The 72089-nt window shown below is 36.1% G+C and overlaps 1 protein-coding gene and 1 pseudogene across 1 annotated transcript; one reads left to right on the top strand and one right to left on the bottom strand.

The window, feature by feature from the left end:
- The first annotated feature begins 16924 nt into the window (after positions 1 to 16924).
- On the top strand, positions 16925 to 20493 carry LOC125823216 (protein NDL1-like). The gene is made up of 11 exons (XM_049502621.1): positions 16925 to 17176; positions 18036 to 18135; positions 18278 to 18375; positions 18507 to 18595; positions 18747 to 18807; positions 18882 to 18968; positions 19051 to 19128; positions 19232 to 19288; positions 19401 to 19456; positions 19553 to 19688; positions 20071 to 20493. Exons 1-11 carry the CDS (start codon positions 17114 to 17116, stop codon positions 20299 to 20301), a joined length of 1056 nt encoding a protein of 351 aa, XP_049358578.1. The 5' UTR covers positions 16925 to 17113; the 3' UTR covers positions 20302 to 20493.
- Positions 20494 to 36708: 16215 nt separating this feature from the next.
- On the bottom strand, positions 36709 to 66430 carry LOC125823213 (K(+) efflux antiporter 4-like; annotated as a pseudogene).
- Between the last annotated feature and the right edge of the window lie 5659 nt (positions 66431 to 72089).

The raw sequence follows: 72089 nt of genomic DNA, 5'->3' as shown, positions 1-72089 counted from the left end.
TTTTTGGTGAGCTACGTTTGGGCACCTACAGGGCATAAGTCCACTCACCCCCCGTAGCTTTTGGTCATAGTCAAGGCCTGAAGCTGGACTACCTTCTTAGACAGTACTCACCTACGAAGTGAATAATATGAGACATCACCCCACCTACGGTCCGTAGGTGGGGGTCCGTAGGTCTTAACAGTTTTTGGACTTTTAGTTTTAGTTAAGGGGGTTTGGGAATCAATTAAGTTATTAATTAGGGATTAAGGTAGGTCGGTTAGTTAGTTAATTAGCCATATATATAAGCCTAATAAGACCCTAAACTAATTCATTAACTCATTCATCTAAAGAACCCACTTCCTCTCAAATATTTCTCTCTCTAGAAGCAAAGAAGAAGAAGAAGAAGCTAGGGTCGAATTCACCATTGGTTCAAGATTTATTTAGGGCTTTTAAAAGAGGTATGTTTAGCTTATTCATATGGGTTATTCAACCATAGAGACCCCTTAGTTTTCCCACAATTATGATGTCAAAAAACCCCAATTCTAGCTAGGGTTGTGCTTACATTGTGGGTAGGGTTTGGGTATGATTCCAATCTAGTGGATAACACCCAATTATGATTGATATAGCTTTGTTTAGTGATATTATGATGATTTTATGTGATTTCTATGGTAAACCCTAATCTAAATTGATGAATGTGATAATTATGGGTTTATGCCATTAGAGGCAAAGTTGAAGGTTCAAATGTGATCTTCCTAAATCAATGTCATGTATACTAATTGATAAAGGTTAGGATAATATAATCATGAATTGAACTAGACTTTATTGAATAGGAAAGATCTTGAGTTGTAAAGTTAGAATTGAACCTTTATGAATCAATTATAACTAGAATCACTTAGTAGTAAAGAATGTGATAGAATAGCTTGTAATTTTGGCATGAATGAAGTTAAGATTGAAATTAGGGCATGTAGCCAAAAATGTTAGGGATATGGGGTAAATACAAAACTATGTAATTGTGTTGTGGATTGCTTCTCTCTTACACACTTAGGCATAAAGATACTAGGAGATCCAAGGTTCTCTCACATAGAAGGATTCTAGGTTGGCTTAATAACCTAAAATGAATCAAAGCATGTTAGACTAGAATAGCTTGAAGTTGTGATGTATGATCCCTTCATGTATAGCTTGGCTTAGTAGGATAATACCAAGGTTGATTGCTTAGGATGGAGGATCTATACTCTCCTAAGATATAGCTTGACTTGCCATTGAAAAATCCATTTCATGGTAGCATAAGTTAGGAGTAGTCATGGTAGCCTAGGATTGAGGATTTATACTCTCCTAAGGGTAGCTTGACTTTGCATTGAAAGATGCACTTCAAGGGTAGCTTGACTTAGGTTAGTCATGGTAGCTTGGGATTGAGGACTCATACTCTCCTAAGGATAGCTTAGGATTGAGAATCATACTCTCCTAATAGTAGCTTGTATTTGTATCATGGTATACTTGTAAGGGTAGCATGACTTAGTTGGTCTAGGACTATTTCATGGTAGCTAGGATAGGACACTTGTACCTTTCCTAGAATAGTTTGGACTTACATGATAGTGTATCTTCCAAGGTAGATAGCTTAGCTTAAATTAGTTATGTTAGTAAGATGATAGCATGGTCTAGCCTATTAGGGGGTTATTCCTTGGTAGCCTTGAAGAGGTAAATAGAATAGAGGGACTAGTCCCCAACTAGTGAATATTCATGATAGTCTAAAGGAATACTTAGTGTGGGTAGTAGTATGGGATGCTATCTATAGATTGCACAAGTATGACTTAAGGCTAGGTATGAAGGGTTCCCACACATAGTATAGACTTAGCTTGGGTTGTTGCTATAGTTGCCTTCCAAGATATGATTGACTAGAGGTGGTAGTTTCCTTGTCTATATGAAGATAGCCAATAGTAAGACCAAAGTAGGGTGAATATGACTAAGATGATTTCAAGGTTATGCTTAGTGTGGAGGGTAGTAAGAGATGCTTTCATGCATTGCACAATTATGCTTTGAGGTTAGGTAGTAGTATATTGCCCTTATGGTAGAAAAGCTTAAAGAATTAGAACATGCATATAGACCATGTTTAGCATGACAAAAAAGGGGTACTTGGCTTGGGTGGTATTATGGGATGCTATTCTTGCTTTGCACTTGTATGCTTTTTAGGTTTCTTGAGAATGGTGCTATTATGGTATAGATGACTAAGAGTCAAATATGCTTATATGATTATGACTTATCTCCTATACTCATTAACTATGTCTTATGTTGACTTATGTTTATATGATGCTTATGTTGGAGACCATGCTATGACCATGATGATTATGTTATGACTATGTTATTATCTCTTATGCTTATGTTTTATGTTGACTAACCATTTTGAGATGCTCTTATGATGTTGTGCTAGCTTTCATACTTGGTACATTTTGTACTAACGCATATTGCCTACATTCTAATCAAATGTAGGGTTTCGGAGGTTGAGTTACTTTGGAGGCTAGGTTCCTAAGAAGCAAGAAGAGTTGAAGATTTTGGTGAGTCCTCATAGCTTCGAGGACAAACCCATTATGTTCCCTTTATGTCATTTCCTTAAGTTTTAGACTTTTATATGGGCTGCATCCCAAGACTTGTATTCAAGAGTTAAATAGATGGTTTGAGACAAAGGTTTAGTAAAGACTTCTGTTTGCTTATGAAAATGTTTTCAATTATATGGTTTTAAAGAAGTTTTAAATTTTCCCATACTTTTGTATGATCTTATGTTATGATTATGCTAGGGGCTTGTATGAGACCCCTTCGAAGTCAAGTACTCCATGTTACGACTACGGGGTACCTCTGGGTCGTGACACAACTTCTTGACTTGTCGGTCCAAAATCTCAATCGAAACTTCTTCATAAGAAAGATTCTCCTTAACTCCCAAACCTTCCAAGGGAACTATAGATGTCGAATCTCCATCACATTTCTTCAAAATAGAGACATGAAAAACCGGATGCACCGATTCTAATTCAATAGGCAATTCTAGTTCATAAGCAACCCTACCAACACACCTCAAAATCTGATATGGGCCTACATAATAGGGATTAAGCTTCCCTTTCTTTACCAAACCTCATTACACCCTTCATGGGTGAAATTTTCAAGTAAACCCAATCATGGACATCAAACTCAAGATTTCTTCTTCTAACATCCGCATATGACTTTTGCCGACATTGAGTCGTTTTCAACCTTCCTCTAATGAGTCGAACTTTTCCCATTGCCTCATGTACTAACTCGGGTCCTATCAAGGCAACTACACCCACCTAAAACAAACCTATAAGAGATCTACACCCCCTACTATAAAGAACCTCAAATGAAGCTATACTAATATTTGAGTGATAACTTTTGTTATAGGCAAACTCGATCATTGGCAAATGGCCATCCCAATTACCCTTAAAATCAATCACACAATATCTCAACATATCTTCCAAGGTTTGGATAGTGCACTGCACTTACCATCACTTTATGGATGCAAAGTCATACTAAGCTTGACACAAGGACCAAGACCCCTTTGAAAATATTTCCAAAACTGAGAACTGAATTGGGTACCACGATCGGAGATAATGGATAAAGGCACTCCGTGCAACTTTACCATTTCCCTCAAGTATAATATAGCATAGTCCTCCGCCATATAAGAAACCTTAACGGGAATAAAATAAGCCAATTTCATTATCCGGTCTACTATAACCCTAATCGAGTCATGTTGACGCTTGGTGCGAGGCAATCCAATGATGAAGTCCATATTCAAATCTTCCCACTTACAAGTAGGAATGCTAATGTCTTGGGATAAACCTCCCGGTTTCTGATTCTCAACTTTCACTTGTTGGCAATTAGGACACATAGCCACAAATCCCACAATATCATTCTTCATCCCATTCCACCAATAGATCTCCCGCAAATCACAGTACATCTTGGTGGCTCCCGGGTGAATGGAATACCAAGAACTATGGGCTTCTGACAAGATCTATTCTCTCAAGTCATCTACATTGGGAACACACAAGCGAGCTTGATATCTAAGTACACCATCTCCCCCTTGGGATAAAGCTTCTACGGACTTTTTAAGCACCGCTTAACATACTTCGGACCATATGAACTTAGCCTTCTTTTGAGTCAGAGTCGTCAAAGTAGAGGTAATCGAAGAGAACCCTTCAACAAACCTTCTATAATAACCGGCTAGACCCAACAAACTTCTAATATCTGAAGGGAATAGAGGTCTAGGACAACTTTTAACCGCATCCGTCTTCTTAGGATCTACCTCAATACCTTTACTTGAAGAAATATGGCCAAGGAAAGCTACGAACCTTATCCGAAATTCACATTTGCTAAACTTTGCAAAGAGTTGTTGGTCTTTGACAATTTGCAACACAATCCTAAAATGATTGATGTGATCATCCTCACTTCTTGAATAGATCAATATATAATCAATGAACACTATTACAAACATGTCAAGGTATTGTCTAAACACCCTATTCATCAAATCCATAAACGTCGCCGGAGCATTAGTCAAACAAAATTACATTGCCAAAAACTCATAATGACCATACCGTATTTGAAAAGCATCTTCGGAATGTCATCTTCCTTGACCCTCAATTGGTAATAACCCAATCGAAGGTCAATCTTGGAAAAGTAACTCACCCCTTGAAGTTGGTCAAACAAATCATCTATCCTTGGGAGATGATACTTATTCTTAATGGCAACTTTTTTCAACTGTTGATAGTCTATACACATACGGAGAGAACCATCCTTCTTTCTAACAAACAAGACTGGAGCACCTTATGGAGAGATACTCGGTCAGATGAAACCCTTATCTAACAAATCTTTCAATTGCTCCTTTAATTCTTTTAGTTCTGCTGGAGCCATTCGGTAAGGAGGAATAGAAATAGGTTGTGTATCTAGGAGAAGGTCAATACTGAAGTCTATTTCCCTTTCGGGAGGAATACCAGTTAAATCATCAGGGAACACTACCGGAAACTCCTTAACAATGGGGACCGACTCAAGAGTAGGGGTTTCAGAATCTACATCCCTCACCCTAACTAGATGGTAAATGAAACCCTTAGAAATCATCTTTCTATCTTTAAGACAACAGACAAACCGACCCTTAGGCATAGAATTTCCCCCATGCCACTCTAGGATTGGCTCATTCGGGAACTGAAACTTGACTACACGAGTTCTATAATCAATAGAAGCATAACATGAGTGCAGCCAATCCATTCCAAGGATAACATCAAAATCTAGCATATCAAGCTCTACCAAATCAACAAGAGTAACTTTATGGGACAAGGAAACGGGACACTTTCTATAGACCTTCTTAGCAACAATAGAATCAACCACTAGAGTAGAGATAGAAAACGGATCTAACAACACATCCGGAAGAACATCAAACCTCCTAGCCACATATGGCGTCACAAAAGACAAGGTAGCACCGGGGTCAAGTAAATCATAAACATCAAGTTGGAAGACTTTCAACATACCGATAACCACATCGGGAGAACCCAATTGCTCACCACGAGTCTGAAGTGTGTAGAATCGGTTTTGCTTAGGATCATTTGAACCCGAACCATTTGGAATGGATGAAGGATTTGGTTGAGCCCTTCGGCGATTATCTCCTTCATTCTTAGTAACTAAAGGATAATCTCTTATCTTGTGGTCCATCTTAACACACCCAAAACAATCATTGGAATCCGCTAGGCATTTATCCTCATGCTTTCTTCCATACTTAGCACAAGTAGGCAATAAGGACCCACTACCATTTCCTCCTTGAGGCTTAGGGTTAGATACCCTCTCTTTGTTGTACCTAGTAGGAGCATTGGAGGAGCCTTGACCGAAAAACCTTTGTCTAAATCTAGAACGACTATGTCCATCGGACCTTGCATGACAGAAATTACCACCACCGGTTTTAACCCTCTTTGTCTCCGTAGACTTTTCCTTAAGTTTCTCCTCTTCGATATGTTGAGAATGAACCATGAGATGAGAAATTTTCAAGTCATTAACAATCATGGCGGTACGACATTCTTTAACCATCATTTCGAACACACCCAAAACGAATTTACTCATCTTTGCCCTAGGATCGACAACCATTGTGGGATCATATTTAGACAATTGTGTGAACTTCAAAGCATATTCCTTCACACTTATACTTCCATGACGAAGGTTGATGAACTCAAACACCTTTGCCTCCCTCATCTCAAGGGGAAAGAACCTATCAAGGAAAACAACTTTGAACTTTTCCCAATTGTGAGGACCCACATATTTCGGCTTCTCTTCTTTCCATTGGTTGTACCATATTTGAGAAACACCCTTAAGTTGATAAGCGACCAACTCCGCCTTTTCCACCAGCGTCACTTCCATGATCATCAACATCTTATAAACCTTATCAATGAACTCTTGAGGATCTTCCTCAACCTTAGAACCATGAAACTCCATGGGATTCATTCCAGTAAAGTCCCTCACTCTAGATGTCGTTGTACCCACATTTGGGTTCATGGGAACCGCAATCTCCCTATTGACTTGAGCAGTCACGACTTGAGCCAACACTTGAATAGTTGCCCTAAACTCCGCTTAGTCACTTGCTCAGCCAAAGGATCGATCAGAACTTGAGAAGCTTGCGGAGGAGCTTATTGTTCCACATTCTCTTCCGTAATCCTTCTAGCATAAGCTCTTCGAGTAGCCATATCTTGTAGAGCATCGGATATGTATTAGGAGAGAGACCTTATAGAGTTAAACTCTAATGCATGACTTTAGAGTAATGAAAAAAGTAGAGTTTCCTAATCATCTTGTAGCCTCTTATTCATAAATGTGATGCGCTTCCGCTCATGAACAACGACGGTCCATTGGTCCAGGCCGTGGTTCGTGATTTTCTGGGCAGGCTTGGTTGGCCAATCCACGGACCAGACCTACGGTCCATGGTTCAGTCAATGGGTGGTGGTTGGCCTCTATCGAATGGCACCAGGTAATTTTGAAAACTAAAATATCCATTTTCTCAAATCCGAGGTGTTACACTAACACTCCTGGAACAAGAATCCGGGACCTCATTCGGGTTAACCATACAGAGTTTTATGGGTCTAAGTCAGAAGGGTATCTACAAGAGTTTCCTGATGACATGTAGAAGGTAACAGACATTATAGGTTTCACTCTAGTCGAGAGTGCAGATTTGGCCGCCAATTAGTAAAGATAGTGGCCTACACTTTGTACCATAGATGGAAGGAATCTCGTGGTACTAATGCAGGTCCAAAAACTCTCTCACAATTCCTTCTCAGTCTTGACTCCAGTTGGTAACCCTGTTATAGCTAGAGGGGTATAGCGAAAATTGCATTGTCATAGTTTCTCAGAAAGTCACCTTAACAGACCTTGTAGAGTTAGAAATGGTTGATTTTTGAATCATTCTAGGCATGGATTGGTTACATTCTTGTTATGCCTCAGACGATTATAGAACTAGGATTGTTCGGTTTCAGTTTCCAAATAAGCTAGTCTTAGAATGGAAGGTTAGTAGCTCAGTGCCTATGGGTAGATTTATCTCTTACCTTAAGGCTAGTGACATACCGTGAGTTTACGATATTTTTAATACATTTCACTTAAGAGTTGTGTGTGTCTAGGGCCATTTTGTATTGGTATTAATGTGTCTTTATCATGTTTGCAGGAAATAAGTTCGAACGTGGAAGTATGAGACACAACTGAAGAATTGTGTAGAAAAGGCCATCTACGGAAGTGACTCACGAACCGTAGGTCCAGTCACGTTCTGTAGATGGTGATCGTAGATGGAAAGGCAAAGCATGAAGAAGAAATTAGGGAATTCTTGACCAAGTGTGGATTGAAGCATATAGTTATGAATTGCTTAAGAGTAAAGCTTGTAAACATGAATTGATTGAGATCAAAGTATATATGATGAATTATGATGGCAAGGCTTGAGATTGGGATTGTCTTGAGACTAAGGCATGTATATATGATGAATGATGATTGTTAGGAATTTTAGAGTAAAGCTAATATGATGAGTTATGACTAGTAGGGCTTTGAGAGTAAAGCTTAATTGATAAATGTTGATTTGTATATAGGATTGTTGTGGAAGGATTTGCCCACATGACCTATATTATGTATGGATGTATAATGTAAAAGGTTTTCTCACTTAGAATGATTCTAGGTTGAAAGGCTTGCTCACCTAAAATGAATCAAAGCATGTATGAACTATAATAGCTTGAAGTAGTGATGTGAGATCCTTTCATGAATAGCTTGACATGGTAAGACAAGACTGTTCATGGTAACTTGAGTTAGTAGATCTCATGGATAGCCTTGGACTGAGCAATAGTACCCTTCCAATGGTTAGCTTAATCTAGCATGAGAGGATACTTGCATGGTAGCTTGACTTGGTGAGGCCACACCAGTTCATGATAGCTTGGATTGAGCTTAGTACCCTTTCTTGAGTAGCTTGGACTTGCATGAGAGGATGCTTTCCATGATAGCTTGGTCTAGCATAATCAGGTGCTTTTCCTTGGTAGCCTCGAATTGGAAAATCGTAAGCATTCATGAGTAATGACTTGTCTTGGATTAGTTAAGAGGTATTATTCCATGAATAGTATAAATATGCTAATAAGGGACTAATCCCTAATCAAAGTAGCATAGTTATGATGAAACAAGATTAATTCAAGGAAATATTATAAGTATGTTATAATATGAGATTTACTTGTATGATGGTACAATAGCTTGGATTATTGCTTGAGTTGCCTTCCTTGATATATATGACTAGAGGTGGATGACCCAAGTCTTAAATAAGAATAAGTTGAGGTTACTTGAGAAGTGTTCCTCTTATGATATGATGATTTATGTGCATTTATATGCTTATGACTTATGTTATTAGCTCTTATGATTATGGTATATGTCTTATGTTGACTAATGCCTATGTTATGCTTATGTTGATAATTTATGCTAGCCATTATAGTTAGTACATTTTTGTACTAACACATACTCTTGCCTACATTCTTATCAAATGTAGGGTCCGACGATTGACTTCCATCCTCGTGGCTAGGATCATAGTAGAGCAAGCAAGTGAAGATTTTGTGAGTCCTCATAGTATCGAGGATTTGACCACCTTTCCTTTATGTCTTTCTTTTATTATAGAACTATTGTATGGGTTGTGTCCCAAGACTATAAAAGTATTAGATGGTTTGAGACAATTGTTAAAGACTTCCGCTTCGTTTTATGAAACTTTGATGTTATTAAAAATGATTTAAATTTTCACACCATTTTTTATTATCTTATGCTATGATTTGCTAAGGGGTTTGTATGAGGCCTCTCGAGGTCTTGTATGCCTTGTTACATCTAGGGTGTATCCCTGGGTCGTGACACTCATTTATCATTGCATTCCAGCATATTTTCATGTTCATGGAACTCAGTTCAGTTAGATATCAGTTTCTAATATTTAGTTGGTAGGGATTTTAGCTCTTTCCTCCAAACTCATCTTGTTTAGACTTTATTCGAGGATGAATGATACCAAGGGAGAGATAATGTAACACCTAAAAAAACTAGAACTAAGATTGAACAAGAGAGAATGACAAACCATGTAGGGGGTCCACGAGTCGTGAAAAGGACCACATCCCATCACCCTGCTCGTGATTGTGCACCCAGCAAAAGGTTAAAGAGCAAGGACCACTAAAAGGTTTGTGGGGCTCCATACAAGCCGTAAAGTGGCTCGTGAGGGGGACACAGAACCACTATGGCTACTGGAAGGACCATGGACCACTAGACGGCCCGTGGAGCTTCACACGAGCCGTGAAGTGGTTCGTGAAAGAGGCTTCACAGACTTTGAGGTTTGGTTCAAATTCAAACGATTATATCATTCAGTAAAAATTAATTTAGGTGGTCGATGACCTATTAAATTAAAGGTCTTTGAGTCCTCTTTCCAACGCCACCAAGTTTGCCTAATTCTGAGCCCAGAGTAAAAAGTTATACTCGTTTTAGTAAAGCCCTGTCGGACAGAGAATCTTCATGACCCATTTGACAGGTAGTGGTGCTCTAGACGACTCATGAAGCCTGTCTTGAAGTCACTTTGTCATTTTTTAGGTGAGTTTTTCACCCCACCCCCACCCCAAAGTTACTGGTTAAGGACCACAGACGTCTAAACGGTCTGTGAAGCTCCACACGGATGTGAAGTCATTCGTGAAGGGGACTTGTCAGACTTAGAGTTTAGGGTCAAATTTAAATGACTATATATTTTAGCATAAAATGAATTAGGTGGCCCATGACCTATATAATTAAATATCTCTGAGTCCTATTTCCAACGCAGTCAAGTTTGCCTAATTCTAAACTCGAAGTAAAAAGGTATGCCCGTTTTAGTGATGTCCTGTCGGGCAGGGCATCTTCACGAGCTGTTGACGGCCCTATCATGATGGCCCATGAAGTTTGTCTTGAAGCCACTTCGGCAGCATTAAAGTCAGGGTCGTATTGGTCTTTTCCCCTATCATTTGATACCTAAACTATGTCGTGTTACTAAGTCTAAGCTTAGTAAACTAGTCAGAAACTACCAAGAACCCTCATTCTCCAAAAAAATACCCAACTTAAAGCGAAAAGAAGAGTAAAAAGTTGACCGCTTCTCCCAAGAACAAGCAGGAGTGTTCTTCGAAGTTCAACCCCAAAATCCAAAGGATTTCTCCATAGATTGCCACCATGTATGTGAGATTTCACTAGTGGGTTCCTTTCACCCATTAGGTTCTTAAAATTCAGTCTGTTCTTCGATTCCTCATAAACGCAACGAATAAAGAAGTTGCTTCAGTAAAGGTTTTGTGAGGAGTCAGTCTATAGGGGGAGCTACTTGGGAAGCAAAAGAAGCCATGATAGCCAGTATCCTCACCTCTTTCCTTTCGATTCAGTTTCAGCTTGAGGTAATTGTTTCTCTCTAGTCTCTTAACTTACTCTTGTGTAATTCAATATTAGTATCATGTTCCCTCAGTTATCATTGCATTCCAGCATATTTGCATGTTCATTGAACTCAATTCAGTTAGATATCAGTTTCTAATATTCAATTGATAGGGATTTTAGCTCTTTCGTCCAAACTCAGCTTGTTTAGACTTCATTCGAGGATGAATGATCCCAAGGGGGAGATATTCTAACACCTAAAAAAATCAGAACTAAGATTGAACAAAAGAGAAGGGCAAACCACAGAAAGGGTCCATGGGCCGTGAAGAGGACCACGACCCATCACCCTGCTCGTGGTTGTGCACCAAGAAAAAAGGTGAAAGACCACGGACCACTAAACGGTCTGTGGAGCTCCACACGGGTCGTTAAGTGGCCCGTGAGGGGGACAGAGAACCACCATGGATAATGTGAAGGACCACTAGACGGTCCGTGGAGCTTCACATGAGCCGTGAAGTGGTTCGTGAAAGAGGTTTGACAGACTTTAATGTTTGGGTCAATTTCAAACGATCATATATTTCAGCACAAAATATTTTGGTGGTCCACAACCTATCAAATTAAAGGTCTTTGAGTCCTCTTTGCAACACCACCAAGTTTACCTAATTCCGAGCCCAGAGTAAAAAGTTATGCTCATTTATATGAAGCTTTGTCGGGTAGAGCATCTTCACGACCCACTTGACGGGACGTGGTACTCTAGACGGCTCGTGAAGTCTATCTTGAAGTCATTTCATCCCTTTTTAGGTGAGGTTTCACCCCCAAAGTTACTAGTTAAGCACCACAGACGTCTAAATGGTCTTTGAAGCTCCACACAGACCGTGAAGTCGTATGTGAAGCAGACTTGTCAGACTTGGAGTTTAGGGTCAACTTTAAATGACCATATATTTCAGCAAAAAATGAATTAGGTGGCCCATGACCTATCACATTAAAGATCTATGAGTCCACTTTCCAACTCCACCAAGTTTGCCTAATTCTTGCTCAGAGTAAAAAGTTATGCCTATTTTAGTGAAGCCCTGTCGGGAAAGGAATCTTCATGAGCTGCTAGAAGGGCCTTGGTCATCATGATGACCCATGAAGCCTGTCTTGAAGCCCCTTCGGCAGCATTTAAGTCAGGGTCGCATTGGTCTTTTCCCCTATGCGTGTGATACCTAAACTACGTCGGTTAATGCTTAAACTACGTTGTTTTACTCAGTCTAAGCTTAGTAAACTAGTCAGAAACTACCCAGAACCCTCATTCTCCAAAAAATTACCCAACTTGGAGCGAAAAGAAGAGGAAAAAGTTGACCGCTTCTCCCAAGAACAAGCAGGAGTGTTCTTCGAAGTTCAGCCCTGAAATCTAAAGGATTTCTCCATAGATTTTGTCACCAGGTATGTGGGATTTCACTAGTGAGTTTCTTTCACCCATTAGGTCCCTAGAATTCAGTCAGTTCTTTGATTCCTCATAAACTGTTCATACCTAGGGTTTACCCTACGGAGTTTTATTAGTCTAAGTCAGAAGGGGATCTACAAGAGCTTCTCGATGACATTTAGAAGGTAATAGACATTATAAGTGTCACTCTATTTGAGAGTGCAAATTTGGCCGCCTATTTGTTGAAGGGACTGGCCTACTTGGTATTAGCAGTGGAAGGAATCTCTTGGTACTAATACAGGTCCAAAAACTCTCTCAGAATGCCTTCTCAGTCTCTACTCTAGTTGGTGACCCTATTATAGCTAGACGGGTCATGAAAGTATCCTATAATACCATTGGAAATTTATTGGAGCAAGTGTGACTGGAGGGGATCTTTTCTGATTCATTTGATATTGTTTTATTAAGTTAACTGGAATTCTGGACTTCCAAAATGTGGTACTAGATGTACCCAATCTTCAGGTGCAACATTGTTTGGTGGATGAGACAATCTATCCTTATCAGTTTTATAGCGCAAGTATTTAGCATGCAATCGAGTCTTCCATGCTCTTAAAAGTCTTTGCATTGTACTGATCACAAAACCTCGCAACACATGTTCTTGTCTACCACCCCCAATTTCAAATTTATCCTAAAACAATCATGTAGATTTAAATTTTCTATTCTATCAACATAATAAATATATAATCTAAATGTCTATATAACAACAGAGGTGACTTATTACCTTCACCTTCAACCATATCACTTCTCCATATTTAGCAAAAATAGTTGACCAATTACCATCTCTTAATGAAATAGTGCTCCTTACTGTTAAGCCACAATAATTGACAATATCCCTAGCTCTGCTACCTACAGCTCTTTCAATGTCCTCTGGAATGTCCACGATAATTTTTCCACCGTACTTGGTTTTCATATCCACTGACATAGATTTATATCTTGCCCTTCCTTTCTTCTTTGTAATGGCGCAAGAAGCTGTGAATCAACAAATACCATGGTCACATAGATTCAAAATCAAGTTGAGAATATTAAAAAGTTGTATCACTTCATGCAATGCAAATGAATTCTACTGTATTTGGATAATAGTGTATTAGTTAATAATGCAAATGTTGAATATAAGGTCTGGCTTAGGTTAAAAGATGGAGTAAATTTTCTCTGGATAAAGTAAATTCACATCTTATGTCGAAAGAGATGCAAGAAACATACCTCCACCGCTATTTAAATTCTCTGAAGAGGGATATGAACTTCCTTCCAAGTTCCTTGATATTTGTGTCTCTATAGAGGTCCGGTGACTTGGTTCAAGATTCCTTGTCAAGGGTGCCTCGGACGGTTCATCAAGATTAGGTGTCAATGTTGAATTGACATTACTTAAGTATGATGTTGTAGAATTTTGATTCCTTCCTTCAATATTTCCACATCCATGACCCTTTCAACCTCAACCTCGTCCAAATGCCATTTCTTGAAACATCACACAAAAGTAGTAAGCGTAGATTCACATTTAGTTATTGAAAACAAGAAACATAAATAACATTTTAAGTACTATTAACCATAGTGATACTTTTGTTTGTTCAAATGATTATAAACAAAATTCTCTTTTACCAAAACAACTCAAATATAGTTCATTGCGATTGATGTCTTTTCTCACTACATTTTATTTTCTTCTATGTCAGTGTCATCTCCAGCATCATCATTATCAAGTACATCTTATTCATTTTCTTCTTTTATGAACACATCTATATTATTTTAATAATGAGATTGGCATCCTCATTATGCATTCTAATTTTAACTTGCTACGTATACGTCCGACAAATAAAAATTTTAGTTCGACATTATTTCTAAACAATGACACACAAAAGCTAGGAAAGAAAATCCTAACTCGAGCATTGTCAGCTGTCATATTGCCCTTTCTTTTCCTAACTTAAAATATTATCTTTGAATGTTAATTATGTCAAAATGAATATACAATGAACTCAGTTCTCATGAATACATAAAGTATAATTTTTTTTGTACATGTTCCTTTGATAGACTGACTGCAAACTTTCCACTCTGACTCCCCCCCGCCTTCCTTTTCTCTCTTTCTTTTGGGCTATTTATAGTTTTCCAAAATTTGGCCCAAAATTCACATCATGACCAACTCAGCTATGTTAGTCGAGCTCACCTTTCATGATCGGCGGATCGTCGTCTGTTCTTTGACTTGTCTTTCTTTTTCTTTAGATTTCAGGTGTTTGAATCTCAGTTGGAGATCTTGTTTGAGTCTTCCTTTCATACTCGGTGGATCGCCGAGTACCACCTTAGTTCACTTTTTAAGCCTTCATATTTTATCCAAGTTCTGTCACCTTCGGCAATGGTCATTCAGTTCTCCCATTACAATCGGAGAGTCGCTATTTCATTATTTAGTTCGCCAACTTGTCTTGACACATTCAACTGTGAGCACTGTCAATTTAGGCGAGGTCGTGCCAGTTAGGCGATCCACCCTTTTGGTTAGACGACTCACAATGTGGAGTTTACACTTCTTTCAATGTTTTAGGCCTTTCTTGAAAGTATTCATCCTCACTTTGTCCTTTAGCCTTCATACTTACAAATCATCAAAATATGACATAATTAGGCATTAAGGACATCAATTATTGAACTAAAAAGACCTCAAAGGAGTGTAATCCACCACTCGTCAGTTGGCTTACCTACCGGTGGATTATAGTAAGTGTCATCGTGACTCAAGGATCTCAACGTGATGTGCTTTTCTAGAGATGTCTCGCTAGACCAAATCAAACATGATCTCTTGGAAACATACTAAGATAGCAAACATCAAATTGAATCTCAAGACATTAATTAAATCCATAAAAGTAAAATATATAAAATTACTTATAATTTTCACGGTTTTACACGATAGCAAGTAGAGACTAAACTTGTATCGCTATTATGGGTCATCTTATGCATATATGGTATGAAATATGTACCACAATACTGACTCCTTTCCCATGAAGCGTATGTTTTTTATATATTAAATATTGTGCCGATGATAGTTCCAACAACTCATGTTTAACTTTCAGCTCATAAATCTACTCAATCATTTTATTCTTCAAAACTCACATCTTGCCTTAGAAATAGACTAATTCATTTTTATCACATATGATTAAATAAAAACTAACCAACGACATTTTCATTATAAACTTTCAACTCTCTTTTATTATCATTTCCGACAATAGTTAGTCTATAAGTATCTCATTTCTACTTGTCACATCGACAATAAAGGTGATTTCTTATGCAAATAGACCAATTTTATTTTGTCTACTATTCGACATAATTTTAATTCTCAAAAATTTATGTACACTCGACTTTGAGGTAGGCTAAGGTCTACTTTTCTTGATTATGCTCTATTAGGTAAAGTTTAGTATGAATTGCATGTGATTTAGTATTTGCATATTTCGGGTTTAGAATCCTTCCACTACTTCCATTTCTATTGATCTCGCAGACACTTTCGGGATAGTCTTGAGTGCAGGACCCCTAATTTAGGTTAGTATCCCTTGCTCATAGTGTAGTTTGTGAACTTATCCTCGTTAGGATTGATACTTCAGACCTTAGTTTAGTTTGTGACTTAAATGGTTTAGAATGCATTTTAGCGATCCTTTTAGTTATTTGTTGCTCCCTATAATACGTGTTACAATTTTTGGTACCTTCCATTAGTGCTTGGGCCTTAGTTGCTTGTCATTGCCGTAGGTTGGCATTAGTTAGGCTTGGTTGTCGTTGGATAGTATGTTCGGGATAAGACGCCGATCCTTGAAGTGTTCCCCGTTGAATTGTTTGAACTCATCATTATTTCCTTTGTTTCATGAATACTAATGAACTTGTCATGTTGAGAATGTTGGTATATTGTTGGGCTCGAGGACTTGGTCGAGAACCAGCTGAATTTCAAGTTTGGTTTCCTTTGTGTTGTGAGTGTGGTAGTATTAGTAGTATTTGTAGTTATTTAGCTGGTATTGTTTGAATGTTGGTGATGTCATGCATTGCATTTACTACATGTTTCACTTATTTAAGATTACAAAATTAAATTTTAGATATATTTATGATATTAAAAATATTATGTGAAAGTTAGAATAAAAAAATTCCTAAAAAAGGGAAAGAAATACTCCCTTTGTTTCAAAAAAAAAATGACTAGCTTTTCTTTATAGTTTGTTTCAAAAAAATGAACTCTTTACTTTTTTGGGCACCACTTTAATTTGAACATTCCATGGCATAACTTTTTTTTTTTTAATTTAAAGAGGGATCAACGACCCCTTTTTTCATTAATGAAAATCAGAAAGTCCAAAAGAACATAACAAAAGAAGAAAATAAAACAAAAGAAAATGGAAAGAATAAGAAAAGAGACCAAGAATTTAGGATCAGAAGATTAAAAAAAATCTTCATAATTTTCTCAATTTCATGTCAAATTAAATTAAACAATTACTTTTCAAACGAAGGGAGTATTATTTTTTCAAGTAATGTTGAATTCAAATATATTTAAGTCATAAAAGAGTGAATTCATTGAAAATAAAATAAAAGAAAGTAGTGTAGGAAAAAATGTGGAGCGAGAAGGAAGGAACAGAAATAGAAAACATAGAGAGAGAAAAGATTAACGGAAAAAAGAAAAGAGAGAATCGGTTGGTATAGAAGCCATTGAAGCTCAATAGCCTCCTCTTCTTTCTTCTTCAACATATATTGATCTATATATTTTTATGTAAAGTGAAACATTTAGAGAGAAAGAGAAGGGAGAGGCTTCTTGGCTTTTTGGTTACCTGTACACACAGATAACCAAAAGCCATGTCAGATTCAAGCAGCGATTCCATTTCCCTCGACGTTGAGACAATCTATCTTGGTGGAAAGGTTCAAATTTTTCTCTATATTTGAGACCCTCTTTCTATAAAATGCTTTTGGTTAATATTTTTTATTTTTATTTTTTTGAAAAATACCACGCACATTTGGTTTGGTTCGATTGAAGATGGATGTAGAAAGGAAATATGAATGACGTTTGCATGCGTAAATTTATTAGGAGAGGAAAATCGTTTTTTTCCCCTTTACCCTTTTTTTTAATGTCATTTAGGGTCATATCCTCTTTGTTGTCTTAAATGTTGTTATAACTCATCCTACACATTTTATTTGGATTGTTCGAAGGAAAATATTTTATTTACAAATTTAAAGGTTCTTGAATCATAGTTCAAGTTTCTATATATTCTGTATATTTCTAGTGTATTGAAAATAACTAGTAACATTTCTATTTATAAAAGTAAGAATCAAATTAAACTAGGATTAGAAACCATACTAACTAACAAATCCTAATTAAATAGTATAAATAAGTAAATATGACAAATAACAAATCATAATCAACTTAGGATTCTTACTTCACTTTGAATTATTATTTCCAACAGTTGAGGCATAAGGATTAGTAGGATAACTTTTTTAGTGAGGGAAATTAGGTGTAAAATGTTGATGAGGCAGAGACAATTCTATTTGAGGCAGGATGAGTTTTAGAGAGAACAATATGTAAAAATAACAAGTTGGGATCTTGTTTAGAATGGACTACTTTCTGTCTACTTGATGATCTTAGTTTACTATTTGCATTTATATTTTACTTCAACAGTCATTCTTTTTACTGGTTTGTATAATTTCCATGGATGAGATACTCTTTACATGATGAAACTTCTATCTTCTCATCAACTAAAATGATGCAAATGACCTTTTTCAGGAGCATATTGTACGTACACGCTATGGTTCTGTGTCGGTTATAGTTTATGGGGACCAAGAGAAGCCGGCACTGATCACTTATCCTGATCTCGCACTAAATCGTTAGTGATAGATTTGTAATCTCTAGTTTCATATATCCCTCTTTTGGGATTTTCTAGCCATGTACTCTTTGATAGCCTATATAGTCTTATGTTATATGTTGACGTTTATTTTTACGCTATATTTTCTCATTTGTCCTTGCAGATTTGTCATGTTTCCAAGGTCTCTTCTTCTGTCCAGAAGCAGCTTCTTTGCTGCTCCACAATTTTTGCATTTACCACATTAATCCTCCTGGGCATGAGGTCTGTGAATTGGCCAAGTTTTATTTCATGAAGTCATATTAGGCTTTCTTCTATTTGTTGTCAAACTGTCTTTTAATAAATTCAATTACTTACATACTTGTCTTCTTGAAATTCCACAAGAGCTCTTGCAGTTGGGAGCTGCAGCAATTTGTTCAGAGAATCCTGTACCATCAGTTGATGATTTAACAGACCAGATACTTGAGGTTCTTAATTATTTTGGGTAATCACTTTAGTTTTGTTTGCCCCTCATGCTTGTCTAAATTCTGTCAATCCCATCTTTCTCTGACACTTTTGACTTATTGGATATCTTTGTTAAGTTGAGGAGCTCTTTCTTACTAATGAATTAATGATGAGATTCTTGCTGTTTTTAGGCTTGGATCAGTGATGTGTATGGGAGTAATTGCCGGTGCTTACATACTCACCTTATTTGCTGTATGTCTTCTCGTATAATACTTTAAATTGGTGGTATGTGGTTGAGCTTCACTAACACGGCTCACATGTCACAGATAAAGCATAAGGAGCGCGTTCTTGGTTTGATTCTTGTTTCCCCTTTATGCAGAGCACCCTCTTGGACTGAATGGTTTTACAATAAGGTATCATTTTATATCATCTATTTACCGTTATGTTGTGAGAAGAAAATTCATTGTATGAAAGAGGAGATTATTGTTAATATAGGTCATGTCAAATTTACTATACTTCTATGGGATGTGTGGTGTTCTGGAAGAGTTTCTGCTGCACCGCTACTTCAGCAAGGTACCCTACATGCATTCCCTAGTGTTTTCACTTGGAGATTTTGTCATGTCTTTTTTACCCCCACCAATTGGATTGAATAAGAAGGTGATTTCAATTGGATCAGGAAGTTCGTGGATCTGCAGATGTTCAAGAATCAGATATAGCTCAAGCATGCAGAAGGGTGAATACCTCCACTGTGTTAGTTTATGATCAATTGTTCAATTTCATTCTTATTCTTCAACTACATATTGTTTTGAGTATATTCTTTTTTCTTGCTTCCTTTAACGTTGCAGTTACTAGATGAGAGGCAGAAGATGAATGTTTGGCGATTTCTTCAAGCCGTTGATGGGTAGAAAACTAGACATTACTTCTTAAATATTTGTATCAATTTTATCATTTGCATACTTGTCAACGCCTCTCTAAGCTTGCTTTTATGAATGAGCAGGAGACCTGATATCACAGATGGATTAAAAACATTGAAATGTCGAACCCTCATATTTGTCGGGGATGATTCTCCTTTCCATTCAGAGGCTCTCCATATGACTTCTAAATTAGATCGAAGATTCAGCGCCCTAGTTGAGGTACGCCATCAATTTTATTTTTAATGACACCCCATTTCAATTTATTGTGAACATGCTATGAATTCCTTGTGTAGTTAAATATTTACTGATAAATTTAGCTAGGCTAGATACTATTTACATATCACTCAACCAACCAACTGTACCTCTCCGTAATTAGTTGGGTCAGTTATATTACTCTATATCTATTCCGCTTTATTTAGTCAATACAAAATTTGCCTATTAAACCAAATTAGGTGCCTTCAAATCTTACTCATGTGTACACACTACACGGATAACTAGTTTTAACCCCTTTCAGTTGGTAGTGCCTAAACGGATCATTTGCTGTTCTTGGTTGTCGTAAATGCAGCAGAATATAGGGAATAAGGAATGAGTATGATTGCAGGTACAAGCGTGTGGATCTATGGTGACAGAAGAGCAACCACATGCTATGTTAATACCAATGGAGTTTTTCCTCATGGGGTATGGACTATACAGACCAAATCAGTTCAGTGGCAGCCCTAGAAGTCCTCTCAGTCCATCTTGCATTGCTCCTGAACTTCTCTCCCCAGAAAGCATGGGCTTAAAACTCAAGCCTATCAAGACTCGGACTGCATCCAAGATGCACGGTGCATAAAAATAAATACTGAATTCTATTTAAACCTTGTAAAATTTAAAATCCCTATACTTTTAATTTCTGGTTAGTTTTTGGGGGGATATTTAAGGGTCAAACGGAGGGTAGATATGGATTGTAGATAGGAAAGTGAAATTCTTTAATGGACATAGGGAGGGAAATATTGTTATTCATTCATTGTAGGCAGAAAGAACCATAAAAGATATTGTTATTCTGATTTCTTTTCTTGATAAAAAATATATTGCTATTCTGAGTTGTAATTGCAAATCATAAAGGAGACATTTGTGCATGATTATGATGAATGATGAGTAATATGACAGCAAATGAGGTGGTGATTAATATTTTTTTTTATGTTGGATGACTACCTTCCTATCCAACAATCTCAATATAATCCCCATAAAAGTGGAGTTTGAGAAGTATGCACACATCTTACCCTTACCTCGGAGGTAAGGAGGTCGTTTTCGATAGATTCTCGGCTCAAAGGAAAAAATAGTTCAAAGCAATCCAGAAAAAGATGTAATAGAAGTAAAAGAAAATAGGACAGTAACTACAATAAAATAATATGATAGTTGAAATACAAGAAAATAAATAATAATAGAAATCAAAGAATCAGAAACTATTGAAGTAATACTGCAACTACTAGTATGGATGGATAACTAGACAACACACTACTACATAGTAGCCTTCTATCATAATTTGTGTCCTTCACAACCTCCTATCTAAAGTCATGTCATTGGTAAGTTGAAGTTCTGTCATGGCCTGTCTAATCACATCTTCCCAATACTTCTTCGACCTACCTCTCTTGAAACCATCCATAGTTACCCTCTCATACCTTCGCATTGGGAACATACAAACATCTCATCATATGCCCAAACCTCCTCAGTACTATGCTTCCAACATCTTTTCATCCACCGAAACCACTCTCATCTTGTATTAGATATCCCCATTTTTAATTTTATCTCTCCTACTATGCTCACACGTCCTCCACAACATCCTCATCATTATTTTAAAAGACCATGTTGGGACTCGCCTCGGAGCGTGGCACTAGCAAAACACGTACTGAGACTCAAGTGTGAGACTTAGTTCTGTTAGACTTACACTCTAAGCCCCGATTGTACCCCCTAAGCACGTCCAATGCCCAACATTCGGGGCTCACCTAACAAATCTTACACAAATTATGTGTTAAATTCTTTAGTTAATTGTTGACCCTCATAATTCTTGAATAAATGAATGATACTTAATAGTTTTTTTAATTTATAGAAATAAGAAGATTGAGATTCACTGAATTAACAAGTTGTAGTATCACATATTTACTATTTGGTAACATTATGAAGGTGATCATAAATTACGTAACATTTCTTTTAAAAATTCATAGCGAAATTTTTACTTTTTACTTATCATTGGTATTCATGTTTTTGTAATATGCCTAAAAAAATATCATATTTTATTTAACTATTTGAAAGTAATTTTATTTTTATTCATTATGGAGTGATGTTTTTATTATAATACTAGTAAGTTTTATTGATTATTTTCTTTGTTTTTTTTTTTTTTTTTTTTGGGGGGGGGGGGGGGGGCTGTAAATTGTATAGTATGATAATAATATATTTTTAGAAATAATGATTCTTTTATGATTAGAAAGTTAAGATATTTGATTATTTATACCATGTTAGAAGTTTTATTTTCTATGAGTTTCCTTGATCATGCTTGTAATTATTTCAAATTATTGATGTATTTTTATACTTTTGTGTTATTATATTATCACATTATATATTATAAATTAAAATTTTAAAGATCCATAGAGATTACGCCCACGTCTCAAGGCTTACGTCACGCCCTATGCTAAGTAAAACGTCCCGGCTCACGCCCCCGCCTTTTAAGACACTGATCCTCATGTATGTAACTTTCAACTTTTGAACGTGAGAGTTTTTAATTGATCAACACTTTATCTCATACAACATGATTGGTTTACCACTTTGTAGAACTTGCCTTTGAAATTTAATGGCACCTTCTTATCACACAACACTCTGGATGAGATCCTCCATTTCATCCACCATGCAACAATGCGGTAAATGACATCATTGAAAATAGACCAAAGATACTTGAACTTCCTCTCTTTTGAATGATATGTGTATCAATGCACACTTTCTAATCCACTTTATGTGTTACATCACTGAACTTACACTCCAAGTATTATGTCTTGGTTCTCCTCAATATAAACCTTTTTACTCCAAAGTCTGTCTCCAAATCTCCAGCTTAGCGTTAATTTTGTCGCAAACTCATCAATCAAAACTATGTCATCTAAAAATAACATACACCATGACACATCACATTGAATTTGTCGCGTTAATACATGTATAACCAATACAAATTAAAACAAGCTAAGGGCTTATTCGTGATGCAACCCCATCAAAATTGAAAAGTCATTTGAGTCTCCTTCCACTGGCCTTACCCAAGTCCTTATCCCCTACTACAATATATTAAAAATGGTTTTAGAAAGGGAACACTTAATATGTGAAACCATAAAATCATTGTTATAAGGCTTTATAAGATAACAAAACAATATTTGGATTCACCATTACTATCGTTATTGAACATACACGCGCATACAATAATCATGTCCACAAACAATGTATACAACCATATATTGGTTGGAATGGAATGGGTTGTAGTTTTAAAGGCAATTTGATACATTAAGCTTTTATTGTGTGTAATCATGTAAAGGATCAAACTAATATTCCATTTGTAGTAAGAAGCATCAACCTTGCATGTTCACTAAAGACTAAATTTGTGGCCTCAAGTCTCTAACCTCTGGATATGAAGTAAGTCAAAAATGTTAAAAGCGAAAAAGCTACACGTATTATGGAGAATAATGTGAGTTGATAGTGTTATGTACTGGGACAATGTAAAGTTTTGATGATTAACGAACGAGTGACTAAACATAACAAAGAAACACATAACAATCAGGTCCTTTACATGTCTCAACATAGATGAGTAGTGTTCAAGAAAAGATATATCACGAGGAACCAATTCCTATCTAGATCTACAAAAGAAGAGTTGGTACTATTGAGAATGAAATATATGTTTATTTAATGTGTCGCGACGTTAAATAAAATGTTTATTGGAGAAAATCCAATTGTAGTAGTATAGTTTTTAATTTTAATGTAATTTATTTTTATAAATAGTGTAATGTTTGTGTTGTTTATGATGTGTAGATTAGGAGAAGTTTGATTACTCAAAATTAAAGCTAAGGATCACATTTAGTCAGATGTGTGTGGTCGTGCGACTTTATGGAAATTAGAAGAAACATGTTTTAGCCAAGCCCGAGAGTGCCTCCGAGAGTATCTCTATTCCTTGTTTTAATTTTTACGATAACTTACTTTGAGGACAAAATATTATTTTATGTGTGAGGTGAGAGAACTTTTGATAAATTATTTTATCTAACCTAGTTTGGGTTCTCGATTTTTATTTTTGGTTCGTTTTTCAAGGATATTGCCATTGAATCGGGAGATTATTATTTTTAGGAGTATATTGTTATAATATTGTTAGGAGAAAATAAAAGTAAAGACCCTTTTTGACTTAGTTGATACTAGCATATTTGGAACAACGTTTGAGTAGTACTTTCCTGTGAATATGTTTGGTTTTACAAAAACAACAAACTTTTTGGCATAGGTCCATAGTTGTGACTCTATATATGACTTGTCATATTGTAGTTCTCTTTGACATTGTCTAATCTAAAAAGTAGAATTGATCCATCTTGATTGATACTCAAGTAATGTGAAGTGAGAAATTCTTGCATATTCCATATTTTGCATTTTAGTGTGGAACATGTCTTGTATGTTATTAATGCGAAACAAAAAGTGTTGCCCGGTTAGAAAATGATATATAATAGACTTTCTTTGATGTCTTGTTAAACTTTAGCCTTTTCAAATATTATATCACTAGTTATCCCTTTGAACTTGTCACATTTCGTTTGGTACTTGCATTCTTTTCCTTGAACATTTTGTTGAATTTCTAATTATTCACCATGCTTTCTTGAGAATTGTAGCATAGTTTGTGACAAAATTGACTAAATGTGAATAAAATGGACGGTGGAGTGAAAATGGTGTCTAATGATAGTTGCAAAGTGATGAAAAAAATAATTTAGAAATAACGTTATATAAAAAAAGGTATATAAAGAAAAATATTTGATATAAACAATAAGTGAAACATTCTTGATATCATGAGAAGAACCGGTGACAATAGTTGATGAAGAAAGGACCGAAAATTATTGATGAAAGAAAGAAAGAAAGTAAAGAAATGAAAATAATGGGTGATGAATTCTTAGGAAAGTGTTAGTCACCACTTTATAATTTTTCTACCCGTCCGTTAGCCAACATTACAACCTGTTGAAATTCCTATTGATCTTATCTGAGCTATGCTTAATTAGTGGAGTTATAACTCCAAATGTCCACTTTAAAACCAATTAAAAGGGACAATGGTCGTAGTCAATAAAAAATCCAACTAAGAATCGGGATCGAATCCCACAGGGAATGGTATATCGTAGAGAATTCTTACCAAAAAATTTGGATTGTAAAATCATTCTTTTGTCATAGTAAAATCAAGTGGGTGTATGATTCCACCAATTTAATGAAAAGCTTTGGTTGAATTAACAAGCAATCAAGGGGTGCGGGGATTGAAAATCAATGTCACATTGGGATAATTGTGCTGCTTTATAGTGATGAACATTCATGAATAAGCTAAGTCATCTTCAATGATGCTAATCTTATTTTGATCTCATAACATCCTTGCATAGAATCTCCTTTAGAACTCATAGCATCCTTGCATAGAATCTCCTTTCAATCTCGTCTATATGGCAAAGTATAGGATGGCCCTGACAACGTGAGACGAAACGTTGTATCATTGCCAGGCTCATGGTAATGGCTATCAGTTAGAGAAACTCCCCACAAAGTACAATATATTATTTTCATGTTGCTTTCATTGTATATCTTATTGTAAAGCTTAAATGGTTTTTACTTCATATTCATGGATTGATCCAGTTATGTTGTTTTCAATCGTTCAAGCTAGTCAGTTGTTTACTCTAACCTTATCACATACTCATACACTCAATGTACTGATGTCATTCGACCTACATTGTTTCATGATGTAGATACAGGTGTTCAAGATCATCAACAGGTGTTTCGTTGAGGTCATTTGACATTCCAGTCAGCTTTGGTGAGCCTTCTAATATTCCGGAGGACTTCACATTTACCTTACATTTAGTAGTTTTGAGATGTCGTGGGTCTTGTGCAATATCCTTCTGTAATAGTAGAGTTTTCATAGATAGATAGAGTTGAGGAGTTTTTCATTATTTACTTTCTTTGAGTTGTTTTACAAACTATAAGTATTCTCATTGAGTATTGTTCAGATTGACTTTTTTAAAGTTGAGTATTTGAGTTTAATGAATTTAATTCAGTTTTAAGCTTATGTATGCTTGAGCTAGTCTCCTGCTTGTAGTCAACCATGATGAGGGTTCGTTTGGGCACCAACAATGGTTCTCGAGTGCCAGTCACGTCCAGGGTGTAGACTCGGGTTGTGACAAATTTGGTATCAAAGCACAAAGTTCAAGTGTCCTAGGGTGTCTATGAAACCGTGTTAGTAGGATCTTATGTATGGTTGTGAGGGCCCCACTTCTATAAATGAAGGACTACAAACATTTAAGAAAAGTTTCCCATCTTTCATACTCTAAATCGTGCAATAGAGCGGTGTCATAAGGAACTTATTCAAACTCGTGCATTTCTCAGATTCATTCGACTATCCCTCATACTCAAGGTAGTTGAAAAGAAAAGCCCAAATCCTTATCGATGAGTTACTCTCAGCAAAAATCTTGAGAAAGTCATGAGACTGCAGAAGGGATTGAGAGAAGCATGTGAGTGAGCTTAAATGTTGAAATTTGAAATAATGCACTCTTATTCATATGAATCGTGTGTTCGAGCTAAAAGCAAGATGTATTCCCAGACACTTTAACCTAAACCTTGTTTCAGTTGAGACCCCTATGGGAAAGTGTGTTTTAGATATAGGTTAGTGTTTTCACCCGAAAAGATAGTATGAGTTATGATGTTATGAGAAATAGTAGTAAAAGTGCTCAGAGTTAGAAGACTGCATGTAGAGATTTAGTAATCTATGAAAGAGAGATAGTGATCATGCAAATTAGGTTGTTGCAGTCATGCACCCACTAAGTTATTAATAAGGAGTTTTCCCTTATGGGTAGACTAAGAAATGATGAGTTTGTGCAGATTTCATGATAGAAGGTAGAGGAATAGTTACGAGTTAGGATGAGTTAGAGTATACTTTAACTAGAAAGTAGTTTATGATGATGTGTCATTGTGTTAGTAACGACCAAGTGTAGGTGTTGAATAGAAGAGTAGGAATATTCATGAGGTGATAGGTCTAAGCTAGGCTTATGATTTTGAGGGAGAGCCCATAATATTTAGAGGGTTACAGAACTAATTAGGCAATGATGTATAGCAAATGGGTAAATAGTACTTAAGTTATTAAAGGAAGTGTGACGGTAAATTGTAAGTATGAAGACTGAGAGATAAAGATTTACTACTTGTCATGAGGTTTTAGTGGGTGAGTGTTTCCTAATTTTTTATCTAGTAGTTTTAAGCTAGTATAGTAAGCTAGCAATCATATTGATATTCGGGATTAGTGATAAAAATTAATCTTGAATTTGAAATGAGTGTCGTGATAAAAAAAATGGTAACATGAGGGTGATGATGTTAATCTTGAGATCTGATCTGACAGACTCGACATAAAGTAGGTGAGGAATTAAGATGTTAGCTGCAATGAATATGAGTGGTACAAGTGAGAGATCCTAACTTTTAGATAAGGGCAGTGAAGTGCGGCTAAGCCATAAGAGTAACAAGAGCATTAAGAGGTGTACCCAATATTGTGTGTAATCAGATGAGGTTCCAATTAAGTTAATGATTTTTCATGTGTGCCTAGATAGTATATTTGAGCTATCAATGTAGAATAGGATGATGTAAGAATTATTATTTTTTCCTTAAGAGTTAGATGAAGCGACCTTATAAGCCAATGAGAAGAGGTTAATAGAAGCATCTTCGGAAGTGGTCTTAGAAGAAGTCTTAGTACCTGCTTATGCAAAGTTCAGTAGCCATGAGATAAGCCTTTCCCGAGTATTAGAGTAAAGGGAATGTAGACCAGTGTAGAGATGATGGAATAGATCCATAGCTTTCAAGTGTTAGTTTTAGACCTAAGGGGGATATGATAAGATGAGAAATCAAGTCAAGTGTTGAGAATGAGATAGTCATGTCTTCATAAAGAGTTAAAGAGTTACATCAATTCATTCATACTCTAGCGTATTCTTCAAAGTTCAGTCATTTCAATATCATGATGATGTTTCTTACATCACAATTGTGTTCATGACTTATGCTCATACACTTCAGAGAGATTCACATCTATGCTCAGTTTTCAGAATGAGGGGCAAAGACTTTAGCCCATTAATCTCAAGCTTAATCCATAAAGTTATGGATATCAGCCTCATTATATGAACCTATTCATATAAGCACTCGTATCTCATAGTATTCTCAGTTTTACGAATTCATGATTTACTCTCAATGGCTAGTAACAAAATGTTATGCCATGCATATTCTTATATCAAACATCTCGAATGAATCTTTCTTATGATCTTTCGCCCTAAAGTTCTTTCATTACTCAATTTTAGTTTTGGAGTGGTGTTATTAATAGTAGTTATGTGATGATAGAGAAAAGGATTGCTAGTTTTGTTGTGATAGTTATAGTGTGTTTATTCCATCTAAGGTTATAAACGTGGAGGAAGAAGGAGATAAGGTTTTACGATGAGTAATAAGTCTGCTTTCTGGTGATAATGCATGAAATTTCAGTTGGTAAAAGTGACGAGAGAATGAGAAATTCTTAAAAAGTTGATTAGTAGGATTCCATGGAGTGGTTAAGGTTGTAAGCTTGAATCTGGTGTTGTTAACATGTGGAAAATGCGAGATACATTAGGTGTTTCATGATATGAGCTCAAGGTTAACTGAATGTAGTGGTAAGGAGTTGTGCTCTTGGCACGAAGTTTCCTGCAGAGGTATAGAACACGAGTCTTTTGATTTAGATCAGAATAATTGCCCTATGTTAAGTACTTTGTGATTTTGAGTTAGGCTTGAATATAGTAAGAATAACACATTTCCATTCTCACTCCAGCCTTCATTCGAGGACGAATCATTCCAAGAGGGAGCTACTATAACATCCCAAAATTTTCTAAGTTAAAACCTGAGTCATTATTTATGGTGAATAAGATTTGTACCGAGTGATTCTAAATTTTCTTAGATGTTAAGGTCACTAAAATTCCATAGCATAAAGTTGAGTTGAAAACTTTCTTTCTGGTTGAGTTTCACTAAGAGATTTCACTTTGGTCAACTTCAAACAACCATATCTTTTAGCACATAAAGAGTTAGGTGACCCATGAGCTATCAAATTGAAGGCCTTCCAGTCCTCTTTCCAACGCCACCAAGTTTGCTAAATTCTAAACTCAATAGAGGTTTTGAGTTCTTGAGGTGAGAGTCTTGCGAATGAGTGGTGTTTCTTGATAGATTTTGAGTGATATCTTGATAATTTCGTGTTGGGTTTATGAATCAAAGAGAGTTTGGAAGAAACCAATCGATTCTAGATGAGGTACGACCCAAAATTTAACAAGAAAATTCATCAAATTTTTGGGTCCGTGCTGGGGCAATGCGCCTTCATAGCGCTAGGAGGGCTGGGACAATGCGCCCCCATAGCGGCAGGAGGGATGGCGCCCTGCACCAGCAGTGCACCCCAAAGTACTCCCAGTACTTTAGGGGCTAGCGCGATGCGCCCCCACTATGCTAGAGTCGTCTACCATTTTTTTTCTCTGTATGTGTTTGTCTTCGTTCTTTCCTTGATATTGACTCTTAAAGTCTTTATTAATCATTGAAATATCCTACATATCCTAATCATATCTCTTAAATTACATTTCAAATTAAAAAGAGATTAAGAGGAAAGTTCAAGAGGGTCCTTTGAGTCAAATTGAGATTTCTTTTGAAATTGATTATAGTTTCGAACCAAGTCTTAAGAAGAGTTGTATTCATGAGTTTCCTTATGGTTATTGAAGTCCTCGAGTTGAGTCGTTCATGTTGATAATTCCGCATGAACCCTATGAATTGAGTTATAAGTCTTGAGAGTCTTTGGAAGCCAATCATTGTGTTTCAAACTGACTTTGGGGAAAAAGTTTAAAGGTTCTACACATATGTACCTATGTTGACTATTTGCCTTGAAAGATAAGTTTATAAGTGCATGTTTTAAGAATGTAAACACGTCTAATATTTTGAGAAGTATTTCAATCAAGTAAGAAGTCCATTCCTTGTAATTGGTGAATTGAGCATAAGGTTATATCAATTATTTTGGGAGTAATATCGAACACCGAATTGGGTTAGAGTCTTTTATGATTTGGAAGTCCCATAAAACTATGTAGCCAATGTAGGATATGATAGCATTGATTGTTCATGTGACTCCTCACAACCTCTGAGAAGGCCAATTATATGGATCCATAGTCAAGATATCATCCTATACCTCAGCAAAGTATAGAATGGCCCTATCAACGTGAGGCTAAACGTTATATCATTGCTAGGCTCATGGTAATGTTTGTCGGTTAGAGAAACTCCCCACAAAGTAAAGTATATTATTTTCATGTTGCTTTTAATTGTAAAGCTTAAATGGTTTTCATTTCATATTCATGTATTGATCCAGTTATGTTGCTTTTAGTCATTTAAGCCAGTAAGTTGTTTACTCTAACCTTATCACTTACTTGTACATTCAATGTAGTAATGTCATTCGACCTGCAACGTTTCATGATGCAGATACACGTATTCAGGATCATCAACATGCGTTTCGTTGAGGTCATTTGAGATTCCAGTCAGCTTTGGTGAGCATTCTGATATTCCAGAGGACTTCACCTTTACCTTACATTTAGTAGTTTTGAGATGTCGTGGGTCTTGTCCTGATATCCTTCTGTAAGAGTAGATGCTTCATAGATAGATAGAGTTGGGGAGTTTTTCCATATTTACTTTCTTTGAGTTGTTTTACAAACTATAAGTATTCTCAATGAGTATTGTTCAAATTGACTTTTTTAACGTTGAGTATTTGAGTTTAATGAATTTAATTCAATTTTAAGCTTATGTATGCTTGAGTTAGTCTTCCGCTTGTAATCAGTCAGGATGAGGCTTCGCTTGGGGACCATCAACGGTTCTCGAGTGCCGGCCACATCCAAGGTGTCTCGGGTCGTGACACCTTCAAAAAAAGTTGTCTATTTTTAATATAATATAATAAAATAAAAATAAATAAGAGTATAGTATTTTTTTGTTGAGAACTATAGTAGTTTAACATTCAAGTTTGAAAGTTCATGATTTTAAGTAGTACTAGTTTCATGGCACGTGCATAGCACGTGTATGCCAAGTAATATGCAATCTTTAAAAATAAATTAATATTATTAGAATAAAATTTGGTGTAAAAATTATAAATAAAAGATTAAATTTTTTTTTTTGTTAATTGTCAATATAGATTGTCGTGTAGTGACTTATTTGTCAAGGTCACGATGATTGGTTATAGTCTAAATTCATAGAGATGAACAACCATAAATACATATGATAAATTCAACAGGAGTTTTTTTTTTTTTTTTTTAAACGTGAGGAATTGTCAATTAGCACTTTGTTGCTCATAAACTTTCACGGCTCAACGAAATTAACAAAGCATAGATTTGATTTTGTAATTGAATTGTACCTTTGAACCAAGTGTTATCTAGAGGTATCTTTTAAAATTATATATCTTATATACTTAAAATGAATATTTCATGAAATTTATTTCCAAGTTAAACTTATCAGTTATGGTAACTATTGTCCAATAAGTGATGTTACTGTTACTAACATTTAAACATCCGAAAAGCAAGAGATTAAATTAGTGGTAAATATCAAAATTATTATTTTTCATTACATGTATTTTCTTATTAATATTTGTTTTAGAAAACTACGTTCGTTAATTTCAAAAGAGAAATAAACCATCAAACATGTGTTCCCTTTTTTCTATGATATTTATTTCCATCACCCTTCGAATTGTAACTATTTTAATTAAACTAAAAAGAAATTGATGAGACCATTAGAGCAGTACAATTCTTATTACTAATTGAGAACAAAACTTTTAAACTTTCAATTCCCAACAAAAGATATTATCACACACACGAACTTGATTTCAAAATACACTTATCTTGAAAATTGGGTGAATGGCTTAACTCCTATAGCAAATAAAGTGATCAATTTCAACATCAACAATCTTATATTTCTTCTAAAACAGGTATAGTTTAAGTAGCAAAATTTTCAAAATACACTATTTTTTGCCCCTCTATTGCACCAATCTAATATTCATACCAAAAAACATAGAAATCCAAGAATTTCTTTTGAAACAGGTATACTTTAATAAGAAAAATTTTAAGCTTTTCCATACAGGTTTTTAGTTAGTATATTTAAATAACTTTAATTATATATAAAAAAGTGGGTAATTCAAATTGCATGTTAATAGAATTCAAAACGTATTAGTAAATGATACACAGTTAAATTTTGCTAGGGAAAGAATGTCATTTTTAAAGGGCTAAATTGTGTTCTCACATAAGAAGGGAGACAATTAAAGAGAATAATTCCTCATCAATCAAAAAATAGTATGTCACTATAATCCGTGTATTAGAAGATTAACATCTAATGGAAGAAGGGAGGTAAAACAGTAATTCTATCAACCCGGTTGGTCATTTTTTGTAATCCTTATAAAATTACTGTTTTACCTTCCTGATATCGACCCCGAGTCTCTTATGTTTGAGTTTTGAAAGTTGGTTTCCAAGTTTTGAGTAAAATTTTGAGAATTTGGTAAGTTTTGGTTTTGAAATGCTAAAGTAGCTTAAAAGTGGTTTTCGGAGTCTTTTGAAGTTTCGAGTGCCGAAGTGAAATTCCATCGTTTCCATAAGTCTTGGACTGTGGAATTTGGACTAGAAAAGTTGTCGATTTCATATTCGGAGTCACTTTGAGGATTTGAGGTCCTAAGTTGGAAATTGTTGAGATTTTAGCCTTTGAGATGACTTTGGTCAACATTTGGGGTTCGGGTGCTCGGATAAGAATTTCGACCGTTCCATTGAATTCGGAGGATGATTTTAGGCCTAGGTGCGGTCTTGGTTGATTTTTGAGAGGTCTCGAGCTTGTTTTAGCCTTTTTAGTCGTTATATTAATTTTTTGTGGTTTTCACGGATGTTGGGTCAAGGAGACCTCAAATTCATGTTTCAACGGTTCCATTGAGTCTGGAACATCGAGTATAATCAATTAGCATATGTGGTTTGTGGTCTCGGTGTTTCGAATGAATCTTGAGGGCCCTTTTGATGTTTTGGTATTGGTTGTTGTTTCTGGTGCTGCAATCCTTGCTTAAGAGGAAACTAGTTCACAAAAGCGAGACTGCACTTATGGGCGGGGTTTGCTTAAGCGGAACCTGGTTCGCAAAAGCGAGACTGACTTTTTGTGCGGGGTTCGCTGTAGCGAACCATGGGTTGCTTTAGCGATGGTCACTTAAGCGGAACCTGGTTCGCAAAAGCGAGACCCCCAGCAAGCCAACCTGGTTCGCAAAAGCAACATTAGAGGGGGTTTTGACATGCAAAATTTGGGGTTTAAGTTCCATTTTCCATTTTTGAGCTTGGAAAATCCTTGGAGGCGATTTGTGAATTATTTGGGTAAGCTTTTATGATCCTAAAACCTCATTTCCCTTTGATTATTTATGGATTTTAACATCAAAATTGAGATTTTGATTAGTAAATGACAAGGTTTTTCAAGAACTCAAGTTTTAAACTAAAATGGAGATTGTGAATCAATTTTGATACATTTTTCGAAATGGTTTTTTCCATTGAATTCCTAAAGCCTTGAACATGATTTTCAAGTATTAAATTTAGGATTCAAACCTTCTTTTTGAAATCGGGTTTTGAGTTAATTGACCCATTTTTCAAGGAAATTGGTATGAGTATTGTTGTTTCCAAAATTTTATTGTGAATGCTTGCTTATATATAGATTGTGTGGCTTCGGAAGTGAATCGAAAGGGGAAGACTCAACTCTTGGAGTGATTAATTGATTGGTTCAAGGCAAGTGGTCTCTTAAGCTTTGTAATCTAGAAGAATTGTCTACTTCTCTTCATTGTATGTATGTTGGGGAGTGATTTGGAATGAGGTGAAGGGTTTTATTGCTCCACTTGATTAATGTTATAAACAAAGAAGGGATAAATGAAAAGTCTCTACGATGATAACGACAATTTGTGAATTGCCTTGTTGTGACCTTATGTGATTTATTTGATTAAATGCCTTGATGGCTTGAATGTGGAGTTGAATTACATGACGTGTTGTCTCTTCGTGTGGTGTGATATTGCTTGTATGCATTGATTAATGAATTTCGTGATGAGGCATGTGATGATTATTGATGATGAGGTCTTTTCTGGCAGGTGCTTGTGATGTCGAGGTAATTTCCAGCCAGTGCAATTCATATAAAGCATATGGAAAATTGTTTCGGCTAGTGATTTGATATGAAGTCGATGGGAAATGGTTCCGGCTAGTGATTTTTGATATAAAGTCGATGGGAAATGGTTCCCTCTAGTGATTTGATATAAAGTCGATGAAAAATGGTCCCAGCTAGTGATTTCCGATGGGAAATGGTTTCTACTAGCGATATGACATAAGGCCGATGGAAAATGATTCTGGGGAGAGTTGATTCTTATGTTTGATGCATTTTGATGCTTATGATTGACTTATTAGTTAATTGTGATTTGTGTATTTGATACTTGTGATTTGACTACTTGATACGTGTTGGTTGTTGACTTGTGACTTTGGACTGTGAATGTTGAGCCTTGTGAACTATTTATTGTAGAACTGTTAGGTTGGGTTGATTTCTTTGCAAGTTGTAGTTTGAGGAGGTTCGGTTAGGTTGAAAAGGAGTATTCAAATTCTAGCTAGGTTGCCATGTTTATTTGGTTGTTTGTTGGGTACCGTGTTGTTGGTACTCACTCACTCCTTACTTCTATACTTGTGTAGGTTCCGAGCTGGATCCGTGTGACCTCCTCATTCTTCTTCTTCTTCTTTCGAGGCTTTTCAAGGATTTTGAGAGATAGCTGCTTGTCATCTCAGCGAGCCCTCTTGTTCCTTTACTTTATGATTTGTTCTATTTGAGAAAAAAAGACTATATGACTTGTATTTATATTTTGAATTCTCTTTTTATATTAGTGGCGTGTACACGTGACAATCAAATTTTGGGGTGTTAATAGAAAGAATAATTTTTCTAGCTTTTATCTTGTTCATGCTTTATCCTTCCGCATTTCATTCATTTTGTTGGGTTGAGGCTAACTTATCTTGGTGAGATAGACAAGTGTCATCACGTCCATTTTTTAATCGTAACATATAGTCATCATCTCATCGAGATAACAATTATGCTCAAAGACAAAGAATATAAGTGAAAGAAGTAAAAAATAGTTTGGAACACCAAAAAAATCAGCCTACTCGTTGAAAATAGTTTGCTGATTGTTGCTGAAGGAGTATGAAGTATTGGAGTGAAGTATTGCATTGGGTTATCATTGTTCGAAGGCATGATTTTATCTCTACGGAGAGAAACGTTTCTGCAAAAAGTGTTGCCTTTTTTTGTGTGTGTGAAGTGTTGCTGAATATTGTTGATGCAGTGAAGAATTAGGGTTATGGTTGTTCAAAGGTGTGGTTTTGTTTCTCTGTGAAGAGAGGCGTTTCTTCAGAAAAGTGCTCTAAAGTTTTGGTGGCTATTAGGTTAAAATTTACATGTCTATTTAGGCAATTTTAATTAGGTTTTAAGGAGGGTGAATATGTAATTTAACCTTTAAGATAGGAAGTTCATACTTTTACTAGTTCTCGAAAATGTGTGTTGCACATCTATCTCATACTAATTAATATTAATATTTTAAAATGATTTCAATAATATTAAAGTATGCACGTGATAATAATCGTAGGAGGAAAATAAAAGTGCAAATTGATGAATGATTTGCTATAATTTGTTCACCATTTCTTTCTAATGTGGTACCTCAAATTTCATTGAGCTTCAGACTCATTCAACTGTTGCAAATCACCTTGAGGTTTTTTAAGAAGTAAAGTAGAAAACTTAAAGAAACTGCAATTTTAAAATGAGAGGAAGTCTTTTTATTTATGGCTAACAAATGGTAGTATGAATAGGTGTTAATTTTGTCTTATCAAAAAAGACACTACTCTTCAGAAAAGTCACTACCCTTTGGAAATGTCACAATCCTTTGAAAAAGTGACAATCCTTCGAAAAAGTCACAACCCTTCGACAAAGTCACAACCCTTAAAAAAAGTCGCAACTCATCAGAAAAGTTATAACCTTTTGAAAAGGTCACAACCCTTTGAAAAAATCACAACTCTTCAAAAAAATCACTACTCTTTGAAACATTCACAACCTTTCAAAAAAGTCATAGCTTATCGAAAATGTCACAACCCTTCAATGTAAAAAAATTGTCTAGTTTTAATATAATATAAATAAATAAAAAATATACTAAATTGAGTGTTTTTAATTAGAAGTATTATAGTAACTTGACATTCAAGTTTGAAAGTTTATGCCTTTAAGGTAGTATAGAGGATAGATAGCTATAAATTATGACGTCATTAACCCTACTCATCTTGGGTGAAAAGAATAATGAAATTTAAAAAGATTGCCACAAAATCCAAAGAAATATTTAAAGTTCTTTAATTGGAAAAGATACTTGAAAGTTGAAATTATCTTTAAACACGGAAACAAAAATTGAGCAAAAACTTGAAAAAACTTTGAACTTCTAAAGCTCGCTCTTTAAACGTCTTCGAATTAGAAGTTGGAACAATGGGCAATGTGATGAACTAGTTATTTGGAATCAGAATCTATTGCCAACAGATCTTTTTAGTGATCAAATCAGGCAGCAAAATTTCCAAAATAATTTTTGTCATCGTGCATTTTTAGATAGTACTACAAATCTGTAACCCACAAAAACCCAATAATTGAAAGATCTTTTTGCCAAACAGATGATCTGGATATGCACAAAAAAATTGCAGAAAATCAATGATTTTAGTGAAACAATTGGAGGTCATAGCTCAACTGTATACAGTAAAGTAAGACTTTATACGCTAAACACTCTAACAGTATGTACTATCAGCTATTTACACTTGCCAACTTGAAACCACCAATTCCACAAACTCAAACTTACGATTAAAGAAAACAAAAAATTGCATTACAAATGGACGAGGTTGTACAGAGTAGTCCGTTAACACCGTCCCGGCAACAAATGCCAGAAAAATGTTTGTATACACTGCTCTGCATATGGCGACGAGTTTCCGACATATCAAAGAAAACCATCCGATGTGGGTGCATAAAACGAGCGTCATGATGATCAATCATCCAATCAATCAACAGCCTTTGCACACTTGGGCACCTGTCGCCCAGCATAAGAATGCCATCAGGTAAAGTGTGAGAATCGCTTTACTGTTCATGTTTCTATTTATTATCATGAATCATGAGGGCCTTGTATCAGCACAGTAATACGCTTAGAACTGTCTGCGCGCATGGTATCTCCTTTAGATCCAATCTGGGATAAAAGTCATTTTGAAGATACCTTAAAACTCTTAGCTAACCCGAGTATTCAGAGAAAAACCATGCAGAGTGTGCAGGCTGATAAAACTGAGAGAGAATCAGCTATTTTTAAGGAAAAAGCCACCCTACCTCATTTGGTATATCAAGGGAAAACCATCGCAGTAGAACTCCAAGGTGAACTACAGCAGGAATTAGCTTTGAAAAGTAACGGTGTTGTAACCTGCAGAAATGCTTTGGAGTTGGCACAAATTAATTTCTATAAAATATAACAGTCAATTCTAATTGATGTAGAAAACACCCCTACCCCACCCCCACCAAAAAAAGAAAATAGATTGGCCCATGTAACATTATAATTTCTGTTCACCAATTATTAGTTCAGGTTGCATGAGGCTCATCAGTGCTATATTGAGGCTAGCTGATAATATCTGGACCAGGCACATTCAAAGATAATAACCAGTAGTAACTTGATGATATGGGGGGGAAGATCCAAGATGGAGACTTCCAGAATGGACTAAGAAATAAAACATGCTAAGAACTAATCTGGGGTACTTTTGCAGACCATTCATATGCAGAAAATGGGATGTTTAGAGACCCCGGCCTGAACTAGCTTTGGTTGAGCCCTTTTATACAACTTAATGATACTCTCGCATTCTACTTTTGTTCTTTCCTTTCCTTCTATATTTGACCTCAATAAACTTATGTGGGAACCCTTTTGTTTGTTTTGGGCTAAAACCGAGGGAAAATAGACCATGTAATCTACAAACATTTTGTCATGCCATGTAGAAACTTCTAATGCCCCTTTTCTGCAAATACATCTGTCTGCAGCTAACTCACCTTGAATTTGGCTACACAATGTACAGCGAACTAATATCAATGCAACTAATATTGGTAAAGATATCTGGGAAGAAGCTTCAATCTTTTATATTTTCAATCCAAATCATCATTCAAGAATTTCCACTACTAACCCTACCAAAATGGAATCAAGGAAACCCCTTAATTCAGCTCTTAAGTTCAGCATGCGAAATTGCCACAAGTCTGAAGCATCTTTCAGATGCAGCTGCTCTCTCCTCAAAAAGGCACGAGCATTGAGCATGCAACAGTACCTTTGAATCGGCCAGTTAAATAAAAGGCATTCATTGGATCAGTCCACTTTCCACATCCCGGACCATGCAAACAGACACTTTTATAGAATTACTTTACTCATCAAAGCATAAACCATCCAAAATGAGAGATATATATAGAGGCAGATTAATGCTATGCCCTTCCATTAGCGCATCAAGACTTGTGCTCACAACCAAAGGATGCACAAAGGGAAGTTGTCACCATGTATCTCAAACACTCAAAAAGTACAGTATGTTCAGAGACTGCAATGCCCAGAACCCATTTAACATAAATGCCAACAACCATAACAGACTTGCTGAGAATCTGTAGAAGTCACAAAAGCGAGACTAAAGGAACATTTTTATTTTTGTCAAAAATGGAGAGAGCAACACATTTACATACCAGGCTAAGTGCAGTTGTTCCCAGAAGCAGCATATACACTTTACCCTGCAGCAGTGACCAAATTCCATCACTCATCTCAAGGTCATCAGTTCATAACATCAACCTAGATTAAAAATACATAAAGGAGTGGCAACAAGCAAAGCATTACGAGTAATTTTACTTGATAAATTTGGATTTCATGTGTCACAGATTTCCTTTGTCGATAAGGTAAGTGTGAGAAATATATGGGAAAAATATTATTGAATTGTGTATCTAAATAGTTACATTGAGACCCTATTTATAGACGCTACATTGGAATCCTTTTCCAACTAGGATTCCTATTCCTATTCTAAGTAGGAAATACTTATTTCTATTCTAACACTCCCCCTCAAGCTGGTGCATACAAATCATATGTACCTAGCTTGTTACAGATGTAATTAATACGAGGACATGTGAGGGACTTGGTGAAGATATCTGCAAGCTGATCATTTGACTTCACAAATTTCGTAACAATATCTCCCGAGAGTATCTTTTCTCTGACAAAGTGACAGTCAATCTCAATGTGCTTAGTCCTTTCATGAAACACTGGATTTGATGCGATATGAAGAGCCGCTTGATTATCACACACAAGTTCCATCTGATCAATTTTGCCAAATTTTAGTTCTCCCACCAACTGTTTGATCCAAACTAGCTCACAAGTTGCTGTCGCCATTGCTCGATATTCTGATTCTGCACTAGATCGAGCAACCACATTTTGTTTCTTACTCTTCCACGACACCAAATTACCTCTTACTAAAACACAATATCCGGATGTCGAACGTCTGTCAGAGGGTGATCCTGCCCAATCAGTGTCTGTATATCCAATGATATGCTCATGGCCTTGATCCTCAAAGAGTAGTCCTTTACCGGGAGCTGACTTTATATATCGTAGAATACGAACAACTGCTTCCCAATGACTATCACAAGGGTAAGTCATAAACTGACTTACAACACTCACAGGAAAAGAGATGTCAGGTCTAGTCACTGTGAGATAATTCAACTTTCCAACAAGCCGTCTATACCTTTCAGGATTACTAAGTGGCTCCCCCTGTCCTGGAAGGAGTTTAACATTCGGATCCATAGGAGTGTCAATAGGTCTACATCCCATCATTCATGTCTCCTCAAGAATGTCTAAGGCATACTTGCGTTGAGAAATAACAATACGTGATCTAGACTGAGCAACCTCAATACCTAGAAAATACTTCAATCTGCCAAGGTCTTTAGTCTAGAAGTGCTTAAAGAGATGTTGCTTCAAATCGGTGATACCATCTTGATCATTACTGGTGATAACAATATCATCAACGTAAACAACCAAATAGATACATCGACTTGGTGTAGAATGCCGATAAAACACAGAGTGATCAGCTCCACTATGAGTCATGCCAAACTCTTGAATTACTGTGCTGAACTTCCCAAACCAAGCTCGAGGAGACTATTTCAGACCATAGAGTAACCTACGCAATCGACATACAAGGCTACTAAACTCCCCCTGAGCAACAAAACCAGGTGGTTGCTCCATATAGACTTCTTCCTCAAGATTACCATGCAGAAAAGCATTCTTAATGTCCAACTGATGAAGAGGCCAATGACGAACGGCAGCCATAGATAGAAAAAGACGAACATATGCTATTTTAGCCACAGGAGCGAGAGTGTCACTATAATCTAGCCCAAATATCTGAGTATACCCTTTGGCAACAAGGCGAGCCTTAAGTCGATCAACCTGACCGTCTGGACCAATTTCTACTGCATAAACCCAACGACAACCAACAGTAGATTTACCTGCAGGAAGGGAGACAAGCTCCCAAGTACCACTCTTATGTAAAGCAGACATCTCATCAATCATAGCCTGCCTCCATCCAGAATGAGAAAGTGTTTCACCTGTAGTCTTAGGAATGGAAATAGAGGACAAAGACGACACAAATGCATAATGGGGTGATGATAGACGATGATAACTTAAGAAGGTATAATGTGGGTTAGTATTTCGAGTGGATCGTATACCTTTTTGAAGTGCAAGCGGTTGGCTATGAGGAGGCAAGTCTGCAGTAGGAGCAGGGTCTGGCGCATGACATGAATCATCTGGGACTAGGGTTGGACGTGGACGGCGATGATAAGTTAGTAGTGGTGGCACTACAACTGGAGATGTAGAAGTAATCGTAGATTCCTCAAAGGTTGGCACAGGTAAAGCCTGAGGTATGGGTAAGACCATAGATACATCAGGATGATCAGAAGATGTATAGTAAGGTTGAGACTCAAAAAATGTAACATCAGCAGACATAAGGTATCGATGAAGATCATGTGAATAACAACGATACCCTTTTTGAACTCGAGAGTAACCAAGAAAGACACATTTAAGGGCACGAGGAGCTAATTTATCTTTCCCTGGGGTTAAATTATGAACAAAGCATGTGCTCCCAAAGACACGAGGGGGGATAGGATAGAGATGTGACTGAGGAAACAGTATGGAATGTGGAACCTGATTCTGAATAGAAGAAGACGACATTCTATTAATTAAATAACAAGATGAAAGGATTGCATCACCCCAAAAACACAGCGGAACATGGGATTCAATGAGGAGAGTGCGAGCAGTCTCGATGAGATGCCTATTCTTTCTTTCTGCTACACCATTTTGCTGAGGAGTGTATGGACAAGATGTTTGGTGAATAATTCCTTGGTGAGACATAAACTCCTGAAACTGGGATGATAAGTATTCTAAGGCATTATCACTACGAAAAGTATGAATAGAAACACCAAACTGATTTTGTATTTCAGCAAAGAAACTTTTGAATATAGAAAATAACTCAGAACGATCTTTCATTAAGAAAACCCAAGTGCATCTCGAATAATCATCAATGAAACTAACAAAATAACGAAATCCTAAGGTGGAACTGACTCTACTAGGACCCCAAATGTCAGAATGAACTAATGAAAAAATAGACTCTGAACGACCCTCAGTACTACGTGAAAATGTAGCACGAGTGTGTTTCCCAAGTTGACACGACTCACAATCTAATGTGGATAAACTAGATAAACTAGGCACCATCTTTTGCAGTTTGGATAGACTTGGATGTCCCAAACGTTTGTGAATTAGATCTGGGAATCTGTAATGGAGCATGCTGTTAAGGAATTTGAAGAGGTAAGATAGTAAAGGCCTTGTGATTCATGTCATGTTCCAATCATCTGTCCCGTACTGCGGTCCTGCATGAGAAAGAAATCATCAAAAAAGGTTATGCTACAATGTAGGGCTTTCGTCAAACGACTAACCGATGCTAGATTAAAAGGAGAATCAGGGACATAAAGAACAGAGTCTAGGGTGACAGAAGATACGGGTTTGGCTTTTCCAACCCCTTTTGGTTTTGTTTGGATCCCATTGGCTAAAGTAATAGCTGGAAGAGATTGTGAATAAACAATATCAGACAATAGTGATTTATTACCAGAGATATGATCAGAAGCCCCTGAGTCTATGACCCATGATCCAAGAGTGCTAGACTGTGACACATAAGTAAATGAATTACCTGCAACATAAACATCAGGTTGTGCAACCGAAACTACTTGTGGAGACGTTTGTTTATTTGCACGATACCGAAGGAACTCTTTATATTCCTTTAGAACAATAGGATCATAACTGGGTGGTGGACCATGCAAAATATAACATATGTCACGAGTATGTCCAGGTTTATGACAATGACTACACTTGGATCGAGGTTTTCCAAAACGTTGTTTACTTACGCGGTTTCGAAGGAGCTCATTATATTCCTTTAGAACAATAGGATCATAACTGGGTGGTGGACCATGCAAAATATAACATACGTCACGAGTGTGTCCAGGTTTATGACAATGACTACACTTGGATCGAGATTTTCCAAAACGTTCTCTCCTTCGTCGATTCTCTATAGACTGGTATGTATGCTGGAAACTGACAGAAACTGCTACAGTGGTCTGAAAATATTGGAAACTGCTGGAATCTGCCCACAGTGGCCTGAAAATTCTGATTTTACCGGGAACTTGCCGGAAACTGCCCTACAGTGGTCTGCTTTCGCCGGAAACTGCCTGTAAATCACCGGAACCCTAATTCCGGTGATCGAATCTGGAGAAAACTGAATGGGTTCTGGTTGGAAATACTGGACGACCCTAACAGAAGAAAACTGCTCGAAAACAAATGACCGGAGCAGCACTCACGCGCCAACGCGTGACCAGATCTTGCCGGAAAACTTCCACCTTCGAACGGCGTGTGGAGGCACGTGAGGGGCTGTTTTCCGGTGGATCTAATTGGGGTTCGGTCGCTTGAGCTTCCCGAGCCTCATGATGGTGTTGTCTTTCGCACAACACCTTCAGAACGAAAGATGACACAAATCAGTCCCAACCGTCGTCGCCGGAATTTGACACGGTGACTTGAAGTTTCTCACCAATGCTCTGATACCATGTGAGAAATATATGGGAAAAATATTATTGAATTGTGTATCTAAATAGTTACATTGAGACCCTATTTATAGACACTACATTGGAATCCTTTTCCAACTAGGATTCCTATTCCTATTCTAAGTAGGAAATACTTATTTCTATTCTAACAGTAAGTAATTTTGTTTATGTAAAAGAGGAAACCCCATATACAAGTCATATACAAGATACTGTTCTCTAGTAAGAACAACCAATCTTTGTACAAATAGGGACTTCATAAGTGCAAAAGGAAATTAGAAACCAATGACTACCCTTCAAATATGTAAAATCATCTGTAATCCCAATCTCCTAAACAAAAGTTCCTCCTTAATGCTACATAAAATAACACAACATCATATTAGCATACAAAGTAAAGTAATTTTTTTCACGACGACATCATATTAGCATACAAACTAATAGAAAAAAAAAATTACTTCTGCGGAGCAGAGCACTTTAACTAAACCACTACCTCAATGAGATGAACATTTGAAGCGCGACTGAGAAGAACAAATGCAAACTCCCCTATTTGAGCCAGAGACATACCAACCTGGACATACCATTCAGACAAAGAACTTGTAATGCAAAACCAGAGGAACAAATACAGAGTTCAACAACTGTTGTATATAGGACATTAAACATTTTTTTAGGTAGACATAAACAGTTCTTAATACTTCATTTGGAAACCCTACACATCCAAACCCTCCTGCCCAGGGGCCACTGTGGTATTCTCCACTTATTCTCCTTGATGACACGGTCAACCCAAACTCATGGTTGGAGGTGAATGGGATCTCTACCACTAGAGCAAACTCTCTGGCAAAACAGTTTGGACTACTTACAAGAAGTGCAGCTTTGTTGGTATAACCAAAACCCTTGACCACTGCAGCAACCACAATAGTTTTTATGATAACAACCAATATAACAGCTGCCAGTAGAATATCGATATGATTCCAGAGAAAATGAACATGGATAAGCATTCCAATGCTGGATAGGAAAAGAGCAGCAAAGAAGTTCCGGATCGGTTCAACCTGCAACAAATGAAAATACCACTAAGAGGCAAGACCCATGACATGTGGATATGACACAACAATCTAACCAAAAACTAAGAACTAGTTAAGACTTGAGAACATAAATTTCAGCACGTCTAAACTTTTTCTGAAACTGTTGCAGCAATTATTCACTCAGATCACAAGGGCAATGAATGCTGAGGATTCAGGGCTCAACAAAAAAGATGATGAATCACCCACCCTTCTTCCACTTATCCCAATCAAAACTAGGATGTTCTCAAAGCTGGAAGATTATTTTCTCACGCCATCTTAAATCTCAATCCAATTGAAAAAAGAAGTCCCGGGAATGAAAAATCATGATGGAACAATTGAGTAGAGGTGGAGAAAAGATTTTGATAACAAAGGTCCTCGAATCCTTGGGAATTTTTTTTTTTTATAATTTTTTGAAACTGGTAACTTGTGTGTATTTCTATAAATGAACAAAACAGTACATGGATTGTACTGAAACCATATATACAATTTGACTCTCAGAAACTGAAGCTATTCTGACAATCTAAATTGAATCTAGCACATCAAGCAGTTTCTCCTGAGTAGGCTGTTGACACCAAAAACAAAAGAGCAAAATACAGTTCAATTTGATCTTTTGAATAGAGTTGTTCATATTCTCGAAACATCTGGAATTCCTGTGTTTCCAGATTGTCCACCAAATACTAGCCGGGACAATTCTCCATCTTCTATCCTTTGCCTCCAATCCTGCTTTCTCCCAACTCACTAAAGTTTCAGAGATCTTGACTGGCATTATCCAAGTGATGCCTCTGAGATTAATGAACATCCTCCATAGTTGCTCTGTTAGCTTGCAATCAAGAAAAAGATGGCTCACCGTCCCTGTTGTTTCACCACATAAAAAACATCTGTTACAAAGAGTAATCTCTCTTTTCATCAGGTTTTCTTCCTAAGTTAGTACAGTTTCTCTTGTTAGAAGCCAAACAAAACAAGCTACTTTATATGCTATCTTTGACTCTGAGATCTTGCCTGGCATTATCCAAGTGATGCCTCTGAGATTAATGAACATCCTCCATAGCTGTTCTGTTAGCTTGCAATCAAGAAAAAGATGGCTCACTGTCCCTGTTGTTTCACCACATAAAAAACATCTGTGACAGAGTAATGTCTCTTTTCATCAGGTTTTCTTCCTAAGTTAGTACAGTTTCTCTTGTTAGAAGCCAAACAAAGCAAGCTACTTTATATGGTATCTTTAACTTCCAGATGTACTTCCATGGCCAATTTTCAATTTGTTGGTTGGTCTGATTCAAAACTTAATACACTGCATTCACCTTGTATGCACCACTGCTGTGACCATTCCATCAAAAGTTGTCTCCCTTTCCCGTAAACCTCCAAAACTTCCCAGAATGTTGTAGAATTCCCTATTCCCAATCATTGAGCATCCTTCTAAATGTAAGATCCCATCCTTGGTCTGACCACAGTTCTGCAATGGTCTTTTGTTGATGCTGCACTAGGTTAAAAATATCAGAAAATCTCTCCTGGAAATTATCTGTCCAAACCAAACATCCTTCCAAACTATTTTGTCACCATCAACTACTTGATGAAGGAATTGTTCTTCAATTCAGACCATAAGACCCTAATGGATCTCGATATACCGACCCCATAAGGAGTATTGACCTCCTTCCGTTTGTCCATTTCCTCATATTTTGCTTTGATGGCTCTCCCCCATAACAGGTGATCTTCTCGAGTGTATCATCTCCAAAGCCATTTCATATTTAATGCCTTGCTCCGGAACTTCAGATCCCTAATTCCCAGTCCCCCCTTCTTTTTGCTCACTGTTTAAACCTACCATTTTACCAAATGAAAGCCTTCATCATCCTTGTTTCTCCTTGCCAAAGGAAAGATCTTATGGTGTCTAGTCTTTTAATAACTCTAGTTGGACATGAAAACAAAGACATCATATATGTAGGGAGGGCATCTAACCCAGCGTTTAGAAGTACAAGTCTTCCTCCCAAATACAAATACTGACGACTTCCACCAAGTTAGTTTCTTCTCACATTTCTCAATAATACATTTCCAAATTTCCTTGGATTTTGACCCTTCGGGGTGGCCCAGTGGTTTGGGCTTGGGACTTCCATGTTGGAGGTCTCAAGTTCGAAACCCCTTGCCAGTGAAAGCAAGGAGTTTGCTTTCTGGGTCGAGCTCGTCGCACCGGGCTTGCCTAGTGCGGGTTACCTCTCCTATGTGGTTTGCGAGCTATTGCATGCAGGGATTTTACCCTGTGATCACCCAAAGGGTAGCGGCTGCGGGTTTCCCTTGTCATCAAAAAAAATTCCTTGGATTTTGACTTTTCCCCTAAAAGGCATACCAAGGTAGACAGTGGGCAAGAAAAAATTGAAGTGTTCCATGTTTGTGGATTATTGATAGGAAATAGGGAGCTCTTCCTCCAATTGATGTGAAGTCCAAAAACACTATCAAACAGAATCAGAATCACCTCAGAAACTTAAGTTGCTCCTCTTTGGCATCACAGAAAATTAAAGTGTCATTTGCATATTGTAAATGAGTTATCTCCGACTATTATCACTCCTAGCCATATCAAAGCCATTTATCCTACCATAGTTCTTCGGTTTTTTGGTTGTCACTCTATTTCTTAGTTGTCTTCCCATATTATTAAGACCTTCTACAGCCAAAATTAACAAGGGACACAATGGATCATCTTGTTGTAGCCCTATTTGAGACTTAAAAAAACCAGCAGGAGAACCATTTATAAGATTAGAAAAACACATAGGTGATGTGCATCGTTTGAGTCAATTAATCTATTTGTGTCCAAAGCACATCCTCCCCAATATATGTAGGGACAATGGAGGGCATCTTATACAGAGTTTATGAGTACAAGTCTTCCTCCCAAAGACAAAAACTGAAACTTCAACCTAGTTAGTTTCTTCTCACATTTCTCAATAATACAATTCCAAAATTTCTATGGGTTTTATCTTTGCCCCTCAGGGCATACCATGGTAGATAGTGGACGGGGACCCAACTACTCCACCCAAGATTGAAGCGTTCCATGTTTCTGGCTTCATTGATAAGAAATGGGGAGTTCTTCCTCCAATTGATATTAAGGACAGAAACACATTCAAATAGAACCAGAATCACACTCAGAAACTTAAGTTGCTCCTCATTGGCAGAAAATAAAAGTGTCATTTGCATATTGTAAATGAGTTATCTCCCGGCAGCTGTTGTCACTCCTAGCCATATCAAAGCCATTAATTCAATTATAGTTCTAAGTCTTTTTTTGTTGCCACTCCTAACCATAGTTCTTAGTTTGTCTTCCCATATTGTTAAGACCTTCCATAGCCAAAATTAAGAAAGAGGGAGACAATGATCACCTTCTTGAAGCCCTCTTTGAGCCTTAAAGAAACCAAAAAGAGAACCATTTATAAGAATAGAATAACACATAGTTGATGTGCATTGGTTGATTCAATTAATTCATTTGTGTCCAAAGCCCATCCTCCCTAATATGTAAAATAAGCCCCCCCACCCCATCCCACCCCACCTAACATTATCATATGCCTTTTAAATGTCAAGCTTGCATAAAACTTTCTTTTGAGAAGGTAATCTTGAGTAAAATACTAGGCTCGTTTTGTTTGATTCTTGAGTCAACTGCTTCATTAGCCACTTATACAACATCCATAATATTCCTCCCCTTAATAAAGGCAAATTGTTGAGTCCCACCAATTTTCACATCACCCTTTTTAGTCTTTCAATCAGCACCTTTGAAAATAACTTGTAAGCACTACCTATCAAGTTGATATGTTTGAAGTCTCCTCTTTTAAGTAAGGTAACTTTGTATTAAAACCAGTACTTAGGTCTAGATCTTTCGGTGCAATTCCTTCTCTCTGAGGGGTATCCGGAGATATTAAAGCCCTGACATACAACCCAAGCTCCTTCCATCAAACGACTGACTGCACTGATTTCATCCCAGACTATTCTTCTTTCAATGTCACAATTAGGAGTCTAGACACACGTAATATGGCATGAGAAATCCTGCAGTTGTGCTACAAAATTGCACAGGATAGTGAGCTCCAATTTGCAGAGCCTGCACTTTCCATACTCCACTATCCCATAATTGGAAAATTCTCCCTCTTGTGCCACTATCCTTTGAAGTAGCATACTCACCCATCTACCTCCCCAAATTTGTTTAACCAAATCCTTCATGTCCCCCTCTAGTTTTGTTTCTTGGAAACAGATGATGTATGCATTCCAATCCAGAACCAAACTTTTCACTAGTCTTCTTTTATCCCTCCCATTCAGCCCCCTTACATTCCATGATATTAACTTAAAATTCATGGATCAATTGCCATCAAACTCCTCCCCAGCTTTTATGGCCATTGCTCTTGAATTTCACATCAAAGGTTACTAGGCCTTTCTGTTCCTAATCACCTTTGAACCTAGATTTCTTAAAATCGGTGTCCTGCTCCGTGTTTCTTGTTTGTCTGCTACTGTCTATTTGCATCAAAAGCTCTGAGACCTCCTCTTCATGACCTTAAAAATTCACCCCAGGCATTTTGCTCAACTTGATTAAATATTGGTGTACCAAACTGTTACATCCATTTCTTTGTCAAGAGAAGAGGCTTCTTTTTGTATGAGAAGGGGTTCCACAGCTTCGACCTCCCAGTATTCACCTTCTGAAATTGAGTACACTCTACCAGTTGGAGCATGCAGTTCGAGAGGCATACGCCTCTCATATCAGACACCAAGCAGATTTCCTTGCACCAGGATGCAATCCAAAGCGCAGCACAAAACACCTTTTAAACCACTGGCCACATGAACATTGCTTCTATGTCTGGAAAAAGTGAGAGCATAAAAAGTGATGCTCATCAAAGTTCGAGCCCAAGCTCTTCAAATTCAGAACACGAGGACCATGGGGTGGCCCAAACAGTACAATAGTTTCGAACAACTGGTGTTTGTAACTAAAATGCCTTTAGATAAGGAAAAGGATTCTGAAATTCAATTTTAAAGATTTTAAATTTCACAGTAAAGTTTTTCAACTTTTAGGTTTGAACCAATCAAGATGTCGACAAATTTTAGTTGATAAAGAACTACCAGGGTGATCATGAATTCTGAACTCTTTAAATCCATTGGAAATTTTAATAATTTGATACAGCTAATTGTGAATTGAGGATCTTAAACCTTGAGTAGCCTATGTCCTTCAGCTTCATGCCAACTTATTCTGTTTCATGACAAAAAGCAGCCAGTAAATCAATCAACTGTATCTCCAATCCCAAACTAGTAAGATCAGTTATATAATTATCTATATCTAGCTCTCTATTCATTGTACGCTTTATACCAAAGGATTGAATTCTAAGGCAAATTAGGAATTCTTTAGGAACTACAGATTCTCTAAATAACCCACTTCTCTTTTCTTTTCTTTTTTTGATAAGGTAATTAACACTTCTCTTTACACAGATGTACATTCCCTATGCAGGCTGAAAAGGACCCCTGGCAAACAATGGAAGATTTAAGACCAAAGGCAGTGGGAGTATGTGAAGTACATAAGGTTGTACCTGTTCAAGAGTATGCTGAGCCAGATCAGTGGTTGATATCATCACTCCAGCAGCAAAAGAACCCAGTTCGAGACTTAAACCCAGCTTATCACTACACTGACAAGATGCAACAACTCATTTTATTCAGCCATGTGTGCTTACTACTACCGTATGCTTGAGAAGTGATTAATTGAAAAGCTATCAGGATGAATCGTTAAAGGAAAAAGGGAAGTCAGAGTGATAGGAAAGGAAGACAAACCCCAGCAACAAGCAAGCAGAAAGCCACAGATGCAAGTTGGTACAGTTCATTAGTCTGCATATTGTTCCAGTAAATCAGAGATTCGAAGTCACCCAAGGAAACAAAAGTGACAGCAATCATGCATTATTCAAGCAGAGGTAAAGTCACCTGTGATGATAGGCCTATCATCAGTCTAAGAAACCAAGGTACGCAAGTGCGGCATAACATCGACAAAATGGTCAAGAACATCAACAAAACCACCAATCTGTAATCCAAAGGACAACTCAAATTAAGGGAATGATGTACCTCTAAGACATTCAATAAATTTAATAGCGCCGGAAAGTCAAAAAGAAAACCAGGAAAAAAAATTGCAGGTAGAGAGGGATTATCAAAAACAGAATTCAAATTGTATTTACAACAAATTGAAATGTGCCCCAGAATATTTAGTTTGTCTCTCTTTTATATCAGATATACATCTTAGGCCCCCATAAAAATATGCTTATGGTGAAAATAACATCATGGCGTAGCATGACAAGTTAGTTCGGAACATCAAATGAAAGCTACATCAGCAATATCAGGTCCAAACTAAGATGAAATGACTCAGCCAGATGACTTCTATTTGGTCGCACAAGTCCATCTGATGCAGGACAATAGTTAACCCAAACTTGTCTACATTCATGCTTAGTGTTGAGAATACAATTAACTAATAAAAGTGTGCTCTCTCTAACAGCTTAAGCTTTTAAATGAGATGGTCACACACTTCAATGTAGAATCAGTGCAGGCAGAGGTCTTGGGATCGAATCTCCTCGCAACCCATATCAAAAAGAATCTTCACATGCTTGGCCCATGAAAAAAGTATCAGGCTCACACGTTAGGGGCGTGTTGAGAATACAATTAACTAATAAAAGTGTGCTCTCTCTAATAGCTTAAGCTTTTATGAGATGGTCACACACTTCAGCACTTAGAACATTAGAAATTAAGATAAGGTAACAAGAATAACTTGAGAATTCTTTTACTTGGCACCAGAATCTGATATGGATGATGAATCATTAGCACCCTGGAAGACTATGTTAGAGCATATATGGCATAGCATAACGGTGTTTCGCGTTCCAAATTAGAACTTTCCAAACACTGTTGCTTACAATTTTGCCATGGAAGCCATTCCTTGAAAAACACCAGAAGTACCACCAAGAATAGGAAGCAGTGCAAATAGCAAACCTACTGTACAATCCTGTCAGCGAGAAACATCTCAAAAGTTCAGTAGGAAGTACTGTAAATGAAAAAGAACAGGCAAATAATAAGCATTGAAAATAGTTAGCATAACTAATAACCCATCCGTGAAAAAAAAATATGCGGCATAGTATCTTTTAATGATAGCAATATCATCAAAAAAAAAAGATGGGTAGCTAAGACACACCTGCAGAATAAGGATTCCAACCGTTACTTGCCCATAGAGGGTGTTAACACTATTTCTTTCCATCAAAAATTTCAATACCTGTGATTCAGAAAGATACAATATCCTTCAGTAAGTTAATAGAATTTACTAGCTACTGCACAATGTGTCTAATTCAATATTTTTGCAAGCAGCGCTGAACGAGTGGATTAAAGATTTAAGATTCAAGATAGGTTCCTTCACAATACAGAATCTGCTTATATGAAATGCCCATTCATTCCTTTCTCACTTTCCCGTTATATCTATAATCATCAATTTAAGACGAAAAATGTGTTTGGAGAAAGAAACCTACAGAGGATTGAAATAGCCTGAAATCCCAGAGAATATCCAAGAATTAATGTTTCTCTTGTAAAAGGGAATTCCGAAACAATGTTTGAAATTACATCTTTAGCAACAAGTTAAGCACAAAACTAGATGCAGAGGAAATGTAAGATTTTATAACCTTTTCTTGTGATCTAAAATTTAAGTAAATTGGGCCCATTCCACAATTTCTGTAATATAATTGTCTCTAAGATTATTCATTCAGAATGCATTTCTCTAAAATTCGATCACTTCCAGTAAATGGTAAACTTTTGCCATCTTTTCTTGCGATTGTGCCAGAATTTAAGTGAATTTCATTCCACAATTTTCTGTAATGCACTTGTATTGAAAATTATTCACTCAAAACATATTTCACTTTCAAATTATATCACTTCCAGTTCCAGTCTGCCAGCACTACCAAGCTCCTAGCATTTTGTAAAAACAACTATATTTGGAGGTAGATGGTTGAAGTAGATTGAGACATATGAAACCCAATATAGAAAATGATATGTGCATTCTTAACCAGATGGGAATTGGAGGTAGATGGTTGAAGTGGATTGAGACATGCATTAAAACTGTCAGGTTCTCTGTGCTTGTTAATGGAGAACCTGTGGGTTTGTTTGAATTAGAGAGGGGAGTGAGACAGGGTGACCCTCTATCCCCCTTCCTTTTCATTATGGCAATGGAGGGTTTTGATTGTCTGATGAGGATTGCAGCACAAAACACATGGATTCAGGGCTTCAAAGTGGGATATAGAGGGGGGGAAGTGACAAAAATTAATCATATGTTTTATGCAGACGACACCATCATCTTTTGTGAACCTGTAGCAGAACAGATCAGATATATTAGGATGATACTGGTACTGTTTGAGGCAGTCTCTGGGTTGAAGGTCAATTGGGGAAAAAGTAGTCTCTTTCCTGTGAATGAAGTCCCGCAGATTCAATCATTAGCAGGAATACTGTGATGTAATGTGGAGACACTGCCTACTATGTCAAATGGAATTGTTTAGTATCCTTACTTTTTTGGTGTAAGCAGTTGTGTATAGTAGATACGGACCAGATTGTAGATTTGACAGGAAGCTAGTAACTGACACTTTTTGGTGGTGCCCAGCATGCCCTTAATGCTGAAGAATACAATCTTACCAGTTTAAAAAAAAAAGTGATATTTCCCTACTTCTCCCTAAATTATAAAATAGTATTTTTTTGTATTACTGGTTAACTAATCCATTTCTCTCGTAAAATACACCTTACATGAACTTGAGTTATTTGGCAGTAATATCTGTGTTTCTCACCCCTTGTGAGAAAGATGCTATAGGAGTCCATGAAAAAATACGTGGTGGTCCACTAAATTCAATTGGAAAATAAAAGTCAAAATCCTCAAGGACTTGCCACTGCTGTCGAAGACATTGATAAGAAGACACCAACAAAAACACCCTCAGATGCTTTCCCACCGCATAACTGCAAATGAACAACCATGGTCAAGACGAAGTGACATCATTGCAAGAAATTTAAAAAGCTTTTCAGGGATGCAGATTACTAAAGCTGAGCTAGTCATAACAATAGCTCCAAAATAGGTGAAACCAAAATTGCATACCGAGGCTGTTATTCCACACAAACACATGAAAAGAATTATCTGGAGAGACCCTCCTAATACTGCAACAGCTCGAACGATCCGAAGCTGCAATTACAAAGTTAAATTGCACTTCCTCTTTCAATTTATAAGATATAACGACAAAATGTCTCCACTTCAAGAAGCAAAATCCAACCTTTGCTGTGGAAAACTCTAAGCCCAGTGCGAAGAGAAGAAAGATAACACCAAATTGAGCAACTGTTTCAACCTGAAAATTTTACCACAGGAAATAAGAAAAACATAAATTTAAGAAGACGGAAAACATACTAAAATACAACACCAAACCATTAGCACCACAATATTATATGACCGTCCAAAGACAGATAGATGATATAAAATTACCGTAAGAATTATACTATGCTTTATCATAGCCATAAAGCAGTGATACCCAAGGAACACCTTTAAACCACTGGTGATAATCATAGGAAGCAGAAAAGTGTACAGCTTCTACACATCTCAATACGCTCAAATGGACATAATGTCTCATTAACACGTAATAGAACAAACGAGAACAGCATGCAAACATGTACAAGCAAATAAATTCATGAGAGATGTTTTTGTAACAGAACATGAAAATGTCTCTTAGTTACTTAATGGTGGAATGACCTAGGAGACCCTCATTTGGGATTGTCATCCCGGTCCTTGTACTCCACAGGGTTTCATTCAGACCCCTAAACCTGTTCAAAACAGGTATTTTAAAAACCTCTGACCATTGACGGAGCATGTGGCAACTTATCGACTGAGTTGGATAATATACGTGATTCTCACACGTATTAGGTGCATGATATGAAAAATTATACCAAAAATGACTGAAAGAAAAAACTAAAAAGAAAATGACAAAAAAAGTTTAAAAAATTCATCTTCTCCCTCGCCCCTCCCCCTGTCTCTTAGTCAACGCCACCGCCAAGGTATTTTAAAAACTTTTCATTCAGACCCCTATAAGGACATGAATCAGATGGGTTCTCAGATCAGATTTTTACCGTGGTAGCTTATCTGGAAAGTACAGATTCCATACGAAGTTGCTATTTTCACTTGGTTGATTGTGAAAGAAGCTATTTTAACTCAGGAGAATCTACAGAAGCATACATATGTCTCCCGATGTTATTTATGTGAGAGCATAATGTAGAGACAATCTATGTTGCTTGGACTCTTCAAAACTGTTGATGGGTGCGTGTCGGATCCTCCAAAAGTAGTGCATTTTTGGCGGATCTGACTCGGGTGCGGCAACAATTTTGGAGAGTCCAAGCAACTAAGGAGACAATTAACCATTTGTTTCTTCATTGTAAAGTGGTTAGACAGCTTCCATATCTATTTACCAGCTTCAGAGGCATAAGGTGGACGATGCCGGGAAGAACAGGGGAGGCACTAACTGGCTGGAATTTTGAGGGTGGTGGTAGCACTAAGAAAGAAGGATGGAGAATTGTCCCAGCAGTAATATGGTGGACCATTTGGAAAGAGAGAAACTCTAGGTATTTTGAAGGCAATAGTCATTCTCTGCAAAAGTTAAAAATGAATTGCATCATAAGTTTTTGTTATTGGTGCAGCTCAGAGTATATAGATTACCCAATTTTTTTGATAAAGGTAACATTTGTATATCAATCATCAGCTCAAAGCTGGTATCCAAAATTTACATCATATCGTCCCTCCACACGTGTGTCGGGCATAAACAAAAGATAAAGAAAAGAAAAGAAGAAAAAAGAGAAACTATCCCTAGATCCTCCTTTCATCTTTTTAAGGACCCTAGAATGTCTACAATAGCCACAGGGTCATCTATATACTCTGAACTACACCAATAGCAAAAAGTGATAATGCAGTTCATTTTAATCTTGTGCAGAGGGCTGCTCTTGTTATCAAAATTCCTAGAATTCCTTTCTTTCCATATGGTCCACCAAATAACAGCTGGGACAATTTTCCATCTACTCTTGTCTGTGTTGCCACTGCCCTCCATATTCCAGCTTTCTAGAGCCTGTCCTGTTCTCCCTGGAACAGTCCAACTTATACCTCTGAAGCTAGTAAACAAATTCCACAGCTGGCCAACCACTTTACAATGTAAGAACAGATGATTAATTGTCTCTGCAACCTGCTCACAAAAACAGCTGCTTGGGCACATTTGTATTCCCCTCTTCATAAGATTCTCTTGTGTAAGTACAGCCTCTTTCACCACCAACCAAGTAAAAACTACCACTTTATATGGTATTTTAACTTTCCATATAAGCTTCCAAGGCAGAAAGTTAACTTGAGATCCCATCTGATTCATAATTCTATATGCAGAACTGACAGTGAATAAACCTTTATTATGACATTTCCATTTAAGAGTGTCTTCTCCATCCTTGAATCCTAAGAACTGATCAAGTGTTCCATAAAATTCAGCCAATCTTCCACCTCCCAGTCTTGCATTAGTCTTCTGTAGGTAAGGTTCCATCCATGTTCAGACCAAACTTCATAAAGAGTCGACTCTTGTTGTTGGTTCAGGTGATGAATATCCGGGAACAAGCGTTTGAGGCTTCCATTCCCTAACCAGTTATCTTCCCAAAGCCTGATTTTCTTCCCATTGTTCACATTACATTCAGTTTTTGCATAGAAATCATGCCATAAGTTTCTAATTGATCTCCACAAACTGGTTCCATATGTGAATGTCACTTCCTTAGTCTTCCAGGGTCCTTCCTTCCCATATTTGGCCTGGATCACCCTACCCCACAAAGATTGATCTTCTAAAGGAAATCTCCACAACCACTTCATGAGAAGACTTTTGTTCTGCTTTCTAAGATTTTTGATTGCCAGTCCTCCCTGCTTCTTGGATAGTAGCAGTGTCTTCCATTCGACTAGGTGGAAACCTTTATATTCCTTCTCACGTGCCACAAAAAATTCCTTCTCAGAGCATCAATTCTTTCTTCCACATTTGCTGGAAGGGGAAAAACTGACATTAAGTAAGTTGGTAATGCATCCAGGACTAAGTTAATCAGCACTAATCTACCACCTCTTGATAAATATTGAGACTTCCACCTAGACAATCTTTACTCACATCTTTCCACTACTCCATTCCATATCTCTTTGGATTTGCTATTGGCACCCAAAGGCATACCCAAGTATGTTGCTGGTAACTGCCCTATTTCTCCACCCAAAAGATCCCCCAGATTTTGTATTCTGGGCACATCATTGATTGGAAAGATGTGACTCTTTCTCCATAATTAATGTGCAACCCTGATACCGACTCAAATAGTATGAGAACTATCCTCAGTTTTTAGTTGGCTGTCTTCTGCATCACAAAAAATCAAAGTGTCATCTGCATATTGCAGATGGGTGATTTCCAATCTAGTATTCATCTCTTTGACCACATTAAAACCCCTTATCCAATCATTCCTATGTGTTGTTTTAATCATACTGTTCAGGCCTTCCATGACTAGTAAAAATAAGAAAGGTGAGAGTGGATCACCTTGTCTCAAGCCTCTGCTTGCCGGAAAGAAACCTTCAGGAGAACCATTTATTAGTATTGAGAACTTGACAGTGCTAATGCAGAACCTTATCCATCTTATCCACTTCCTCCCAAAACCCATACTATGTAGAATTCCAAGCAAATACTCCCAGTTAACATGGTCATATGCCGTCTCTATGTCCAGTTTACACATTATGCCTGGGATTTTATCCTTCACTCTTGAGTCAAGACATTCATTTGCAATGAGAACAGCATCAGTGATCTGTCTTCCTTTCAGAAAGGCCATTTGTTGAGTGTCAACCAGCTTTGGCATCACCTTCTTTAGCCTTTCTGTAAGAATTTTGGAAATTAGTTTGTAGACACTTCCAATCAGACTGATTGGTCTAAAATCTCTCAATTCTTTGGCTCCATTCTTCTTTGGAATGAGTGCAATGTAAGTTGCATTAAGGCTCTTTTCAAAAACTTCCTGAGAATGGAACTTCCGGATAGTAGCCATCACATCCCCCTTTAGAATCTCCCAACACTTCACAAAGAAACCCATAGTATACCCATCTGGACCCAGTTACCCAATTTTATAGTAGACATCCTAGGATCCTTGTAAGATAAGATAGGATTTAGTGTTAGTGTATTGTTTTTACTCTTTTGGGTGTAGATTCAATGATGTAATTTTGACTTCCGGCACTTTGTACTGATGATTTATATACAGTCTGTTACATTGTCAAAGAAAAAAAAAAGCATTGTCACATCACTGAAAAAGGCTTCAACAAGATTCACTCAGAGACAAATATACACTTCATTGTTTCCGTTATAAAACTCCATCGAATAATAAATTTGAATTTTTCTATTACGCTCGAGCATTGCTGTTGAGGCACGGTTGGTGGATCTGAATTTTATCGGAGTTCCGGCGAGAACTCCAGCAGCTATTTGCGGATTTCTGCGTAATTTTGGTGCCGAATTCTGATTGCCATTTATTTCAAAACAAATTTCATGGATAAACTCAACCAGCTATGGTGGATCTGAATTTTATTGGGGTTAAGTGGTTGAAGAATGGTGGCAGATGGAAAGTATGGGTATTTGAGTTTGTGCAGGTTGATGAAGGGAGGAGAGATGATGGAGGCAGGTTAAAGTCTAAATTTTAGAAAAAATAATGACGTAAAATATTTTTTCCTGGATAACATACTGACATAATTGGTGCACGCATTGTAAAAGGTGTTTAAAATATTTTTTGAATAAGTTCAGGGCTCAGGATCACAATCCAGATCAAGTACAAGGATCTCCCAAGCCATTCCGCCTTACTTAATTGAAGATAACTTGAGATTAAATTGATTGATTATTCAAACGATTGATTTACTTATTTGAAAAAGACATGAAATCAACATGCCTGCACCATTTCACTGATAATGCTAAGACCACCAGGTCCAATAATTGAGCCCGCCAGCAAATAGCCAGTGATAACCTGCAAGACATTAGCAGCATATGCTACAAAGTAAGATTGATAAAAGAAGTCAAATAAACATAAATCCACAAGCCAAACAGGTCAGATGCAGAAGACAGCGAAAGAAGCTATTGCAGTTATCAATCAGAAACAAGCAAAGGAGTAATTATCAGACCGGTTGTCCAGCGCAAGCGAAGGCAATGCCACCACAAGTTGCAGAAACAATGACAACAACTAGATCAGATATCAATCTGCCCATGGAGTTAAATTAAATCAGATTGATTAACACCCTAATAATTTTTTCTTTCTATTACACAGTTTTTAAGTTGTGTAATAACCAGGATGTGGGAAAGAGGGAGTAAGCTAACCTTAAATCTAGCTGCAGCACTGGAAACTTTGACTTCGGATTAGACATGATAAAGACATTATCCTGATGGGGGCAGGGGGAGGCACCAGTTAGTGACTTGTGTCCTCAGTAATCCATAATCATCTTACTGTGGAGCACAAAGGTACTCTTCTCCAAAAGAACTTCCATAGGTGCAAGAATACCTTTCGATCTATCAAAGTAGGTGTATCTTCTGCTCCGTTGTCATTATCCAGGTTGAAAACAGTGTGCAACTGGAATGACCTAGTAAAAAACACAAAAAAGTAACACTAGCATTTAAGCCTTTTCATTTTCTGATAACAACCTTCAAGGAAGTAGCATAGCATATAATGAATCTAAAGATAGCATGGCTTACTTTTCCTCATTTGTCTCGTTCTTCTTGAACTTGACCCTACCAACCCTAGCAACGGTTTCCAGAACTGCCTGAGAAATGAAGTGCTTCAGAAATGCATATTCCACTGTACTTGGAAATAGGTCATAGTCAAAAAATCAAACTGAAAAAAGCATAATAAGATTTCTCTTATATTGCCTTTCTAAATTGCAAGTTACACAGTGAGATAAGCTAACCAGACTAACAAACTAAGATACTATGCAATGTTCAAAACACTGTTTTTCACAATAACTCAAAAGGACATACTACGACTACTTTGGAGAATTATTTTCTTAATTAATTAGTCATATTACTTAAGCAACTCATATTGAAATCCTTCCTGAATTAAAAATGACTAATGTGTGATCAGAATATGACAAAACTCACTAAGGGACAGAAATTAAGGAGCCAGTACGTCGGAAAGTCCTAAGGACAACCCATTGACATTTTAAGTTGTTGCCGCCTCTTATGTGGCTGATGAATAACTACTGACTCTCCTTATTTAATCGATTTCATACCAAAGTGATATTATCTTTACAAAGGAGTTCTGAAACAATCTATTGGACCTCCCAAGGTCCAACTAGACAAGTAGGTATGTCCACTTTCCATGAGAAATGTAATGGCGCCTGTGTCAGGAGCATTGGTGATGAAACTTCTAACGACAAGCGACAGCAAACTAATTGGTGTTTCTAGAAAAATATTGATGATCGTTTCATCCTGTCAAGACCTCTTGATGTGATCAAATAAATGATTTGACTGTTCAATTGAGCGCGAATGCTGAGATAACAAGTTCACCATAACTTGGATAATGGCGAAAAAGTTTTATAGTGAAAACAATGATCTAAACAGTAAGTTATTTCTATCTACAGCTAACAACTATGATGTCAAACACGAAAGGGAGAAAGAAGACAGAAAATTAATTTGCATTCATGAATAAATACATCTAAGATGGTTCCTTGAATAGAATTTTAGGCTACATGAGATAAAGGCAAGTTCCCTAATTATTAAACAATCATTAGATCTATTTAAAAAAAACAAAAACAAAAAGAAAAAAAAAACGAATATGTAAAATGAATCTTGGCATACTTTAACATCAAAAGAATCTAGCAAATGAATATATATTACTCCTTAGAGAAGATAACAATATGTTACAGATCAACAATCAGACCTACAAACTCTAATATATCCAGCTACCTATAGGAGTAAATAACCTAAAGATTATAGCAATTAATTTCAAGATAAAGCCTGATTTGTTGAGAAGTTCAAATCAATATCATTTACTAGCACATGGCATCCAATTATTCTTACTAACTCCTTGAGACAATAACTTAAAGGAATATTGCACACCTCTTGCTCTGCGACACTATTGTTGAAGCTCCCGTGATCAATTGCTGAAACAAAAGTAATAGTATGAGATAGACGGGCAGGAACAGGAAGAGTGAAAGACACATGTGTGAATTATTAAAGACAAATTAATCAATCAACTATCTCAATCTCAAAGAAGTTGAATTGAGTCAAGTCGTATTACCAAATAATTTCCCTTTCAAAGCAAATTAAGGGTTCTTAATAAGCTAGAGATAGCCTAGTGGAAGGACACTTCACCTCCATCTTTGCGGTTTGGGCTTCAAGTTATAAACTGGAAAAAGTTGTAATGGACCATGTTGAGTCCCGATGTTTAGGGTATGGGGTTTATCATATCAGGAGAAAGAAAAAGAGCAAGTTGGGGTTCTAAAGCTATTATGACCATTTCATAAAATCAAAAGAATATATTAAGCACCAAACATAAAAAGTAAATACCTCACGCTCTAAAAGCATCTCTGAGAACAATCAATCAAATCTAGAAACACAATTACATTGACACATTACATATACATACATTTATATGTACTAGTTTCTCGACACGTGCGTTGCACGTTTATACCGTGTCATATTGTACACAATTTTGTAAGATAATATGAATATTATTCAAACAAAACTTGTGATAAATAATTATACATAAAAGAATAAATTTCAATGTAATGATGAATTGTGTATATAATATAATAAATCGCATCTCACTTGATTTCTTAGCATACTCCCTGACATCCGTTTCAATTGCTTTCTAGAATTAAAACTCTAGAGAACTTGTTTCCTACAAAGCTTAGGGCAGATAAAATCTCCTAATTCCCATGAGCGCTAGATTTTTTTCTTACTCCATCTCCTAACAATTTTTTCCAATGGAGAATATAAATAGTTTTGATAAAGCTAAACACATAATAAATGATCTCACCCATTATGATCCTAGTGGGACTTCTTTAACAAATGTTATGTAATGGGTATAGAAGTAATCTGGCAAAATCATGAACATAGAGAAGCAACGAACAAGACCGTTGCATTTTACAATACACAAAATTGTCAAAAATACAAACTTATCAAGCCTGAAGTCAAAAGATATGAGAATGGTAATATACACCTAATCTTCTTCCACTATCAACTGAAGAAAAAGCAAAATTATACAAATTATGGGGAAATGCTCTTATCATGAAGCTTAAGGCTGTACTGTTTGGAGTAAATTTTGGAAACGGGATTACTCAAGTAATCATTGAACCGCACTCTCTGATTTCAGTTAAGAGAGAAAGAAAGGAATTTGAATGTGGAAGATAATTTTGCTTAAATATGGCAGATGGCATAACAGGCTGGTTGTAATTTTCAACATTGCTTTAGGGAAGGAATGCATCAGCTGATCAACTTGCTAACATGGGGAAGAAGCTGAAGATCAGTACCATCTTAAGTGATGCTATTTCCTTACCTTCAGAAATTATAGGATCAATGAAGAAGGATAAGAATTCATGGTCCGGACTTCCATTTTAAACCCAAATAAAGTGATGTTATAGTTTATAATTACAGTTGATTTTCCTTTTTGTTTCAGTTTTACTGTGTATAAGTAGATCATTTGTAATATTTCCAATAACTTCTACTCAAGTTGTTATGGAACAACTCCCTGCAGTTTCCCTATCTATTTATTAACACCCAATCTAAGTTTTAGTCATGATTGGTGATTTTCATCTTTTACAACTCCAAGAAAGACATACTACGCATAAGAGTAGGCAGATGTTAGTACTAAAGCTAACGAAAAGTCGAGACTGCAACTTATCTATGGTTATGGAATTACAATATTTCTTACATTCATATATCACGTTCTCTTTTGAAGGGGAAAAGGTCAATTTTCTCATTGATTTTTCTGAGGTTGAATATGATATATTCGGGATACTGTGGAGAATTTTGATCAAGTTGAACCACATGAATTGCTTGTTTGGTCTAACATTTCATATATTAACCTTTAGGGCACGTTTGTTTGGGAAACAAGTTATCATGGGATTAGTAATTTAGGGATTAGTTGTGAGCCTAAGGGTGCCATGTTCTGCAGGCTAATGAGAGAAATGTTTTCGGACTGCCTTATTGCAGACATCATGCTTCGATGTCCTTGACTTATTAACCTTCGCTTATAAATGATGTAATTCCTTATATTGATTGGTTAACTATAAGCATTTCTTTGTAAGTAGTCCTGTTTTTTTTTGTTGGTTTTTCTATGTAACTAACACTTTTGGAGGTGGCCAGCATAGCCCTTTAATGCTGAAGAATACAATGTTACCAGATTCAAAAAAAAAACTATAAGCATTTCTTTAGCCAAATATGTGATAAAGGACTTATTCCTTTGAGGCAACAAACTAAATACAGGTCCGACATTTGTTATGGTTGGTTGACAATTTCAAACAATATTCTTTTAGTCTCAGATTGCTAGTACCAATTGGCAGGGGTTCTATCATTATTGAAATAGTTGCGTTGATGACAACAGTTGGATGATATGCATTCTACTGAAATCTAAGTCCACAATCTAGCATAATTTAAGTTTTTGACGTAAAACATAATGAACATGATGGAAGTTATCAGAACTGCTGAAACTTAAAAAGAATAGGTAAACTCTTCACCCGACAATACTACTTCAGTCGACACTGATACAAGGATGCACAGAAGATTATCCAGAGAAGAAGAAGTCTATATGATATTTGTAGGGATATGCATATACAGAGTGGATAGTATGTGAACCAAAAAGAATACAAGGATGTGGAGCAGTGCTATCCCACGCAAATTTCATGGGATAAAGGTAACATTGGCCTGAAAAATCTGTGCATAAAGCAAAATCGAAAAAACAGTGTAGCAGAAGGCTTGATTAACATAGGTAGTGTTAAAATAAGTTATGAAGTATTTGACAAGGTAAAAAATGACTTAAAATAAGTCAAAAATGACTTAAAATAATTCAGAAACCAAAAGTTGGTCTCCCCCTACTTTTTATTTTTTGACTTTTGACTTTTTATTTTTGACTTAAAAGCTACTTGTTTTAAGCCAATCCAAACGGGCTCTAAATCAACCAAACATAGAATGCAGCTTCCATAAAAAATCCAACTTTTGCAGTAAACGAATAGGTATTCCATGATACACCTCCAACTTCTGCAGTAAACAAATAGGTATTCCATGATACACCTCCAACTTCTGCAGTAAACGAATAGGTATTACATGATACACCTTCACAGACCAACACACTACCTATGACTTATTTTAAGTTATTTTTTATATTTGCCAAACACTTCCAAAAATAAAAAACTGACTTAAAAGTAGGTTTGACCAACTTTTAAGCCAATCCAAACACCCTCTTATAGAGAAGAAGTTGCGTTTGTTTGAACTTGGAAGTGACAACTCTTGGCGTAGGAGTTTGAAGTGTAGTGAAGGAGTGTGTATTGCGACGGCGTGTTTAGTTAGGTTTTTTTATTCAGTTAGGGGTATTTATGTAATTTAACTTTTAATTTAGGGAGTTCATGGTTTAAGGTAATATAGAAAATATAGATATAGAAGATGTATTGTGTTGTATTGTATGTGTATGCATATATGTGTATAAAAGGGTCTTTACAAGCACCAAAATTGTCACTCAAGTAAGTAATTCTATTAAAACTGTTACTTAAAAGAATTCCCTTAACACAATTAATAGTTAAAGTTGTAAAACTAACAAACTTATTGAATTTCGCCACTTAACATGCAATTTAAGCCCCACGTTGCATGCTTTAATCAATTAAATTTCAAAATTATACTCAAAGTTAGGATAATGTCATTTTTTCCCTTTTTACCCCAGCTCTGACCCTATCTCGGGATCATCAGGTGTACCTGTGGTACACTTTACCGTTGTACCTACTTACTTAAAATATGTTCTCACTTACCCTTCACATGATGTTAACTTATAATATACTGAATGTTCCAAGTATTCTTCAAAACATTCGAGTAATTTAATTTTTTTTCTCTTTTTTAACACCATCACATACTTATCTACAAAACCAGTACATCCACTAACATGTATTTTCATTCTTTTTTGTTGATAAGGTAATAATACCAAAAAGTAAATAACCTACAAAATAATTCGTTCTCTACAAAAGACACTCAACATCAATATGAATAAGAATCTTGTGGGTACACCAAAAACATAAGATGTGTCCTAATCTGTGCAACCTCATCTTCCAATTCTCTTAAGATCCTTTCCCTCCAAAGTACCAACATAAGCTAATGGGACTACATCTCACAACCTACTGCATTCACAACCATGTATCACCCCTCCAATGTCTCGGACACAACCCATTTTACGCCAAACCATGTGTTTCCACAGATCCTTGACACACTCGTAATCCTAAATACCCTATGTTTCCACTTAGCATCCAAACCATTTAAGGTAATGTAGTTGTTTTACTTTTAGGCTTTAACTTATACTAATTTACAATTGTCTAGTTGAATTAGATTCGAATGAGATTCATAACAAGGCATGTGTGCATAATGCATTAGGCCTCATTTGTTTTCATCAAGATTATTTGAATGATTAAGATGTTGTCTCTCGAACACTGAATAATTAAGATTGTGGTGGTAATAGTTATTGTTAGTGGGCCAGTCATGATGATGGTGATAGTTGTGACGATGGAGGTGGTTGGTGTTGTGGTGACTATCATAATGGAGGCAATTGATAGTGGTGTTGATGATTGTAATGATGAAGTTGGTTGACGTTAATAGTTGGCAGTGTTGATGGTGATGGTTGAAGAATGTGTGGTGGTTGATGATGTGTTTATGATGGTGGCGGTGCTAGTTATGATGATGAGGTTGCTGGTAGTAGAGATTTAGCCACAGTGGTGGTAGTGGTTGATAGTAGTGGTGGGGTAGGGGTGGTGGAGGTGGCGGTGGCAGTGGCGATGGACGAAAAATGTATCGCAGTAGTTGGTGGCAGGGCTAGTCGTGATGGCGGAGTTTGTTGGTAGTAGGAATTGACCATAGTGGTGATAGTGGTTAATAGTGGTGGTGGAGGTGGCAGCGTCTATAAAGACGTTGGTGTTGGTGGTAACAACAGAGATGGGGATGGTGTTGGTGGTTGTGATGGCAGAGGTGGTTAGTGGTAGTGGCAGCTAGTGATTGTGGATACGAGAGCCACTACAAAGAAAGTTACAAACTACATACCTCGTTGGCATATCTTGTTCGAGATGTTCCTTCGACATCATGGCTTCTCGACCAAGAAGAGGAACTAAGAAAGTTGCAATTGGATATACTATGCCAGTAATTTGCATACGCGTATTCGACATCACAGGTCCTTCCTTTGAAAAAGGATCCCAAGTACCAGATGCATCCTTTTGAATATTATCCACTCAAGAATACCATTAAGACTTTGTTCTAGATCTTAATGATTATCCAGACCCATTAAGTGCTCAAATCTTAATGAAAACAATTCAGACAATTCAAACCTCCATTAAGTGCAAACAAATGAGGCGTTAGTTTACTTTCAGATACTCTATATGAGATAGGTATATCCGTTAATTTCCCATCGTGGATACATATGTATCCTTAAGATACTGAAATGACTACCGTTATTGGTATCAAACCAATAACATCCGTATAAGCTAAATCTTCTAATCAATAATAGGGCAAACTCTCACCCTTCCCTATTCCAAGATCACTAGCGTATCCACTTACCTTGATCAACCCATCCCAATGTTTGTACTACTAATATATCGCATCTTTCCACTTACCCTCCACATTGTTCCATGGGCAGGCTAGTGTTACCACTTACATCCGCACCTATTCAAACTTCCGTTAACGTGGAATAATTCTTTTCTTTTAACCCCACTACACCCTACCCCATCCCAGGATTACCAATATATCGCATGACTGAAACTTCTAATATTCCCAGTGTTTCGACTTACCTCCACATAATTGGAATGCCCAGGTGATATAACTCAGCAAATACAAAAACAGAAAAAGGAAAACTAATTCAAAACCTAGAAGGAAATAATAGATGTGACTAACCACCGGGCTGCTCTTCAGTCTCATTGAACTCCTTTTCCAAAGCTCGATCAATCATGTTCGCAAAACTACCTTCCTCAGATCTAGCAAGGGAAGAGGAATTAAATTCAGCTGCATTAACAACGACGGCATTTTCTGAATCTCCAGATATCGGATCAGCAGAAGAGAAGAGGACGAAAAAACACAAGGAGAGAACGAGGAGAAAGCAGAGCCCTCGCATTGGCATTGCGGAGTTAGAGAGAGAAAATGCGGTTAGGGTTTTAGAGAGAGGACCTGTTGGAAGTTATCCAACCGACATTGAGATCCTTTACGTTTACGTTTTGCGCAAACACTGGGGGAGAGAGAGAGCGGGGGGAAGCCGGCGGTGGTTGAGTGAGTCTGCGAGTACAAGAAAGCGTACTTTTGTTGCTTCCGGACCAAAAGAAATGATTTACAGTGATTGGATTATTGTTATCCATTGTATTGTATTGTATCGTTTATATATCTATAATATTTATTTTGATTGTTATTTAAAATGTATCGTATTATATTGTTAAATTTCATTATTACATAACAATGAAAATCCTTATTTTATGAAACAATCGATTTGGTGTGTTTCATTTGTTACTTAATTTCTTTTTCCAATTATATCTTTACATAGTATTTCATAATATTATTTTACTCTTTACCCTGTATTATTTAATTCTAATCAAACCTCCTAACCTAGAATAATTAAGTATATTTTAGTAAATTTATAAATTACAATACAGTACGATACAATCAAATCAAACAATAAAAATGTTATTAACCAACAACAAACAATACAGTCTAACCCAACATTGTATCTATCATACAGTACAGTACAATAAAGTACAATACAATGTAGTACATTACGAAACAATGGTAACAATGATCCAAACATAGTGTTAATGGTGATCCAAGGTCCAACGGGTCATTTGTTAAAGTGTATAAAAATAATGTTAAATAGAGTATAATTAGTAATGTTTATATTAGCAATGCATATATTAATAGCTTAACATATATATAAACGGCCTCTTGAACTTGTCCCTTTTTTTCATTTCGATACTTGAATTATAAAGAGACAAATATTATGTTTCGTCCTAAATTATTCATTGCAATTTTAACAAAAAATAAGTTTATTCCTGGGAGTGATCGGCGATGGTGAGATTGGAGAAGACAAAAGTAAAAACAATTGGTGCGTTCCACTCTCTCAAAAGAGTGTACTACACATGTTGTGTCATGTCAGCACACTGTGTTCAATAGACACATTATAGTTTGAGTTTGAGTGTTCAACCGGTAAACCTTATAATTTAAGTGTCTAAATGAAAATATGAACAAGCTAAGGGGTCGATTATACATTCAGCCTATATTAATTGCTTTTGCATTAATTATACATAGATTATTTTTATGCATTGTTTGGTTTGATGCATTAGAATAACATGCATTGCGTTAAAAAAAATATTAACAAATATGTCCTCCACTATTATGGTGGAAAAAATTATGTAAAAAGGGTTTTGAGGGGCAATTGGGTCTTTAATTGAGTAAATGTGTGCATTAAAACCATTGCATTGCTAATACCTAGAAATTCATGGTATTAGTAATACACATCTTAATACACAATAGAGTGTACATATGTTAGAAAAGAATACCAAACAAGGTACTAGTAATACGCAAGACTAATGCATACACTGTTTTTCCTAATGTGCTCTATGAAACAACCCCCTTAGAGTCTATAACAATAATAATGTTTAAAAGAGTGTATTAGTATTGTTTGTATTAATAATGTTTGTATTAGCAATACTTGTATTAATTTTACATCAATTATTTCTTATGTATCATTTGGTTTGGTGTATTAAAAATAACATGCATTGCACAAAATCATTTACAAAGATGGTGAAAAAATGTAAAAAACAATTTTGAGGGACAACGAGGTTTTTAACCATGCTAATGCATGCATTGAACTCTCTTGCATTACTAATAACTAAGAATCCATGATACTGATAATACACACTTAGGGGTCGTTTGGTAGTTATATAAAACAAGTAATATCCATGTATTAGAGTTTGTATAACTTATACAACGTTTGGTAGGTGTATAAGAAAAAAATTATTCATGCATATAATTAATACGACATTTGGTAGGTGGATAAGAAAAAAGTTGTTCATGCATATAATTAATAGGACGTTTGGTAGGTGGATAAGAAAAAAATTATTCATGTATAAAATTGATACGGCGTTTGGTTGACAATTTTGAAATTCACATAACTAATACATGTATAAGTTATGAGGAAATTTGTGTATTATTTATGTGGAGTAGAAGGTGGAATAATTATTTTGTGTCTAGCTAATACATGAATAAAAAGTTAAAATGACAATATTACCATTATCACTCCCACTTGACTATTTTCTTCTTCTACATAATTAAAGAAAAGTTTTAATTTAAATACAAAGTTAAAGAAGGAAAGGGTAAACAGTAAAACATCACAAAATTAATACTTGGTTAATTAATAATCTCTCTAAGATAATAGTTTCATCCGGTCCCGACTTGGGCCAATGAAAAAAATCACTCATTGACTCATTTCAATAAGATAATAAAATAATATATTTTTAGAAGATCCCTATATAAATATATGGTCTCATTAATATTATAAATTAATAATTCTTTAAAAGTACAAATATATCTAAGACAATTTAGTGAAATATGATTCTATTATGTTCTTTTTTTTTGCTAAACTTTAAATCGCTTATCTCTAACTTTTCTTATTGCATTCAAAAGTTTTGGTGTTGTCTTTTTGAACTGCACTATAAAATTGTAAAAAGTTCTATATGTGATAAGTGTTTTCTTATGTGTAACTAGTTCCAAAGGTATTGTATCATCTTCAACTTTATCATCAACATTGTTTTTCCGATGATATCCATAATTTGTTCTAAGCTCTGAACCTCTGAAAATTTATCATTTTCACCCATTCAAAAGGTTATTAGCATCCATTTATTGTGGTAACCGAGATCATTAGTCATGACCTCAAGTTCATGAATGCCGTTTTCACAAGTGGGTTCATTCTAATTCTTTGAAATTTCATCCCCGAACAAATTTTTCAGTGTTGAAACACTCTTTAAATTAATAAATATTAATTTATCGATTAAATCATACATCTATAAAATAATAATATTTCCTGGTCACACATATATTAATTTAGTGATGTTTTAGTGTAAAGAATTGTTTTAATTTTAAAAATATATAATTTTACTAATTTTTAATATAAAAAAACAACATCCAAAGGTAAATTTATGCATAACTAAACTCCGCATAACTAAACCCTACATAGCTAATACTTGTATAATTTATACCTGCATAACTAATACATACATAACTAATATCTGCATAACTAACACCCACATTACTAATACCTGCATAACTAATATTCCCCTAACTAATACTTGTATAACTCTATCTAACTATCAAACGACTCATTAGTTCGTTTGGTAGAGCATATAAAAATAATGCTAAATAGAGTGTATATTAATGCTTGCATTGACAATACATTGGTTATTTCTTATGCATTGTTTGGTTTGGTGTAAAAAACATGTATTGCATAAAAATATTTATTTATAAAGATACCCTTCACAATTATGGTGAAAAGATGTAAAATGGTTCTTAGGGGCAATAGGGTCTTTAACTATGCTAATACATGCATTAAACCCTCTTGCATTACTAATATCTAGAAATTCACGATATTAGTAATACACACCATAATACACAATAAAAAACATTAGTTTATACATAACATAAAAAATTATATCAAACAAGGTATTATTAATACACAAAGTTAATGCATACATTATTTTTGCTAATACACTCTACCAAATGACCTCATAATATACAATAGAATGTATAACTAATGCATAACATGAAAAGTGTAAGGTATTACTAATGCACAGAGTTAATGCATGCATTATTTTTTGCTCCAATATATGCATTAGATCTTTTGCCTTCCCAATGAAATTTTTTATTTCTTTTTCTTTTTTCTCTTTCCAAGAAAATATTAAATAGAAAAAGATTGCATAGCCCTTTTAGAGGATCCATTTCTTCTATTCATTAATTGAATAATAGCTAAATGAACCATCTAAAAAACTAAAATAGGTGCAATATGTAGAACTCATTTGACTTTAGTCATTAAGACCCAAAATTAAAAAGTGCCCCAACTAACTAATACAAAAATTCAACAACTAACCTATCTTGAAGATCAAACACAATAAATAAAGATAAAAAATAAAATAAAAATAAAATTTGAAATAAAAATTCAAGCAAAACTCAATATGCTAAATCTTATATAACATTGACAAAATATTTATAATCCGGCACCAAAATGACTTATATGATTTTAATAAGTTGTGATGATAGTGACAAATTTGGATAGAGGGAGAGAGGGAAAAAGACTGACATAGAATTTTGGGTGAATGGGGGTTGCCGGAAAAATTCACCAGAAAATTTTCGATGGGGTTTTGACATAAAATTTATATCAAAATATAGCCTTCGAAGAGGTCTACACATTTATGTAAAGGATATAGGACGGGAATGATCAGAACTTCATAAATCTAAAAAAAGTGACAATTTGTGTTCATTTTCTTAGATCTATGAAGTTTGACTACGAATAACGATAAACGGTATTTGGATTTGTGTAGAGGAGGGTGGAAGCAAGAAGTTGTGCAATTTGGAGTGATTTTCTAGCGACGATGGTGGTTGTTGGGAAGAAAGGGGAGAAAAAAATAAACAGAAAAAATAGGGTTAAAATTTTAATTTTTTTGAAATCTTTTTGTATTTTTGGTAGAGTCACATAAGAGTCATTGGATAAAAATGTTATGAATGATTGAGATTAAACATTGACCATTGTTATTGGACTAGATTTAAAATTGAGTGGGCTGTCAAAATTGGGTTTAAATCAGCTAAATTCAATCAAACTTGAATCCTTTGGGCCAATTAAAAAACAATAAAAAATAACAATGACAAATGAAAAATACAAAATAAAATATGAGAAAAGACCTTACTATATATATATATATATATATTGTAAGAGTAATTTAAACACGTCAAAATTAGGTGTTCGCAACATGTCCTTCTTTGCTTGAAAACATCAAACATGAAGAGTTTTCAAGTAAAGAAAGTGAAAAAAATGCCTAATTTTTTAGTGTTAAACTCCATTGAGAGTCATTTTGAAAAAGATGAACGAACCTTACTTCTGAGGTGCCTACATATCCTTAATTAAAAGAAAATCAGATTCAATATAATTCAAGAAAATTTGGTAGCTGAAATTATCGAACATTATGATTAAAAAGTTGTTTCTTGTTGCTTGTCACCATCTATTGTCTATAGTTACATAAAAGAAAAAGAGCAAGAGAACTATGCTTATCTACATTATAGGAGTTACAAAATCCCTTCTTGATGTGTCTTCTTGGGGTCTTGTCTTGATCTTTGACTTGTTATGTGTTGTTCTTAAGATTGATCTTGATGCTCTCTTGGCAAACTATGAATCTTTCTCAGGTGCATGTTTTGACTTGAGTTCGCAATTGAAACTCAAAACTCACGATCACAAAATGAAGAATCCGAATAAGATGTGTTTCCTTTTAGGAAAATAACAAATATGAAAATCTTGAACTAGGAAGTATAATCCTAAGAAGAAAAGGAGAAACGAGGCATATTGCCTTTAGATTTTCAAATGGAACGTATTGTTTTTGTGGGTTGCCACAAGATTTGGTGTATTAGCCAAAAATATGATATGGTGCGTATTGCACATGAATGTTGGTGTGTATTGACCATGCTATGCATATTAAGGGTTATTATTCAAGGAGTTAGTGTCCTCAATGCCTATTTTAAGCTTATAATTGGTGTTTATATGATGATCTGCAGTAAAGAAGGCTAAAGAGTAAGGCAAGAACATTACAAGGCAAATAGGAGAGAAAAAAGCTGAAAAGTTGAAGGAAAGCAAAGCTGGTACT

Source organism: Solanum verrucosum, unplaced genomic scaffold (genome assembly GCF_900185275.1).
Source record: "Solanum verrucosum unplaced genomic scaffold, falcon-dt-bn FXZP01000146.1, whole genome shotgun sequence".
Classification (NCBI taxonomy): Eukaryota; Viridiplantae; Streptophyta; class Magnoliopsida; order Solanales; family Solanaceae; genus Solanum; species Solanum verrucosum.
The sequence above is the reverse complement of the archived record's forward strand: the minus strand, read 5'-3'. Positions and strand labels throughout refer to the sequence as shown.

What these genes read in the sequence shown, in the direction of transcription:
- LOC125823216 (XM_049502621.1), top strand. Translation starts at nt 17,114, where the DNA reads ATGTCAGATTCAAGCAGCGATTCCATTTCCCTCGACGTTGAGACAATC. An exon ending in CTGAATGGTTTTACAATAAG is followed by an intron (nt 18,969 to 19,050) that starts GTATCATTTTAT and finishes TTGTTAATATAG; the next exon opens with GTCATGTCAAATTTACTATA. An exon ending in TAGCTCAAGCATGCAGAAGG is followed by an intron (nt 19,289 to 19,400) that starts GTGAATACCTCC and finishes TTAACGTTGCAG; the next exon opens with TTACTAGATGAGAGGCAGAA.